We start from the raw sequence: 72,089 nt of genomic DNA on the forward strand, positions 1-72,089 counted from the left end.
TATTAAATAGATGATTATATAATTATTTAATTACTATAAGTGTGATAGGGAATAACAGGGTTATGAGCGCCTATGATCCTCAACCAGAATGAAGGTCAGGAAAGTTTTTCCTGAGCAACTGACATCGAAACCGACACTTTAATGTAGAGGAGTTAACCAGGCAAAAAGGAAAGTGGAGGATGGAAAAAAGCTTTCCAGGCAGAGGGATGTATAGGTGAAGGCCCTTGTTCCATAATCCCAAATAAGAAATTTCTGTGCTAGAAACTACTGGGACTACTATGTGTCAGGTACTGTTCTAAGCACTGAGGTTACAGCAGTGAACAAATCAAGCATAAATCCCTGCCGGTATAGAACTTACACTCTAGTAGGCGAGGACAATAAATACAAATAAATGAATAAAATACATAATATGGAGCTCTGGTTTCTGTTCCAGCATGTAAAGAGCTTGGGAGCTATCTCTCTCCTCCGCATAAGGAAAAAGCTGAACAAATTAAAAAACAGCAAATCTTCATAGAGTGATCAGAGAATTGAGGTCATAGGGCAAACCTTTATTCTCAGAATCAGAGAGGCAAACAGGCAGATACAAAGAATCAGAAGCCCAGGAATGGAAAACTCCCTGAGCCAAGCTAGGATAGGAAATCAAGATCTGTAATCGACAAATAGCTGGAGGCTCAGTGTGGACAAGACAGAGAGAAAAACTTCACTGGGGCTCAGTCTTTGGTAAGTCCCCCCTCTTCTGTGACTTTTCCCTCCAGGAGCCCTATCAGGTCCTCACAAAGATCAGAAAAATCCCCTTGTGTTTCCCAGAGAGGGAGGGAGAAAGTAGCCATTCTTAACAAGGCTTGCCTCCAGAGAAACTATGTTACCAGAGTCTGGTTTACTGGAGTTTTACAACCTAGTGGAAAAGAAATAACCAATTCTAACACCCTTCCTATCTGACCTAAGGGGGAAAAACAAAACAAAACAAAGGGAAGCACTTGTGAAGGTCACAGCCCAGGGGCACGATCTCACTCAAGACCCAGGACTAATAAGAGGACTACAGAATGCTTTCCCCATACTTCTACACCACATCAGTAGGGTTCCTTTATAATAACAACTGAAAGAACTGTGCATCTCAGATGATATTCAAAAAGTCCCTAGGGAAACCTGAAGATAGCAAGAGAGACAAAAGCAAGGACACCAGAGGAAAATTTAACATCTGGCATCTACAGTTACAGTGAGGATAAGTACAGTCTAATCCCTAGTCAGATAAACAAAATATATGATATGGCAGATGATGATAAGTGCTGAGATGAAACATAAAGCAGGTAAAAGTGATCGGGTGTGTTGCTGGAGAGGGCAGGTTGCAATTTTAAGTAGGATGGTCAGGAAATGCCTCACGAACAGGTGACATCTGTGCAGAGATCTGAGAGGCAGGGGAATGAGTCATGGTGATAGCTGGGGAAGAGCAGAGGGAATAAGTGAAAGGTCTTTAGGAGGGAATGTGCCTGGTGTGTTGCACAAACCACAGGAAAACCATGTTACTAAAGCAAGAGTGAGGAGAGTCATAGGAAATGAGGTCAGAGGGCTAGGTAGATTGTGCATGACCTTGTGGGCCGATGTAAAGACTTAGGTCTCTGGCTCCTATGAAAATAGACTACAGGAGAGCAAGGGAGCCCACTCACGAGGTTTTTGAAACAATTCAGGAGAACAATTGGGTTGGGGAGGAAGCAGTAGCAAAGGTGAGATGTCATCAGATTCTGAATACACTTTGGAGATAGACCTGACAGATGTTGCTTTTGGACCAAACTGGGAGACAAGAATAGGGATCCAGGTTGACTCCTTCATCTGAGCAAAAAGAGGAGGGCTGAATGGGGAGTTAAATCTTTTATGAGGGAGATCAAACATTAAATTAGAGATGCCCATTAGACATCCAAGTGAAGATGTTGAGTAGGCAGTTGGGCAATCCAGTACTAGAAGGTGGGGGAGCGATCTAGGCTGAAGACAGACACTTAGGAGTCATCAATATATGGATAGAGTTTTAAACCATGAGGATAAATGAAATTACTAAGCGTGAATCTATATGAAAAGAGGGCTGAATCCGAAGGGACCCAATGTCGACAGGTTGAGAAATCAGAAGAAATGTGCAAAGAAGGCTTGGATGTGGGAGGAAAACCATGAGAGTGTGAGGTCCTGAAGACAATGAAGTATTCCCAGAAGGAGAAAGTGAACAATGGTGTTAAACATTATGGAGGAGTCAAATTAAGAAATGGACCAGTGGATTAATAATGAGGACACCACTGATACAGAGCAGTTTTGGTGCTTGGAAGACGCAAAAGTTTGATTAAAGGGGGTTCTAGAGAGAATGATAGAATAAGGTTTAGAGATATAAGTGTAGATAATTCTTCAGAGGAATGGCTATAACGAAGAATGGAAATATGAACTAGTAGCTGGAGGGCAACCCAGATGAGAGAAATAACGTGTCATAAAAGGACTAGGATCTAGTGATCAAGTGAAGGGTTCAGCCTTGGATGGGAACACGGACAGTTCATCCTTGGTAACAGGAGAAAAAGCAGCATATAGGGCCCAGATGCTAGTGGGCGGGTGGAGGTGTTGGTGGGAACTTGTGGATTGTTTCTATTTTCTCAGTGAAATAGAAATCAAGGTCATGAGCTGAGAGTGAAGATGGGGGAGGAGGCGCTGGAAGTATGAGGAGAGAGAACAACATATGGAATCCTAGCCCGAGGACTGTAAATGGACTAGGGAAATGCATGGTGGCTGCTGGGCAGCATGATGGGTGTGCTTGAAATTAATAGTTGCCCTGAATTGAAAGGGAGACCTGTCAGCGTGGACAATGTTTTCCTCTAGGTCCATTCAGCTGCATGTTTCTCCAAATAAGGATAACATAGTTATTTGTTCATATCTAACAATCAATACTAAAGTAATTATGATGAATTTGTGTAAAATCTTCCTCATTATAACTGTAAGAGAATGGGGGGGGTCTCTGGTTATTTGTATATTTTAGATAATTAAGTCCATGGTATCACATACGAACTAATTTTTTTTTTTATAGAATTAGAAGATGGGGAAAAACTACTCTGAACATGACATAGAAGTTTTCTGATCTAAAAATCAGACACTTCAGTGTCATGGTGATGACAAGTAACAATCACTGTACATTCTAGGGAAAATTCTGATTATTTGAATTTTCTGGCAGTTTGGAATCTGGATACATTATATTGATAATTTTTTAAAAGGATAGAAAAATGAAAAGAGATGTCATTAACTATAATAAGAATAGCTTCATAGAAATTTCACTTATTGTGTCTTGGTTGTGCCTAGGATAGCATTGGAGTCACTTTTTTATTTTTCCTCTTCTCAACTGCCTTTTTCTTGGCTAGTGAAGCTACAAAGATAACATAATTAGATTCTGAATCTTTGGTAATGGCAATAGCAATGCCAGTGTCGGGGAGTATCATTATCTAGACTTGCCTCATCTTTGCTGCAAGACAAACGTAACTTCTCTCTCTGCTGCCTGTGTTTTCTAGTAGCTCAGGCTATTCTTGCGAATCTGCTTTCCATTATTCACTAACTTTTTAATAAGATTTTATTTATTTATTTGACAGAGAGAGAGAGTGAGTACAAGAGGGAGAGGGAGAAGCAGGCTCCCCATGGATCCCTGGGATCATGACCTGAGCTGAAGGAAGTTGCTTAACCGACTGAGCCACCCAGGTGCTCCCATTGTCCACTTATTTTTTAAAAATAACTGACTGATTATAAAAGCAACACATATTCACTGAATTTTATTTGGGATAATACAGAAAGGTAGGGAGAAAAAAATAAAAATTATTATCTCACTACTTAGAGATGAATACAATTAACATTTGGGTGAGTTTTAATCTACTATTTTAATTCATACATGATTTGTTTAGAAAATTTATATCAAGCTCTATATCATTTTATATACTTTTAACTTAATATTATATTGAGAGCTTCTCCCATGCCATCACATAGTCTTTGAAAACACAACTTTAAGTGACTATATAGTAGTCTAGTGTATGAATATACTGTAATTTATTTAATAATTCTCCCATGATTGTGCATTTAGGATGTTTTAAAATTTATACCACTAGGTGAGCATGCTTGATCATAAGCCTTTTTCTTGGTAATACTAATTATTTTCCTAGGGTAGGTTCCTAGAAATGGAATTATGAGATCAAAGGGTACAAATATTTTACAAGTTATATGTAAAGGGGTGCCTGGTGGCTCAGTCAGTTAAGCATTTGACCTCAGCTTAGGTCACAATCCCAGGATTCTGGGATCAAGTCCTACATCGTCTGTTGTAAGCTCCTTACTCAGTGGGGAGTCTGCTTCTCCCTCTGCCCCTTCCTTGTCTCTCTCTTTCAAATATATAAACAAAATTAAAAAAAAAAAAAAACATAAGTTATGTGTACATCTTGCAGCTGCCCTCCTGAAGATCCCACTTTCTGTAGTCCCCCGAAGTGCAGGGAGGCAGCCCATTTCTCTGTACCCTTGACCATTCCATCATCTACAGCATGTGTCTGCACATCCTACCTGTGCTCACGTCCCTTCAGTTGAGTTCTCAAATGAGCTATTCCATGATGCTCCCAAGGGATTATCCTTTCTTACCACTGAGATATTCTCCATGCTCCTGTCAGAGCACTTTCCACACCACTGGCCTTGACATTTCCCTGATAAAAACCTCCGCTCCTTCTCTGTCGGGGTAGATTACGTGGCAGCACAGGAGGCCCTTCCCAGTGGTTTTCAACCTCCCTTTTCAGCCTGCTGGACTGTTCGTCTTTACGTCCTCTGACCAAGCCACATAGAATGTCTTTTTATTTACACAACATACAATGCTTCTCCATGCCTCCAAGGCTTCATACAATTTCACTCTGTCACCTTTCCTCCCTGAAACTGAATTCATCTTTTATGACACAGAGCAAAGGCCCCCTTTGGCAATTCCTCCCTGACCTCGCAGGGTGAGGGGGTTGATCATGGTGCCCCGTTGTGGTCCCACAGCACTGTCTCCACGTCCACACGACAGCACTCATCACTCTGCCCTGCAATTACTCACTTACCTTGAGTTCCCCACTGCATCCCTCAAGGACCTTCTCATATTTATTTTTATCCTCAGTTCTTAGCCTGCTGCATAGTTGATGATCAAGGAATCTTTATTGACTCAGTGGCTAAAAGCACAGAATTGGTTTGAATATTCTGTCATTAGCTTGGAACTGTTGGATTTCAGGGTAGAGTGTGTCATCGCCCACGAGTCCACAACAGTCTTGAAAGTGGACTTCCCTTAGCTAGCATCTAAGCAGACAGTCTCTCTCCGGCTGTCTTTGATCACTAGCTTCTGTTCACTCTTCCCTCTCTTCCCATTATTTGTCTTAATTGCATTCTGTGGTCTACTTTCCCAATTCTTTCATTCTAACCATCCTGTTTTGATTTCACATATCTGATAAGGCTCGGTGCTATAAGCCGCACCAGCTTTGCTTCATACTTGCTTCTTTGTTCTTGCTATTAACATTCTCTGATCCGTTCTATAGGTGGCTGAGAGTTGGTTGGAGAAACACAGAATTGTGTTGCCTAGAGCATCCTGCTTGTGGATTCTTTTCTATATTTATGTATTTTCTCTGCATCTCATTTATTTTTTATGGTACTGTATGCCCTGCAAGCAACCTCTATCCTTTGTTGAACAAGGCAGAATAGAAGTACATACGTAAATCATTGCATAAATACATAAGCACGTGCTGATTTCCATTACGGCCCACTGCGTGCTCTCAAAAGCCATTGGGTGTTCCTTGCTGCTCACTTATGTATGTTGGTTTGTCTTTTCATACAACGCTTCGGGACTGCTGTTTTCAGACCTTTTCGTGACTTGGCTGCAAAGTTTACTTCAAAAATAGAAGCTATGCAAGGAGGCTTTCCTTAAGGTCTCTCTCTCTCACACTAAGTCGGCTCTTTCAAGGGTGGGCCAGGCGGGCATCTCCAGAGTACAGCCTGCGTCAGGGTGTGTGTGCATGGTGCTTCTTTTTAATTTTTTAATTAAAAATTTTTTATTTAAATGCAATTAATTAACATATAATGGATTATTGGTTTCAGAGGTACAGGCCTGTGATTCTTCAGTCTTATAGAACACCCAGTACTCATTATGTCACGTGCTCTCCTTAATGCCCGTCACCCAGTTACCCCATCCCTCTACCCCTCCCCCCTCCAGCAACCCTCAGTTTGTTTTCTATGATTAAGAGTCTCTTATGGTTTGTCTCCCTCTATAGCTTTGCCTTTTATTTTTCCTTTCTTCCCCTATGATCCTGTTTTGTTTCTTAAATTCCATATAAGGGTGAAATCATATGATAATTGTCTTTCTCTGATTAACTTATTTCACTTAGTATAATACCCTCTAGTCCCATCCACATTGTTGTAGATGGCAAGATATATATATATATATATATATTTTTGTTTGTTTGTTTGTTTGTTTTGGTTTTTTTTGGCTGTGTAATATTATAGGCTCAGTTTTTAAACATCTAAAGCTGGTTGGTAATTTGGTAATTCAGGGTGTGTTTTTTTCTGATCTGCACTTTTTAATTTTTACAGTTACTTATTTTACTTCTCTCTGTCACAACTGTGTCTGTTACAAATCACTTTACAATATGGGATCATTAATTAATTAATTTTAAATTTATGTATGTATGTTACATGCACAATGCGTCTGACTGCACATAGCCTTCTCTGAAGTCCCGGCTTTTCCGCCTACAAACCTTCTTCAGCAGAGCTGAGTCGACAAGTTCAGCTAAAAGCCTTCCTCTCTGTCCTTTCTCTACTACAACATAATGTCTGACTCAGCCCCATTTATGGATGTGGATAAAGGAAATATCAACATCGTTCATTTTTAGGGTTTACCCCCACCCCCATGGAACTTCTGCAGTAGGAAGACTTGTGAGTGGGGGTGGGGGGGTGAATGAAGAAGGGGAGTGATGGGTCTCCTGTTCTTTAGCCCACTGGGTCATGATGCTTGGTCTGTTTCCATAATCCTTGGTGTGTGGGCATCTCTGCTGAGTCTGCCCAGGTCTTGAATCCCTCGACAGGTCACCCAGCATTTTGTCTCTCAGGTCCTGTCTCTTAGGCTGCTGGGAGGCAGCCCCCCCCCCCCCCCACCCTTCGCCCATCTCTGCCTTGGAAATCTGTAGATGGCTTTGTACCTATTTCCTCCTCCCACCCTGGCAATGGAAAACCCAGATCTAGGGGAAATATGTCTCTCTTCATTTTCCCTCAAGAACTGGTTCTTTAACCACAAACTGGCTTATTTTTCCTAAGTGTTTAAGAGTTTGGGAGAACAACAAAAGCCACGAAGACTTTGGGACGCCTGGGTGGCTCAGTTGGTTAAGCAGCTGCCTTTGGCTCAGGTCATGATCCCAGCGTCCTGGGATCGAGTCCCACATCGGGCTCCTTGCCCTGCAGGGAGCCTGCCTCTCCCTCTGACTCTGCTTGCCACTCTGCCTGTGCTCTCTCTCTCTCTCTCTGACAAATAAATAAATAAAATCTTAAAAAAAAAAAAAAAAGCCACGAAGACTTTTGAGTCAAGACTGACCTGACTGAATGCTTGAAATATCAGAAGGAAAAACTCATAGATGAATATCTCATATAGTAGTCCCATCATAACAAAATAAAAGCAAGCAAACAAACAAGAAAGTCCTTCATTTTTCTCTACTCACTCCCATTCTCTTCACCACTCATCTTTCTTTCTACTGTCTTCATTCCGCTAGCCACACCTCCCACGGCTTGCAATCTAGCTCTTCCTTCCCCTATTGAAAACGCTCCTCTAATCACCAACCTTGACTGTTTTTAGCTTCTTCCTTTTCTTACTTTTAACTCCCTATTTTGCCTTCCACTCTCCGGCTCTCCCTCTGTGTTAGGACTATTCAGCTGCAGGCATTGTACTATGCAGTGGAAACAAAAATGAATTAGACTCTTTGTGTTTTTAAGGAGTTTTGGATCAGGTGAGGCATATAGGTAACAATGGAGTACTTCACAAAAATGTGTTGCTTGTCTGTTTGATCCCAGAAAGACCCTGGCCTCTTCCTGCTGCTATTTGTTCCCGTTTCTGACTCTTCCTCCTTACATTCCCCCCACCACCCTTTTTTCCCACTGGCCCCTCTTAAATTTTCCACTCAGCAAAGTCTTTCTGAGTTTTTCTGGTCTCTCCTATTGGCCAGAAATTCCAATGACCCCTTCCTGGCGTGTGACTAATTTGCTAGAGCTGTCACAGAAACATTCTACATACTAGGTAACAGGTTTGTAACAAAAGGATAGAACTCAGGAACAGCCCAGTGGAAGAAATGCGAAGGGCAAGATATGGGGGAAAGGGTACAGAGCTTCTGTGACCTCTCCAGGAACACCAACCTCCCTGAATCTCCCAGCATTCACCAACACAGAAGCTCTCCAAACCCTGTCCTTCAGGTTTTTATGGAAACTCCATTATTTAGGCATAATTAGTTAAATCACTGGTGGTTGGTGGTTGACACAAACTCCGGCTCCTCTGCCTTCCCAGGCAGCTTGAGGGGTGGGATGGAAAGTTCCAACCTCTAATCCTGTGGTTGGTTCTCCAGGCAACCAGCCCCCCCCCCTTAGGTGCAGCTTCAAAGTCACCTCATTAGCATAACGAAAGACACCTTTGTCATTCCCAGCTCTCATCCCTTAGGAAATTTCCGAGGGTTTAGGAACTCCATGCCAGAAACTAGGACAAAGACCAACTGAATACTTCTTACTATAAATCACAGTATAACACAATTATAGATCAATAAAACCAGGGGGAGGGGATTAAAGTACCACATCTATCTTATCATTTCCTTGCTCCAGATTCTCCTCTACCAATTGGATTGTTTGAATTCTTTACCCAGCACTCAGTGCTTCTAGGATATACTCCAAATTTGTCTCTAGCTTATCTCCAAGTAGACCCTTATGAATATCTGATACTGCAACATACTTGTATTGTTCCTCAGGTACCAGATATATTGCCTAATTGCCTTTGCTGGTACTTTTATAGCTAGAATATACTACTGCCCTTTGCTACCTGTGGAACTCTTACCCATCTTTTAAACTTCTCAAAAGTTTTTTTTTAGGGGTGCTTGGGTGGTACAGTTGGTTAAGTGGCGGACTCTTGGTTTCAGCTCAGGTCATGATCTAGGGTCATGATCCTGGGATCAAGCCCATTGTCATCTTCAGGAGGAGAGTGGAGTCTGCTCAAGATCCCTCCTCCCTCCCATGCGTGAGCACTGCAGGCCTGTGCGCTCTTTTCTATGAAACTGTTCAGGTCTCCCTAACAGATGTTGTCTTTTCTGGCTTTGATTTTCTGGAGCACTTTGTTTGAACTGCACGGTCGTTATCTTACTCTTCCCTGTATTATGGTTATTTTCTACTTCTCTGATCTCCTTGTTAGACTTCAGTTTCCTCACAGATGGTGTCTTTTCTCACTCGTGTTGCAGATTTAACATTACATGGTCTTTATAGAGCGACCCAATACCTAGTCTCTCTTTGTCTTGAGTAACAGAATTCCTGGTTTGTTTGTTATTTTTTGTTTTGTTTTGTTTGTTTGTTTGTTTGTTTCCAGGGCAATAATGTACGCAACTAAAAATACTACTTACTGTCCAAATTCTCTTGCAGTCAGGTGGCCAAATGAGTCAGTTTTACACAGGGAGATGAAAGCTGAGGGTTTCTGGCTTTCTGGGTACAGGCATCACACTCCTTTCTGCTTTGTTCTTTGTGCCTAGAACATGGCCATTAGGCTAGTCTTATGGTCATTAGGTAATAAGCTTCAGGGTAGAGATTAGCACATTGATTCTTTCATTCAACAAATATTTACCGAGTGCCTACTATCGTGCCAAGCACTATTGTAAATGCTTCAGAAAGTGGCAGAGCAGAAGGATAGAAAGGAATCTGGATCCCAGATGGCATCATTAAACATTGAAACAGCTTTAACTGCCTACCTCTAGACTTCATGAACCTCCTTTACTTTAAGCTTTTACTCAGTTTTGTTATTTTCTGTTATTTTAGCTAGATGCATTTCTTATTCATACGATGCTGTTCAATTACTTTTTTAAAGTCTAGAATTTTAAGTGAGACTGACTCAATTATTTTTCTATTGAAATAATCATCTGGATTTTCCCCTTTATTAACTATTACTGATTTTCAAATTTTTCATTCTTGAAATAAGCCCTACATAATTGAGATATAGTTATTATCCTTATTATTTATCCATAACTTAAATTTACTACTGTTTTGATTGGGATTTTTTTGCATTATGTCCATGAGAGATACTGGCGTGCAATTTTCCTTCTTGTAATATTCATGTCAAGTTTGACCAAGGTACTGTTGTCCTTGTAAGAAGTAGTCCTTTTTGATTACCTGAAAGAGTTTGCTGAAGATTGTTCTTATTCTTTAAATGTTTGGAAGAATTTACTGGTGAAGCATCTGGGCCTGGGGTTTTCATTGTTTTAATTATTAATTCAATTTCTTTCTTAGATATAGGCTTGCTAAGATTTTATGTATATATTTTAGTCATTTTTGATAAAATGTGTTTTTCAAAGCAATTGTCCATTTCATCTAAACTCAGATGTATTTATCTATTATCTTTTTAATGTCTGTGGAAATTATAGAGAAGTCCCTTTTTAAAATATGATATTAGCAAGTTTTTATTTTCTGCTTTTATTGATTAATTTTTCTTGGGGTTTATTAATCTTAAAATTTGTTTTCAAAGAGCCATCTTTTGCCTTTGTTAATTTTCTCTAGTGTATGTTTACTTTCTATTTTATTGATTTCTGCTATTATTTCCTTTGGTTTTAATTCACTATATTTTTCACCCTAGCTTCTTGAAGTGGAAGCTTATATCCTTAATATTTAACCTTTCTTTTTAATATGTCCACTTAAAGATATATATATTTCTTTGTCAGCATTGTTTTAGCTATATGCCACATGAATTGATATGTCAAGTCTTTATTATAATATAATTATAATTTAAAACACCTTCTAATTTTCACTGTGACTTCTTCTTTAACCCATGAGTTATTTAGAAATAGATTGCTTAATTTTAAAATATTTTGGTATATTTTCGTTACTTTTCTGTTATATAAGGTTAATTCTACTGCAGTCCAAGAATTTGTGTGAGTGTATCCTTTGAAATTTATTTTGACTTTATGGCCCAGTATTAGATCTACTTTAGTAAATGTTCCATGCACATTTGTAAAGAATGTGTATTACAAAGTTATTGGGTGGATTGTTATATATGTATTAACTATGTTGTTTTTAACCATATTGTTAAAATCTCATATATCTGATTTTTTAAAAAGATTTATTTATTTATTTTAGAGAGAGAGAGAGTGCACTCAGGTGTGAGCCGAGGAGAGGGAAGGGAAGGAGAAGGAGAGAATCTCAAGCTGACTCCCCACTGAGCATAGAGCCTGATGTGGGGCTCTATCCCAGGATCCTGAGATCATGACCTGGCTTGAATTCAAGAATTGTTTGCTTGGGGATGTCTGGATGGCTGTTGGTTAAGCGTCTGCCTTTGGCTTAGGTCATGATCCCAGGGTTCTGGGTTCAAGTCCCGCATCAGGCTCCTTGCTCAGGGCAGAGCCTGTTTCTCCCTCTGCCTGCTGTTGCCCCTGCTTATGTTCTTTCTCTCCCCATCTCTTTGATGAATAAATAAATAAAATCTTAAAAAAGAAGTTGTTTGCTTAACTGAATGAGTCATCCAGCTGTCTCTCTTTATTGATTTTTGTTTGTCTGTTCTATTAGCTACTGCTAGAGGTATGTTAACATTTGCAGTTATTATTATGAGTTTACTATTTTGCTTTATACATTGGAAACTATGTTATTAAAAACAGACATTTATGATTTCTATTGAATTGACATTTCTGTCAACATAAAATATTTCTCTATTACTAGTCATAGTTCTTTCCTTAGAGTCTTTTTAATCTGATATTGTTATGGCTACACCAGTTTTCTTTTGGGTAAATCTGGCATGGTATATCATTTCCATCCTTTGACCTTTAACTTTCCTGTGTCTTCATATTTAAAGCTTGTCTCTTGTCAGAGTCAGGTTTGAATTCCAGTTCTGATCCTTATTAGATAAAGCTCAATTTCCTGACTGTATGTAAAATAGACACACACACACACACACAGAGGCAACAATTACTATTAACTTTTATAGTTAATAGATACACAACCTATCTTTTTAGATACACGTTTTTTTCTTATTTTTATTCCAATTGAACACTATTCAGGTATAGTCCTTATTATGTGGTACTATCATTTATATTAAAATAGGAGGAAAACACATCTCTTCTTTTGTTTGAGTTTCTGGTCCCTCATTATGAAGCTAACTCTGGGGAAAATATTCATGCAATTGTATACTTGTTTCTTTCTAACACTGCTTCAGGAAGGAAAGTTAAGAAAGTTCTAGTATTTGACTTCCATGACTTAGTAGGAGATTATCTAAAAATTTTCTTAGTATGAAGACCCGAAACAAAACAAAAACAATTATAAGCTATGTATAAACAAAATAGAAATGATTCACTAAAGACCGTCTGCTTTACTTTGAGGGTCTGTTTATACTCTTACCATATATTCATCCTTGCATCCATCTAATCATTAACTTGTTTCACACATATTGGGGATTTTGTTATGTACTTGGGACTGTACTAGGAGGGGGGGTACAAAAATGAGTATGACAAAGTCTCTCCTTCTAGAAGAGAAGTAGGGAATTCTAGTAAGAAGGAAAGGTAGATATTAGGAAAACCTTATATTCTGTGATATGTACAGTGATAGCAATAGACAGAGTGCCATGAAAGTATATAGAAGAAAATGTAAATTTGAATTTGGAATACGCCTTGCTTTTGTCTATCTTGTGGATAACTCAGATTTCCTGGATGAAGGGACATTTGAATTGGGGTCATAGAGTGACTTAGAGGATGAACCAGACAAGTTCTGTGTCGGAAAAAATAAGGCACTCGACATAATTTAAGCAACAAGGATTAAATATAGGCATATTTGTGCCTAGGAAATTATTGGAAGAGCTAGAAGAATGTGCTTTATCCTGAGCCTTTGGTAATGACTCACAGAATGCCACCTATTCTGGGAGCTCCTGTCTTGTCACATTCGGGAAGTGGGAATTGAGAGGTCCACTGGTGCGGTGTCTGGATGGCTCAGTCAGTTGAACGTCTGACTCCTGGTTTCAGCTCAGGTTGTAATCTTAGGGTGTGGGATGGAGCCCCCCATCGAACAGTGGGGAGTCTGCTTGGAATTCTCCCTCCCCTTCTGCTTCTCCCCCTGCTCATGCTTTCTCTTTATCTCTCCCTTTCTTTCTTGTGAATAAAGAAATCTTAAAAAAAAAAAAAAAAGACAAAAAAAAAATCAAAAGAAGTCCACTGGACCTACTGATTTAAAGAACATGATACTGTAATTGAGACCCAGGAGTCAAGAAGCTGGAATCAGGAGACTACTGCTACCAATACCCATGAAGCTGGTAACTTATACCAAATGTAGAATAGAAATATCCTTATCCTTATCCTCACATCTTTCCTTGTCCATAGGAAATAAATACAGCTGGAATATGGTTTCTCCTTCATTTCTACTTGCTGATCTTTTTTTTTTTAAGATTTTATTTATTTATTTGAGAGAGAGAGAGATCATGAGCACTGAGAAGGTTAGAGGGAGAAGCGGGCTCCCCATGGAGCTGGGAGCCTGCTATGGGACTCGATCCCGAGACTCCAGGATCATGACCCACGCCGAAGGCAGCCGCTTAACCCACTGAGCCACCCAGGCGCCCCTATTTGCTGATCTTTGAATGACTTCATCCAATTGATGAAGGAGGAGATGGGAACAGATGCAGAATGCAGATCAGTCATCACACATATCAGGTGAAGATGAGGAGGGAGTCGGAGAATCAGATGGAGGGAATGAGATATAAAATGGAAGCAGAGAGTTTTGTGTGAAATCAAGATGGCTGGAAAGGAGAAACAACAAAAGATGATTCTGGAGACAACCATCCAGATGTTGAGAATGGACTGGGAGAAGCTGGCAGGGAGGAGGACTGTTTAACTTAGGTAGACCACCCGGGAGGTTATTGCCTTAATCAAGCTGAGTGGCCTTGGTGGCCTGAACTAAGGCTACAGTGATAGAAAAGGAGAGATGTGACCATTGGGGAGCTAGGGAAAATACCATGATCATTGTGGAATTTAAGGGGAAAAAAAGAACAGATGAACATAGGGGAAGGGAAGGAAAAATAAGATGAAAACAGAGAGGGAGACAAACCATAAGGGACTCTTTAGTACTATAGGAGACAAACTGAGGGTTGCTAAAGGGGAAGGTTCAAAGGATGGGGTAACTGGGAGACGGGCATAAAGGAAGGCCCTTACTGTGATGAGCACTGAGTGTTGTATGCAACTGACCTCTACCTCTGAAACTAATAATATACTATATGTTAATTAAATTGAATTTAAATTGAAAAAAGTTAAGAAACATGATCATTTTTATCACATGTATTTCTACTTTTTAAAAATTTTTTTTATTTGGCAGAGAGAGAGATCACAAGTAGACAGAGAGGCAGTCAGGGAGAGAGGGAGGAAGCAGGCTCCCCACTGAGCAGAGAGCCCAACGTGGGGCTTTATCCCATGACCCTGAGATCACGACCTGAGCTGAAGGCAGAGGCTTTAGCCCACTGAGCCACCCAGGCACCCCTGTATTTCTATTTTAATGCTGACTTTTCTCTCTGGAAAGCCTGCTTTGTTCTGGTTTTTCACCTTTTTAAAAAAAAGATTTATTTATTTACTTGAGAAAGAGAGAGAGAGAGAGAAAGCAGGGGGAGGGGCAAAGAGAGAGCAAGAGAATCCTAAGCAGACTCCTTGCTAAATGTGAAGCCCCACCTGGGGCTCGATCCCAGGACCCCAAGATCATGACCTGAACTGAAATCAAGAGCCAGCCACTTAACTGACTGAGCCACCCGGCACCCCTCACTTGTTTCAATATAAAGCTTATAGAATGTATTATTGTAGCCCAGGATGATTCTCTGCTTACTGAGCACCCACCGTACTTGCAGTTAATGCTGGTCTGATCCTTGTGTAGTTTCATTTGTTGGTTGCCTTCCCAGTTAGAAATGGAACTTTTAAAGAGCAGAGATCATGTTCTACTCACTTGATTTAAAGGATGTAACATTTGAAAACTTTAGCTAAGTCACAAAGAGTTACTAGATACATTTCCTGGAGAGGTTCCAGATCCAGATGTAAAGTTCCAAAAGATGTCTCAAAACCAATTGCAGGACTTACGACTTATACTTGCATTGAGGGTCTAAAAGAATAGTATTGAGGAAGGACTTTAAAGAGGATTTCTCTGGAGAGAGCTGGGCTGGGATTTCAACTTACCCCAAGGGGGCAACCTGAGATACAATCACCTTATTTTAAGGCCAGCACAAGGGACTTACTAGAAGTACTTACTCAAGTTGTGAAATTAGGATACAGAGAAGACCGGAGATTTCCTCCTATTTGAAAAATCAAAAAGGCACCCAACAGGCAGGTTTGCTTTAGATGGATGAACTGCAGAGGGGGTGCATGACTCACATCAAGGGAATCTCAGATGAGAAGGCCTCGCTGATGGGGCTCTTTCTAAGAATCCACAAAATAGCTCCTAAGAGTCCGTGTTATTTACAGGAAGTACAGGACCATTTTATGATAGTATTATTTTGGTAAGAGTTTTCCTGTGCGTGCTAGCTTCTCCTTTCTCTTCTCTACACATTCTGACTTTGGCAGAAAGGATCACGACCAAATTAGCAAAATGGAGAAGGGGAGGTACAAGGAGAAAGATGCCCCCTCCCCCCTCCCTTCGCCCAGCCCCCTTCTTGAACTCCTACCCAACAAAGTCTCGCAGGAGGGGAGCAGGGAGGAAATTCAATTCCAGATCAAGTTTGAAATTTTGATTATTGCATATAATTAGATACTCTGAAGTATGAATTTGAAACAGTGTTTGCAACTTGAAAAGACAGTTGGATATTTTATTACCTGAACAATTAGAACAATCCTGGGGCTTTGGAGTTTTCATCCATGTCAGAGGAAGAATATTCCCCATTGATTAGTGTTTAAAGGGAGAGTGTGAGACAACATAAAGATGGTTGGTGATTATACCACACGAATCCCACGTGGTAAACTAACTGGTTAAACTTTGTCGTTTCCAGAGGGTCTCTTGGCGCAATACTAGGCAGTACGTGGAAATGCAATGTGGTTTGGTATGAAGGGCCTTCTGCTGCATCATAGCTCTGTGACCCTGTGAAACACACCTAATTGCTACAAATCCTGGTTTTCTAATTTACAAACTAAAGTGACTACATAATGTCCACCCTTTTTACTCCACAGTATTGTGGAACAGCTCAAATAAGATTGTACACTTAAAGGCGTCTGGATGGCTCAGTCAGTTAAGCATCTGACTCTTGATTTCAACTCAGATCATGATCTCAGGATTGTGAGATGGAGCCCTGCATTTGGCTCTGTGCTGGCTGTGGAGCCTGCTTAAGATTCTTTCTGTATCCTTCTGTCCACTCCCTGACGTCTCAAAAGAAAAAAAAAAAAAAGATTGCATACTTGAAAATGTTTCTAAATTCCAATAGGTACTCAGAATCAATTAAGTATTTGGTGATTAGTATCCTCTGACCAGATGATACTTTGAAAACTCATAAAATTTTTCCCTTTTGCCTCGTGGTCTGAGCCATCCTAAACCCGTAACCAAATAAGAACAGCTAAAGAAGAAAAAGGAAGCTCCCAAGAAGGACATTCCACAGAACCCTCAGCAGCCCCTTTCTATCCGTAACCCTGCTAGGATCATCTGTTCTGCCTGGGTATTCTTAATGTTTTATCACCACTTATAAAAACCACTGACAACTTAGCACTAATGAAAGTTTTCTTCCCTCATCAGTTTTTCAGCACCTTCTCCAACATGAGTGTCGAATTACTGACCAATGATCTGAAACTAAAGTGAGCCCAAGAGAGTCAGCGAATTACTAAGAAAAGCATTTACAGAGGGAGGTAGCATTGCCAGAGAAGTTTGATTGAAAAAGCATCTTTGTGTGTCCCAGAAAAGGGCTGGGAAAGTAGAAGAGGGCATGAGGAGGAGCCTGAGGGACCGCTTTACTCATCAACAACAAGAGAGGAGTGTGAACATCACACGGACAATACACTATCTGTCCGTGCTTATGCCATGGGATCTCCCTGACAAAGCCACTAGGAAACTGGCTGCCACTAATTAAAAATGGTTCTCGCAGTGCTTGAATGTCACAATGTTCTGTTGTATTGTGTAGAATAACAAAAATAGAGGCATTTGTGAAGGAAAATGGACCATGAAATCTAAGTGATGCTGGAGTTTCTGCAGGAAGCTTCTCCTCTTCTTCCTCTCCCCAGAGTGTCTCCAATTTAGATTTTTCAGCTTCTTGAATCAAGGGAGGATGGTTTCCACCACCTCCACTGCCACACCCTATCTGACTGCTTTTTCTCTTGTGAGCCGTGCCATTTAAAAGAATATAAACCACTGCTCCTGTTGCTTCTTTGGAGCTGGTGTTCTAAAATGAACTTTGCATTCATAGGCCAGGGAGGGCAAAAGTACACTATGTAACAGAGTGGATCAAGGAATGGAAATGACAGAAAGCCTATTAATTATCTTGTGTTCAGATGTTAAAAGTGGTATATTTATATATACATATGGGAATGGGGGAGAAGTAGAGGGCAGTATAAGTATGCTCTTTTAGTTGGTGAAGAGATGGGAATCTAAAGTCAAAAAGAGAAAAAATACAATTTAAGTATAATATTTAAAGTTCTAACAATGATGAAGAAAAGAACTAAAAATAAATGAACTCTCCAAACTAGGAAGGGTGGGGGAGGAAGTAGAATTGAGTTAAAGTGTTTCATCTTTACTGTCTAAAGTTAACAAGTCAAGAAAGAGAATTGCAACATATTTTTTTTATAGTAATGGAAGTGACTGTCTTTGGTTATACACACAAGAACAATGGCTTTCCTAGGGAGCTGAAGCAAGGTTTCAAGGGGCACCATGGAGGAAAATGTATGTAGGAGTTGGGCTTTGCTTTCTCCCCTCCCTGTTCCAGCAGAACAACTCTGCTATTTATCTGTTTTACATCTTAGGTTACAGTGAACTATTTAGCTGGGGGAAAAAAGTTTCTTTGCTTTCAAAATGTTTGGAAACACCATCCTGGGACAAGATACATCTGTTACAAAGATCTGGATTAAAATCCCAAATTCTGGAAAGCCAAAGAAATTATAGATAAAAGTGAGTAGCTTTTATAGTACAAAGCTTCTTAACGTGTAAGTGAGCTTACATCCCGAGAAACCATCCTAAGTTGAAAATGCATTTCATACACCTAACCCACCCAACATCACAGTTTAGCCTAGTCTACCTTAAGCATGCCCACAACACTTAACATTAGCCAATAGCTGGGCAAAATCATCTGATGCAAAGTTGATCTTATTATTTACATGTTGAATATCTCACGTAATTTACCGGCTACCACACTGAAAGTGAAAAACAGAATGGTGATATGAATGTAGAATGACCGTAAGCATATCATCAGTTTGTGCTCTTGATCGATGGCTGACTGGGAGCTGTGGCTTTCTGCCCCAGCATTACCAGGGATTATCACAGCATGAATTGCTAGTCCAGGAAAAGATCCAAATTCAAAAACTGAAGCTCAGTTTTTATTGAATGTATATTGCCTTTGCACAGTTGTAAAATTGAAAAATTTTAAGTCGGACCATTGCAATTGGAGATCCTCTGTTTAATCCATATCCATATAATCTCTCCTTTGAAAATGGATTCTTTTCTACCCACTAGATTCTCCAGAAACCCCAATTTCCTACCTAATTGGGCCATAGCGTATTGAAACAAGAGTGAAGCTCATTGAAGTTTGGAGGTTTTAAATTTAGGCTCTTAGGTCCTAGACTCTGGGATTTGAAGTGAGTTGATACATACTTGGGAGCTGTGGTGTGGCTGTCTTCGCCATTTTGCAGGTAGTTAATAAGGAAAGGAAGCAAAGAGGAGGTGAGGAGGTTTTAAGGAGCCCCAGAGAGAAAAGATCTTCTCTCGTTTGCATTTCCCCCATCCTTCATGAAACCATGAGATTCCATTATCCTAGATCTTTCTAATAAAGCTTCCATTATGTTTCTCCAGTGTGCCTGGGTTTTGCTTTCTTGAATCTGGAAAGAAAGAAGGCTTTGTATAAGATATAGAAGAGAATGTACAGAACTTTAGGGAGAAAACTTAGAATGATCTGGAGGTGATAAGAACAGTTACTAATATTAGTCCAAGAGAAAATCATTAGAATTCAGAGAAGTTCAGAGGACAGAGATTAAAAGAGCACAGTCCATGAGCACCTGCGAGGTGAATGGATAAAGAAGAGGTGGAATGGAATATTCCAATGGAATATTACTCAGACATTAAAAAAAATGAAATCTTGCCATTTGTAACAACATGGATGGAGCTAGAGAGTACGATACTAAGTGTAACTAGTCAGGGAAAGACAAATACCATATGATTTCAGTCATACATGGAACTTAAGAAACCAAAAGAACAAAAAAGAGAGAAATAAAAGGACTCTTAACTCTACAGAATAAAGATGGTTACCAGAGGAGAGGGGGTGTGGGGGATGGGTGAAATGGGTGAGGGGGATTAAAGAGTACACACTTAATCATGAGGAGCCCTGAATAATGTATAGAATTATTGAATCACTGTATTGTACACTTGAAAATAATATAACACTGTAGGTTAACTCTGCTGGAATTAAAGTAAAAAATGTACTCATCTCACAATTTCTGGGTATAGGAAAATGTGTGGCTATACCATACCATGTACCTCTGAGAAATTTTCTTTTGCCTTCCTGGACTCTTTTCTCTAATGATAGAGAAGACACTAGAAGGTTTGACATGCCATTTCTGAAAAGATCTGAACCCTAACCCAAATTCTTGAGATAATCATCTGCAGTGCAGCTTTGTTGATCAAGTGCCAAATATTACCAGTTCATGAATATATTCAGGAAGACCACTGCCCTTAAAGATGTAGATATATAGTAAAACAACATCTTATTTTCTTTTTAAAATTACAAACAGAATACATGCTCCTCTTAATTAATTAAAACCGAATGCTGCTTTTCTAATCTATGGGTTTGTGGAATTCTGCAAATATCCTTCACTATTATCAATTGCATGAGCCCTATTCAAGAAACATGTGATTTAATCTGCAAAAAGGTTTCCCTTTTCTGATTAAGAGAAAAGAGACTCTTTGTATTTCTTGTTTGATGGTTACAAGCATATATGCACACACCTATTTATTTAACAGCATTTTCCTTTTGCCGTAAAGATGCATTTTCTTTTGAAATCAGTAAGGTTCCCTGCCCCCCACAAACACTTTTATTATTTTGGCTAATATGGGCTGTTGTTCAGCAAAACCTTCAGGAGTGTAGGTGGTGTTGGAGCAATCATAGGATTTAATGGACAAGCAATCTGGAAAACTGCACTCATGTGCTATATCATATTTTGTACTCCATGTTCCTACACAGTGTCATGGCTCTTCTCAGAAGGAAATTTGCATTGTTGTCCTTGGGAATAAGAATAGATCAGAATTTGCTGTTATGTAACCATGATCCATTATTAGATGGTGTCTTTCATGCATGGTAACCAAGCTCCAAATGGACTTTCTCTCCATGGTCCTTACTCCACAGCGGACAGAGGCCAATCTGTTCCACCAGTTTCTCTGGTGTGATCCGCAGCCAACATGCTTGAGAATCACCTTACCCTACGTCTCCTGAAGGCTACTGACCAGTTTTTCCTTTCTGTGAGCAGCAGTTCTTAAACTTCACTGCACATTAGAATCACCCAAGGAGCTTTAAAGAATAATGATGCCTCATTCCATCTCCAGAGATTCTCAGTCAATGGGTCAGTGGTGTGGCTTGAACATTAGGGTATTTGGAGTACCCTATTCTTGAGGATCTTTGGATCCTCCCTAAGTGATCCTAATATGCAGGCAAGGTTTAGAACCACTGCTCTAGGGCTGCTTAGACTGTGAGAGGGGAGTCTGATTATTCCTGTGACACTTCCCCTCATTGTGGTTGGCCTTGGTGTCCTGAAAGAACTGCTTTGGGGATATGTTGATGTGCAGATACTACAGAAAGCACTTTATTTCTCATTCTTTCTAGGTGGAGATGATCTCTATCTTCCAGAAACTTTTCTTCACTGTTGATGATCTTTGCCCTATAGGATGCTCAACTACACTTTCCCCTAAAGTCCTACAAATAGCAGTAGGAGTGAACCATCTAAGAGAACCTACTATTCATAACGACACTCCAGGCTTCATGGCCTCTGGATGACAGCTATACCTTAAATGATACACTAAGCACAAAATGTAAAGAAATAAATAGGTACACTTAGATATTGTTGAGAAGAATTCTTAATTCTTAACTTTTGTTCCTTTTCTTCTACCACCCTCAAAAGTTCGGGAAGATAATCCATGAGTACCTCTTCCAGCTTCTTGCCATTCCTTTCTGACTTCTTGCCTTTGCTTAAGCTTCTGTATTCTTGAAATGCCTTTCTTCTTATTCCTCCTCTACCTGGTGAACCCATTTCATTGTGCAATTTTCCCAAAAGTTGTTCCTCTAAATAGAATAAATTGTCGTTACATGCTGAAATGTGATCTTGAGCCTATTTTCAAGATTTATTTATTTATTTTAGAAAGAGAGAGAGAGAGAGAGAGAAACATGGTAAGAGTGAAAACAAGGGTGAATGGGAGGGACAGGGAGGGGCAACTCTCAAGCAGGCTCCATGGTGAGTATGGACCCTGACACAGGGCTTGATCCAGAGACCCTGTGATCACACCTGAGCAGAAATCAAGAGTCTGACACTTCACTGACTATTCAATCCAGGTGCCCCTTGAACTTATTTTAATGGAAATTCTCATCAAATTGCATTATAATTGGTAGTTTTCACAACTGTGGTCTTTGCTAGATTAATACAACAAAATTTAATGAGTAGCCATGAATGCTGGAACTTGGTTAAGCAACACAAAAATGACTGATATAGTTTCTGCCCCCTCTGCCCCTTAGGAGTTAATACTGTATTGAGGTAGATAAACAAATCATTACAGTATCCCTTGATAGCTACTATAAAATATGGATATGGAATGGTAAGGAAATTCTAAGGGCTTAGTGTTGTTGTTTAAGGTGGTAAAATTTAATTTCTGCATGCCAGAATCATCCTCAAGTGTTAGGGGAAGCTGGATTATTTGGGTAAACAGCTAGCCTTTGTCAAAATTCTCTTTTGGGAAAATTTTACTATATCAGTACAGTTAGAAACATTATTTTGGCTAGGATCAACTATTGGTCACCTACAGAATAGCTATTATTATGACATGAGTGGCATTTTTAGATTTTGTGCTATTTCCAAAAAGTTAGACTCATTCCTATGATTTCAAGATACAAATCCCCAGTGCAGGAGGGGAAAAAAAAATACTGGGATTTGAAGTCATTAGATTTGGGTTTGAACCAGGCTCATGTTATTAATTAAGTGGCTAAGTTACTTCTTTCCTTGAGCATCAATTTCTTTGTGACATGAGGATAAAAATGGAGAGTATGAGGTTGTTTGGATGATTAAATAAGATAATGCAACTAAGGCACTAAACATAATGCCTGACACATAAAGAAAATTTAGGAAATGTTGATTTCCTGCTATACACCTTCAAAAATTAAAAAGAGAACAGGTTGCTCCAAAGCCAAAGGGAAAATGCCAGAGGACTTTTGGAATAGATATCAGCTGCTTGCTCCTTCTTTTATCTGGGGAGTAGTATCATTCCATAACTTGTGGAGCTTGTCAGCAGCTAAAAAATTAATTCCACCTCCACCCCCCAGTTCCCTCTCCCAGTTTAGACTCAGGAGACTTAGGTACAGAGTGTCCTGTGCCCAGGGTGAGCAGAATTCATGGCCCTCCTTCTTCTGAGCTAACCTCTCAAGGCTGGCTGCTGGAGTTGTGCTCACGATTTCTTTCACTCTTCAACACCACACAAGGCCACCTGGAGAAGAGAAAGAAGATTATTTCATCTGCAGTTCAGTAAATATCTCAGGGCTGGGCAGAGAGAAAGGACTTGTAAAATGAAAGAGGAAGGGCTTTCTGATTTGTGTCCGGCTCCTCCAACCCCTGAGCAATCTGTTCCTGTTTAAAACAAAAAGCAAAACATGTTTCCTCAAACCAGTTTAAGAGAATAGTGATGACTAAGGCAGTATATTTATTTCAGTTGTCACAGGAGGCATAGATTCCTGGATTCATATTTTTAAAAAATTTTCCTGTGGTTCTGAAAATACTGGTTTTCTTCCTAGAGACTCTTGAAATTATTTTTTGGATGTTAAGATGCCAGGGGAGCAGGTTCTCCATTCTGAAATACTTCCTTGTTCAAAAAGATTAGAAAAGTTGGTTGAGAAGACCACAGACCTAAAGATGGTTGAGCAAGGTTACAAAAAATGAATAAAGGGACAAATGGAAATTACACTCATTCATTCCATAAATAAGCATTAAGCACCTGCTGTGCACCAGAGCCCATCGATATAATTCTGGGCGAACAAAGCTGAACAACAGGTACCTGCCTCCTCATGGTTTTTAACAGCCTAGGGTGTTAACAAAAAACACATCATTACAATCCAGTGTGATAAAAGCACTGATAGCAGAAGTGTAAGAAGGTATAAGAGAAGATGCAGAGACCCAGAGGATGAGCAAAACTGAGCTAGATAAAGAGAGCTGTAGGTAGAAAAGTTATTCTAGGGAGAGGGAACAACGTATCTTAAGGCTTAGAAATATGAGAGAGTGGAGTGGGTTTGAGGAATGAAATTCATTTCGGTGTATGTGGATCACGAATGTAGCAGGAGGAGTAGCTAGAGATGGAGTTACTGGGATACCCATTGTCTTCCTTTCACCAGCTTGATGCTGGTCAAATGTGGATTTAGGATTGAGAGGAAGCTAAAATTCCTTGGAGATGTTGGTCGCAAGCCACATGCTCCCAATGAATCTTGCCAAGAGAGATGTGTAATGTGGTTCCTTGTTTCCCATTTTGTGATTTGCTACGTCTTGATTCCTCTTGGGATGCTTACCCTCAGACAGGTCCAGGAATATTGGAGTGTTTGATCTCCCTTGGGATAGTACAGTTGGCACCACCTTCACCTTCCTTTGGAGTTAGCCCTACTGTTGGCTTAGTTGCTCTTGCCCGAGCACTGGTAGTTCTGGCCTTGTACTCTTTCCTTGCCAAGTCACTGCAAGATCTAACTGTCAGTATTGACAGTTCATTTCTCCTGGCTGTGTTACACTTCCAACTCACCAAGGACTAAATGTTCAACAACCTCAGGGTGATCCTTTCAACCTGTTTGACTTTTCTGGTCTTGTAAATCAGATTCTCCTGTCCTCCAAGGCACCTCTTTTGTCTACCCCTCCTAACCACGGAGAGTTGCTAAGTAAAGATTCATGGTTAAACCCAAAGGGCCCACAAAATACCTATATTTCTTCCTTGGTCATTGTACACCAACTCTGTTGTTCTTCCTCTATTACCTTCCTACCCTCATCCTCTCAAAGTTGTTTTGGATACATTTCTTTCTCTAAAATCCCCAATGCTTTCTTTACTTGCCACTGCAGAAATACTGACAATCATACTTCTCTTCTGTAAGATTAAGGCTATTTTTGATCTTCCCCTAAACATATCTATGTTTCTATATCTGCATTTGATTTTTCCTTCCAGGATCAGCTAAGAAGTACTCTTTCTCTTCTCTTGCTTATGGATTGTTCTTTTTGGGACTCCTTAACCAGGCTGAAGGTCTGTATTTGTTTGGCTTAGCATTGTTTCTGTATATACTTGTGGGCAAATCCAATTACATCCTGCTTCACCTGGTGTTGACAAAATGAGATCTCTTCCCTTCTATGAACTCCCCCCTCCCCCATTTTGCAGGAGGAAAGAAAACACAATGTATTTTATTTATTAACTCAGCTGCTAATCATTTTCTGGCCTTTTCCCCATGATACCTCTAATAGAGTGCTGGGCATATAGAACAAACTGAAATACTGAAATAACTGATCAATTGATAGATTAAAGTAGGGCGTGACTCCTGTTCAGCTCCACTTATCTCCTCCTTTCAAAGAACAACCATGTTCCTGGATTAGTTCATCTTGTCTGGCTAATTACCTCCATGCCTGATTACCTTTTTGTTTTTTCTTGAATCAGTCACCAGTTTTCTCTGGTACTTATGATTAGGAACTCTTTAGCCCACGAATGGGCTCTCCTAGTTAAATCAGTTTATACCAATTAGCTCTTATAACACAGTTCTTAAGAAACTGATAGAAACTTTATTTTTACAGCCACCCACAGAAAATTATTGGCAAATATTCCATACCTCAACTGAACAGGTTGTTGTTGTTGTTTAGATTTATTTATTTGAGAGAGAGAGAATGAGCAGTAATCCCAAGCAATCATCCCTCCCGCCCGATTCCCAGCCAAGCATGGAGCTCGATGTGGGGCTCAATTGGATGACCCTGAGATCATGACCTGAGCCAAACTTAAGAGTCCAGTGCTTAACCAGCTGAGCCACCCAGATGCCTTTGAACGGGTCTTTTAATTCACAACATTTCCAGTAGATTTTCTTTGAGTGAATCACTCTTGTTTGGCAGCTTAGGCAGGGCTCAACATTGGAGAGCTAATTTATCCATGTTGCTGGGTGACTCAGTTAACCCCTCATTATTCCTGTGATTTTTTTATTTATTTTTTTATTTATTTTTTTTTTTTTAATTTTTTATTTATTTATTTGACAGAGAGAGATCACAAGTAGGCAGAGAGGCAGGCAGAGAGAGAGAGAGAGGAGGAAGCAGGCTCCCTGCTGAGCAGAGAGCCTGATGCGGGACTCGATCCCAGGACCCTGAGATCATGACCTGAGCCGAAGGCAGCGGCTTAACCCACTGAGCCACCCAGGCGCCCACCTGTGATGTTTTTGATAGATTCCCCACTGCCTCCCTGTATTCAAGATTCTCCACTGTTGGATTAGAGCTGAGCATGGATTTTGATGTAATAGCTAAGATATTTTTAATGTCTTGGGAAGGTAATGTGGAATCACATTAAGAGTACGTGGTTGAAATTGAGGAAATTTTGGGTTTAGTCCTAAATCTGACAACCACTTGAAAATAAATCATCCTTAATCTCTCTGTATCTCAAGTTAAATCTCCTAAAAAATGAAGTTTCCTTTATTTTTTTTTTAAGATTTTATTTATTTATTTGACAGACAGAGATCACAGGTAGGCAGAGAGACAGGCAGAGAGAGAGGAAGGGAAGCAGGCTCCCTGTTAAGCAGAGAGCCCGATGCGGGGCTAGATCCCAGGACCCCGGGACCATGACCTGAGCCAAAGGCAGAGGCTTCAACCCACTGAGCCACCCAGGCGCCCCGAAGTTTCCTTTAAATTAAACATTTTATGGGTCCTGTGTTTCCAGAACTACTGCGAAAGGAATATCTTAGGGACTTTTCTTTATCCCCATTACTCCATAATTTCACTGTGGTGGACATTGCTATAGGTCTTTGTAAGGTCATTTTTAGGCAATCTATTTGCACTATCAATTTGGAGAAATGTCTCAGAATTTTTCTCATATTGCCCAAGAATTTTAAAGGAAATTCTCAAAATTTAGCCAAAGTCATATTCCCTAGAAGTATAAATGTAGGGAATCTAGTTTATAAAGAAAATGAGATTAGAGGCAGTCGTGGAGAGGCAATATTCGAAGGGAAATTGGCTGAGAATTTTTCTGAGGTAAAAGAGATATGAGATATGAATCCTTAGATGGAGAGTGCATTTCATGTTTCAAGTAACATAAGTAAAATAAATTTATTAGAGTGAAACTGCAGAATATCAAGGGTAATGAGAAAAATCTCAAAGGCCAGCTAATCCAAAGAAAGACTACCTACCAAGAAAATTAGATTTCTAGTAGACTTCCCATTTGTAATCATTGATTTTAGAGGACAATGAAGTAAACACCTGCAAAGTCCTGAGGGAGAAAAACTGACAACTTACAATTCTATTCCCAGCTAAATGGTTATTCAAAGATAAGGGAAAACTGAAAGCATTTTCAGGCATACATTCCACCCACCTATCCTTCCTAAAAGAGTAACTATACCATAAAGACAAGAATATTCAGAGGGGATGGGGCGATGTAATAAACAACAGTGAGCCCTGAAGTTGAAAGATGCTGGTAAATTTAGGAAGAACAATTGGATGATTAAAAATAGGGGCACTGGGTGGCCTAGATTGTTAAGTGTCTGCCCTCAGCTCAGGTCGTGATCTCCAGGTTGTAGGATCAAGCCCCATGTCAGTGGGGAGCTCAGTTTTCCTCTCCCTTTGCCTCTCCCCCTGCTTGTGTTCTCTCTTTCTCTCTCTCTATCAAATGAATAAATAAAATCTTTAAAAAATAATAATAATACTGCTTGTGTTAAATAAAAAGAACCCAAATCTATATAGTAATAACTTAATGGGTATGGGATATGTTCTCGGGTTCTAAGGTCATTGTCTTGTTCAGCTGGAGGAGACACTGAATAATGTAGATGTTGTTAGAAAAACACATATCTAACTACATGTTTTGGGGAAACCACTAGAAGAACAGAAATATAATCTATAGCTTCCACACCAACATAGAAAAACCTTATATTCCAACTGAACACAGGAACAAGGTGGAGAGCCACTGAACAAAAACAAAAACAAAAACAGATGAGTAAATCTAAATGTATAACAAATAATGATTGCTGAACATATATTATTTTAATCATGGGTCTTATCTTATAGAGTTTCGAATTACTCTAGATTTCCTGTGGGGTTTGGGAGGAGGGAGGGGGTGGCAAGGGAAACCATCTAAATACCAGGATTTTCAGAGCTGGTTTACTCTCATAACCAATTGTTAGCACAAAGTTGAAACTTTATTTATTTATGGAATAATATCAGAGAGATTTCCAGCTATTTTCTAGCTTATATGAAAACCATTTTCATTCAATACGGAAAAGAAAATAACCTTTGCATTGTCTCGCTAACACCTGGAATCTGGTGTTTGATTCCACTTCCCAGATGCCCTTTTAATCTATCTCTTTATAGATAACCCATAGGTTAGGAATGTCAAATAGTATTCTACAATTTTAGAAATTGTTGTCTATGTTTACTACAATTATATCAAAGTATTTAAAACTTTTGCATTTTGACATTGGGAGAAAAAAAAAGATTTGGAGTAATCAGTTATTATGGGCACATTATGAAGTTAAATCAAACCTTTGTTTAGTTTGCTTATAACACAGTCTGATTTCAAAAACAGCCTGAGTTTTTGAAAGTTGGATATTTGTAAATATTCTAAATGCAATTGCTTAAGTTCCTCAACCAGCTACTGACCTCCAAAAGCCAGGAAATCATTAGACTATGCTTTGTAGTTACAGTGAGGCTTACATTCTCAATCTAATCACCTATTTTGTTCATTTCATCGGTAGCTATTCTAATCTTGGTAATCTTGGTATATCAAAAAACCTTTTTTTTTTTTTCTTTTTTGCTTGAGCTTTGGGTGCTTGAGCCTAAGTTTACTTTTTTTGTTCTCAAGGCAAACTGTTGGTCACTGAGTTAAAGTATTAGTGCTCTTAGGAACTCCTTGGTCCAAACTTTCATTGCATGGAAGATGACACTGAGGGTCAAAGAGGAAATGTAGCTTCCCCAAATCCTTAGGCCTCATTAGTGACAATAAGAAAGGACCTAAAACCTAGATAATTTGTGGGTTGTTTTTTTCAGAGCTCTTTACAACATGACCACCATTTGAGCAAAATTCTTGTTTTATTATGTCAACATTTATTATGTCAAATAATATTTAACAAATATTATTTCAATCAATGACACACCCTAATGTTAAACAAAAGACTGTCAGTAGAAATTCAGCAAAGCGATTTATCGAAACTTACTGAGAAATGTTGTGGCTGTGGCCTACACTGGCTAATTCACGAGTAGAAACTCATTTTAGAAATTCCTGGATTCAGCATATCTGACTAATATTGTGTGAAATAGTAATTTATTATTATTTAAAAATTATAGAGTATTTCATGTAGACAAACAAGGATTAAAGGGTCTTTGCAAGTCAGTATAGCAAGTTTGTTCCATACTTTAAAAACACCTGTTAAGAAGATCCTCGACACCATATCAGTTCAATTCTACAAACGTTTATTGACAACCCAATTTGTCAAATGTATTGTGTGAGTCATCACGTAACATATGAAGATGAAAGAAGTCCCAGAGCCTTTACAATTTAATTTTAACAGGGAGCCAGTGGAGCCCGCGTCTGAAAATTTTGAACATAGAACACCGCTATTTTGAAGCTGAATTCAGTTCTGGTTCATAAAGTGAAGGGTAAGAATTAGTCTTCAGGGGAACTTCCTTCTTTGTCTTGGGAAGGATTACTGTGCTTTTAGGACTGTGATTTAAATCATGGACCTCTCTACCTATTGCTCAGGGAGGTCTGAGTGCAATGGAGTACTGTAAATGGACCTGCTTCAGACTGATTTGTAAAATACTCTATTAAATAAATTGAGTGTATGAGCACAATTATAATCCAGCAGAATTTGATAATTTTTCCCTTGGAATTTGAATGGAGGTAACCTATGGACAGAAATGGATTGTTCCTTGATTATTTGTGTGTCAGTCTATTTGTGAAAAACTGCTTGCTGTTTATGAGCTTTTTTCTTTTTCTAGCACAGAGCTAGACTCTATTTCTTAGTTCTCTTTATAATTCATTGTGACCATGTGATTGCTTCTTGCAAAAAAATATACAAGTTGGACTGTTGTGTGTCATTTCCAGGCCAAGGCTATTAAGAAGTGGGTAGGCCTTCCCTATGCACTGTTTCTCCTTTCCTTTGATGAATGCAGTTGACAGAGTCTAGAGGAGGGCTGGTCCCCAAGATGAAAGAAGCCTGGGTCCCCAAATTGCCTCAAGGAGAAACCCTATCTGTAGACCTGGGACACTACCTTTGATCATTAAATAAAAGGAAAATAAACTCTTTGGTTGAAATTTGCTCTATTTGTTATAGCAGCTCACAGTACCCGAACTCATACAGTGTTCTTGGCTATGTGCTTCTTCATAGAAAACTGCGGAAGTGGACTTCCATCACAGCAGCATATAGGCTCATCTTTCTACTTAACATGTGGGGCAAGATTGTGAAAAGTAATAGCAGTCACTTGGTGGGGCAATACATTGAACCACTGATATCTCACACATGGTAATTTTTTGAGACAGAATAATTCAGACATTAGGAAATTATTGAATTATGATTAAGATTAAGAAATATACAAGATTTCAGAATATTATCATTGATTAGCTTCTCTGCTCTCAGAAGATGAGACATACCTAGTGGGTATAGAATAGAATCTTCCTAAAGTGAGTTCATGGTTTTATCCATCATTCAGGAGTGAGAAAAAAAGGGAATCTAGGAGAGTTGGGGTTTATTTAGGCTTGTGTTTGTAGGGTGGAAGGCCCAAAGAATTTTCTTTGTGGTTGTTGAGTTTGACCCAATCACATGAAAGCCTGAGATTTTAGACTGACTTTAGCCTTTTGAGTTCCGTGACTAGATTTTTTTTTTTATTGTGTTAAGAACACATGAGATTTATTCTCTCAACAGATTTTTAAGTATATAATATAGTATTATTATCTGTTGTACAACAGATCTCTAGAACTTATTCCTCTTGTGTAACTGAAATTTTACACCTGTTGATTACCAGGTGTAATCTCCTGGTAAGCTCCCTTTTTCCCTCTCTCCAGCCCCTGATAGCCACTACCATGTTCTTTGCTTATATGAATTTGACTATTTTAGATACCTCACACAAGTGGAATCATGCAGTATCTGTCTTTCTATGATTGGCTTATTTCACTTAGCAAATGTCCTCAAGTTTCATCCATGTTGTCACATATTGTAGGATTTCCCTCTTCTTTAAGACTAGTATTCCATTGTATGTCTATACCATGATTTATAATCCATTAATCCATCAGTGGACATTTAGGGTGTTTCTACATCTTAGCTATTATGAGTAGTGCTATAATGAACATGGAAGTGCTAATCTTTTTAAGATCTTAATTTCAATTTTGTTGGTTAAATGCATAGAAGTGGGAGTGCTGGGTTATATGGTAGTTCTATTTTTAATTTGGGGGCAAACCTCCATACTGTTTTCAGTAGTGGCTGCTCTTTTTGTCATTCCCACCAACAGTGTATGGATTTTTATTTTTCCACATCCTTGCCAATATTTGCTTTCTTTTGTTTTTTGATAATTGGTATCCTAATAGGTATGAGGTAGTATCTCATTGTGGGGTTGATTCACATTTCCCTGATGATTAACAATGTTGAACATCTTTCCATATACCTGTTAGCCATTTGCATATCTTTGGAAATGGTTACTTTTAATGGCCCCATTGTGGTATGGTAACATTCTTCTTTAAGCCTTCAATGAAATATTGCTAAAAATTACAAACTCATCTCAAGTGTTATGTGGGCAAGAGAAGCTGGATGTGAAGAGGTAGAAAGCAAAAACAATTTGCAGCACCTATGGGGATGGACTGAAGACCCTGTCAGGTCTTTTGGTCTCTGTTATTGGTGGTATGAATGTGCTGAAGATGCCAGAGTCTTTTGTCACAGAGCTAAACATACACAAATGGCCCAGGAGTCCTTCAGAGAAGATAAAGGAAGATCTAGGAGGAACTAAGGGTGAGCCATTGGTGTAGTGTTTCCTCAAACTAATAGGGTAAGCCAGCAGATCAACATGTATGAGTTACAGAATGTTTACTGCCTCACTTCCTCTCTCCAAATCTCTGTTGTGGTCCACCCCTAACTAGAATCACACAGGAAAGGGAATTCTGGAAAATATAGGTCAGCCTAGTCAAGTTGACATATTACAAAATCACTACAATAATGTCTTAAATATTTTAGGGGGCTTTGTCAGATGTTATACAGGGGAAGAGTTTCAGGTTCTCTAGTTTACCTTGTTGCTTGATAAAGAATTCTTGACTGTAAGATTTGCAAGGATAGGGCAATTGCCTTCTTTTGCACTCCAGTGCCTAACACGCTCACTTTTCCATACTAACCTCTTAATAAACATTTGCTGAATAAATGAATTTGTACATTCTAGATACCCTGCTATGTGCCAGAGGTAAAAACTAAAACATGTTCTTTTCTTCCTTCATGGAATTTGGAATCTAGTTGGGTAAGATGATAGATTGATAGCTAGCTAGCTAGCTAGATACATTAAAACTTTTATAGATATGTACAGTCTTTGCCAACATATATGACAAACAATGAAAAAATTGGTATAAAAGTAATTTATTATTCTATTATGCAATTTTCAAAAATTCATAAAGGATGACTAAAAGAATCTTGAATCTAAAATTCTAGTTTTCTAAAATTAGGACAAGAGACTAGAGATTTGATAAAAGATGTTAGGCATTTACTTTAGGGGAAAAAGTTTTGGAACAGAAATTTCTGATGCTGTAAATGTCTCAGAGGAGAATGATCATTGTGGCAGAGATGGGAAGGATGGTTACCAAACCTGTTTCTTCTTTTTTCTGGGCCTATAATGAGATTGCTGTTCTCAACTTTCCTTGCAGGGAAGCATTGTCATATGTCTGGCAATAGAATTTAAGGAGAGATGATGTGCATCACTTAAAGATCTGGTCTATATAAACCTCCCACATGTGATCTTTTATATTCCTTCTCCTTTTATAGCTTCATAGAGATGAATATGACACTTTTGAAAGGTGTATATTGAAGATGTTTTGGAAACCATGTGTTGGTGATGGTAGAATTCAAAGAAGGAAGAGGTCTGGGTGCTCGATCTACCATATACAGTGGATCTGGCATCCAATCAGGAAGACTTGCCACCCATACCAGACCATTTGGTGAGCAAAACACATAAATTTTTACTTTTGAAGCTATTAATATTTGGGGGTCAGTTATTATAATCATCCATGTCACTCTATGTAATATAATGATTTATGGTAAGAAATTTAGCTTACAGCTGAATTATTTATATATATGTACAAATAAATATAAATATATATACTTACAACACACACATCTCTTTCTGCTGCTTTCCCATGATCCAGCTGTGTAATTTCTGGTCAGTGACTCTAGGTTTTGAATAATTTGTAAGCGTTCAGTTTCCACACAACTTTTTTATCTGTTAAGAATTTAAAAATCCCATTCTTTGTTCAGCTGTTAATGTTGGGATCCACATTTAGTTTCATAAGCTCTTCCATGCTTTTAGTTTAGTTTTGTTTTTTTTTTTTACTAATGAATTTTATTTCTGTTTGTAGATAAGAAATGTAAGAGTGGAATGTTAATAAAATATAGGTTAGTCCTGTAATGTCAAGAATTTAAAAAATGGATTGATTAAAAATATATATGTATAAGTATATGTATATGTACATGTATATATATAGAGAGATAGATATAGATATGAAATTAAATAAGCTTGGCTATTAAAATAAAAAGCTAAGTGGGATAGCTTGCCATGGTATATTGATATTCAAGTTAATAGCAAAATTGATAATCCAATATTTGTCATGAATAGCCTAATTGGATTTAATCTGTTTTGTGGCTTCTTCTTTAAATATAGCACAAGGAATTGGAAAACCTCTAAAAGTGTGTTGATTCCTAAGCCTGTGAACTTCACTGGACTGGGAGTCAAAAAACCAAGAATCTGAAGATGATTGTGTTAATTTTGAATCTTGTGATCTCAGATAATCACTTTTCACTTATTAAATACACACACACAAACACACACACAGACATATAAGTTCACCATGAATAGAATTCATACATAAATGCACGTGCATATACACACTCATACACATTAATTCTATGCACAGTGAAATTGGGACAGGACAGGGGATTTACACTTTCCAACTTTCAATCTTTCTCACTGTTTGAGGTTTTTTTTCCAGGGATTTCCGTACTTTAAAAATAATAAGCCATATATGAGTCCTCATATCAAAACCAGAAAAGACATTATAGGAAAAGAAAACTATAGATCATAGCTTTTATGAATATAGATACAAAAATCCTCAAAAAAAGTTAGCAAAGCAAATATAGCAACATATAAAAAGAATTATATGCTATGATCAAGTGGAGTTTATCTCAGAATGCAAGGTTGGCTTAACATCTGAAAAACAGTAAATGTGATACATCATATTAATAGAATAAAAGAGAAAAACCACATGATCATGGTGATAGATGCAGAAAAATCATTTGACAAAATTCAATACCACTTCATAGAAAAACACTCAATATATTAGGAATAGAAGCTATCTTCCTCAACTTGACAAAGAGCATCTAGGAAAAACCTATAGCTAACATCATACTTAATGATGAAAGATTGAATGTTTCTTGAAGTCAGGAAAAAGACAGGCAGTCTGTTCTGCCACTTATATCCAACATTGCACCAAGTTTCTAGGCCAGGAAATTAGGAAAGGAAGAGATGCAATAAGGTACCTAGACTGAAAAGAAGAAAGTAGAATTTTCTCTCTCTCTCTTTTTTTTTGTCAGAAAGAGTGAGCACAGGCAGACAGAGTGGCAGGTAGAGGCAGAGGGAGAAGCAGGCTTCCTGCTGAGCAAGGAACCCGATGTGGGACTCGATCCCAGGATGCTGGGATCATGACCTGAGCCGAAGGCAGCCGCTTAACCAACTGAGCCACCCAGGTAGCCCAGAATTTTCTCTCTTTTTAGATGACATGATCTTATACATAGAAAATTCTAAAGAAACTCTTAGAGCTAATAAATGAGCTTGGCAAATGGCAGCATATAAGATTAATATACAAAAAACAATTGTATATCAATATACAGCAATGAAAAATCCAAAAATTAGATCAAAGAAACAATTCCATTTTTAATAGCATTTAAGAAAACAAAATATTTAGGAATAAACTTAACGAAGTAGTTCAAAACATAGCCACTGAATTCTACAAAACATAGTTGAAAGAAATTAAAGATCTATGTAAAAAAGAAGAAAGAAGACCTAAATAAATGGAAAGATAAGTCCTGTTCACAGACTGAAGGATTTAATATTGCTAAAATAAGAATAGTATTCAAAGCAATCTACAGGTTCACTTAAATCTCTAACAAAACTCTAGCTGTTACAGAAATTGATACTAAATTTGCAAGACATAAATGATCCAGAATAGCCAAAACAGTCTTGAAAAAGAGCACAGTTGGAGTTCTCACACTTCTTAATGTCAAAATTTACTACAAAGTTACATGGCATAAAGATAGATATATAAATCAATTGACTGAAATCCAGAAATAGCTGTGATATTTAAAATCAATTGATGTTTGACTGGGTTGCTAAGATTATATTAAGGGAAAGAATAGGGGTTTTTTGTTTGTTTGTTTTTGTTATTATTATTACTTTTAAACAAATTGTGCTGGGACACCTGGTTGGCTCAGTGGTTGAGTGTCTGCCTTCAGTTCAGGTCATGACCTGAGAGTCCTGTAATCGAGTCCCACATAGGGCTCCTTGTTCAGTGGGGAGCCTGCTTCTTCCTCTCCCTCTGCCCCTTCCCTTGCCCACACTCTCTCATGTGCTCTCTCTCTCTATCAAATAAATACATAAATACAATCTTTAAAAAAAAATAAATAAATGAATGGTGCTCAGACAATTAGATATCCACATACAAAAGAATGATGTTGGACCCCTACCTGATAGAATATACAAAGTTAAGCCAACGTAGGTCAACGACTTAAACGTAAGAAATAAAACAATACCCTAATATGAAAAATAAAGTTTTTATAAAAATGTAAAAGAAAATAAAAGTTTTAGAAAAATTCTTGGAAGAAAACATAAGCATAAATCAATGTGATCTTGGATTAGAGTGATGGTCTCTTTTATATGATATCAAAATTGCAAGACACACACACACACAAAACAAATGGGAGTTTGGTACAATTAAAAATTATTGTGCTTCAAAGAACACTATCAAGAAAATGAAAAAACAACCAATGGACTAGGAAAAAATTTGTAAATCATACATATCATTAGGGACTTGTATCTAAAATATATAAAGCAATTTTATAACTCAGTAATAAAAGAAAAACCAATTTAAGAATGGGCAAAGAATCTGAACAGATAGGTCATCATAGATAATATATAAATGGTTAATAAGCACATGAGAAGATTCTCAACATCATTAGCCATCAGGGAAATGCAAATTAGAACCAAGGTAAGATACTACATCCCACCCAGTAGGATACCTAATATAATAATTCAAAAAGCAGGTAATGATAAATTTTGGTCAAAATATGGATTAAGTATAACTCTGTTACACTACTGGCAGGAATGTAAAATGGTGTAGCTAGTTTGGAAAACTACAGTGCCTTTTAAGGTAACATATGTCAACACATGATCTAGTAATTGTATTACTGAGTATATACCTAAGGGAAATGAGAACTTATGCCCACATAAAAACTTATACACAAATTTTTATGGCAGCATTGTTCATAACAGCCAAAATGTGAAGACAACCTAAATGTCCATCAACGGATGAATAGATACCCAAAGTGTGACAGAGGAATACAACGGAAAATTATGAAGCAGTTAAAAAGGAATGAAGTAATGGTGCATGCTACAATGTGGATGAATCTCAAAAACATTTGTAAAGTGAAAGAAGCCATTACAGAAGACCACATATTGCACATATTGCATGGGTCCATTTCAATGAAGTATCTGGAATAAACAAATCATTATGGATAGCAGGTAGATTGGCATTTGCCTAGGGATAGGGGAATAGGGGGAAATGGGTAGTGACTATTAATGGGTATGTGGGTGATGAAAGTGTTCCAAAACTGATTGTCACAGTGATTGTGTAACTTTTTGAATACGCTAAAAACCATTGGATTATACACTTAAAATTGGCAAGTTATATAGTATATGTATTCTATCTCAGTAAAGTTACAAGAAATAAAATATTTGTGTATGTGTGTGTGTGTTTGTCCCAGTGTTTACTTCTCTGTCAAACAGGGAGCCGAGACATACAGTTGGTAGTTTTCTTCCATTTCCACTCTTCTATAATTCCATGGTTTTGTGATTATAGACAGGCATCAGTATTGTCACACATATGGTGTTTTGAGTGATGAAAGATTTTTAATAGTCCTAAGATAATTTAGGACTATTATTTTAATTTAAATTATTTAAATTAGGACAAATAATTTTTAGAAGTTTCTAAAATACAAATAAACATCTCATTTATGAACTCACAGAGTAAAAGTCACTGCTTTCCTGTACCATTTGAAGGGTCACCACTGCTGTATGTATTGAGTCTCAAGATAATTAGATTTCTATATTATCTTCAGTAAGGAAAATGCTATATCTAATTTCAAAGTTTTCATCAGTTGACATTGTTAAAAACTTTCTCTTAGTTCCAGGGCCTGAGCAGCACATTTAATACATTGATTGGTCAAGCACTATAAGCAAATTGAATCAAAATGTAATGTCCTTCGGGGAACAGAGAGATAAAAAGTTTGCAGACCTTACAAATGAGATAGGTAGATAGAGCAGTGGCAGTGATTAGAACTAACAGGTTGTGATTTGACCCAGACCCTCAATCATGCTTCTTGAACAAATAATACTTTTTTTTTTTTTTACAAATATCTATAACTGCTAAATGACAAAAACCAGACAACACAAGCCAATACGAAGTCCAAAATGTAATCAACTTCCAAGTATTAAAATGATGATTTGGTGGGGAAGGAGCAATATGGTGGAAGAGTAGGAGACCTAAATATCATCAGGTCTCAAGAGTCCAGCTAGATAGTTATCAAACCATTCTGAACAGCTACAAACCCAACAGGAGATAGAAGAGAAGAAGAGGAGTAATCTTAGGAACAGACAAGCAACTACTTTCTGGAAGGTAGGACGTGTGGAGAAGTAAATTGGAGGCAACATACAGGAAGATAGAACATGGGGGGAGGGGCTGGCTCCCAGCAAGTGAGAGAGCAGCAGAGCACAAAATCAGAACTTTTAGAAGTCTGCTCCACTGAAGGACGTCACTCCAGAAGCTAAGTGGGTGGTGGAGCCCTCATGGGGACAATGTGGTCTCAGGAACCATGGGATCACAAAAAGACCAGGGGTGTGTGAGTGTGGCAGAGCTCCCAGGTATCAGAACTGCCACACTGGCTGCAGAGACGGAGCCAAGGAGCGCACTCTTAGCTTGGGGTTATCTTAAACCATGAACCAAAGCACAGTTGGGCCATCGCTCTTCAGGCAGTGACCCAACAAGAGCAGATCTGGGGAGATTCACCTTCCTCTTCTGGGAGGAGTGGCATGGGAACATGCTGCAGAAATCATCTGGGTTTGGAGACTCCAAATGGGGCCATGCACTAGAGATAGAAATGCTTGGTTACAGGCCGGATGAGGTTGGAGTGTGGCCAAAGACCAGGAAGACAGGAGGGATTGAGTGCTTTTCTTTGAGGTGGCACTGAGGAGTGGGGCTCTGAGCTCTCAATGCCTACCAGCCAGAGATTGGGAAGCCGCCATCTGCATTCCTGGAACAAAAACTACCAAGAGCAAACCCAAGCAGATTACTTAGCCTGACTCCTGGTAAGGGCAGAGCAATTTCGCCTTTGGGCAAAGACATTTGAAAATCACTGCAACAGGCCCCTTCCCTAGAACATCAGCAAGAACATCCAGCCATGACCAAGTTCACGGACCAATGAGAACTGCAGAACTCCAGAGGTAGGGGAAAGCAACACATAGAATTCATGGTCTTTCCCCCATGATCCTTTAGTGTTCCAAAGTTTAAAATTTTTTAATTTTATTTTTTTCTTATTCTATTTTTAAAATTTTTTCCTCTCTCCTGTTTTAATATTTTTAGCTATTTTATCTTATCAATACCTTTAAAAAATCTTTTTAAATTTTCATTGTTATAGTCATATTTTATCCCTTCATTATATTTCACCTTATTTTTTGTATTCACATAGGTTTTTTTTTTTTCCTTTAAAATTTTTGGATACAGTTTCTTCTAACAGATCAAAATACACCCAAAATAAAGTGTGTAGCACTGTTCTATTCACCAGTCCTATATATATATATTTTTTCTTTTTTCCCCCCATTTTTCTCCCCCTGATTTTGGGTCTCTTTTGATTTGGTTAGTATATATTTTTGGGGGGTTGTTGTTACCCTTTCAGTATTTTGTTCTCTCATTCATTTACTCTCCACCCAGATAAAATGAGAAGGCAGAAAAACTCACTACAAAAAAATAAAAATAAAAAAGAACAAGAGGAAATACTGATGACTAGGGACCTAATTAATATGGACATTAGTAATATGTCAGAGCTAGAGTTCAGAATGATGATTCTCAAGGTGCTAGCTGGGCTCGAAAAAAGCATGGAAGTTATTAGAGAATCCTTTCTGGAGAAATAAAAGAACAAAAATCTAACCAAGTTGAAATAAAAAAGCTATTAATGAGGTACAATAAAAAATGAAGTCTCTTACTTCTAGGATGAATGAGGCAGAATAGAGAATTACTGATATAGAAGACCAAATGATGGAGAATAAAGAAGCTGAGCAAAAGAGAGACAAACAACTACTGGACCATGAGGGGAAAATTCGAGAGATAAGTGATATCATAAGATGAAACAATATTAGAATAATTGGGATCCCAGAAGAAGAAGAAAGAGAGGGGCAGAAGGTATATTGGAACAAATTATAGTAGAGAATTTCCCTAATTTGGTGAAGGAAACAAACATCAAAATCCGGGAGGCACAGAGAATCCCCCTCAAAATCAATAAAAATAAGTCCACACTCTGTCATTTAATAGTAAAACTTACAAGTCTCAGCGACAAAGAGAAAATCCTAAAAGCAGCTCAGGGCAAGAAGTCTGCAACATACAACAGTAGAAATATTAGATTGGCAGCAGAGCTATTCACAGAGATCTGGCAGGTCAGAAAGGACTGGCATGATATAGTCAGAGCCCTAAACGAGCAAAATATGCAGGCAAGAATACTATATCCAGCTAGGCTGTCACTGAAAATAGAAGGAGAGATAAAAAGCTTCCAGGACAAATAAAAAATTAAAAGAATTTGCAAACACTAAACCATTCCTATAGGAAATATTGAAGATGATCCTCTAAGCAAAGAGAGAGCCTAAAAGTAACAGACCAGAAAGGAACAGAGACAATATACAGTAACAGTCACCTTAGCGGCAATACAAAGGCACCAAATTCATATCTTTTAATAGTTACCCTGAATGTAAATGGGCTAAATGCCCCAATAAAAAAACACAGAATATCAGAATGGATTAAAAAAACAAGACCCATCGATATGCTGTCTACAAGAGACTCATTTTATACCCAAAGACACCTCCAGATTTAAAGAGAGGATGTGGAAAACAATTAACCATGCTAATGGACAGCAAAAGAAAGCTGGGGTGGCGATCCTTATATCAGATAAATTAGCTTTTAAGCCAAAGACCATAATAAGAGATGAGGAAGGACACTATATCGTACTTAGAGGGTCTGTCCTACAAGATCTAACAATTTTAAATATCTATGCCCCTAACATGGGACCAGCCAATTTTATAAAACAATAACAAAATCAAAGAAACACATCAACAATAATACAATAGTAGTAGGGGACTTTAACAGCCCCCTCGCTGAAATGGACAGATCATCCAAGCAAAAGATCAACAAGGAAATAAAGGCCTTAAATGACACACTGGACCAGATGGACATCACAGATATATTCAGAACATTCCATCCCAAAGCAACAGAATACACATTCTTCTCTAGTGCACATGGAACATTCTCCAGAATAGATCACATCATGGGTCACAAATCAGGTCTCAACTGTACCAAAAGATTGGGATCATTCTCTGCATATTTTCAGACCACAATGTGCTGAAGCTAGAACTCAATCACAAGAGGGAAGTTGGAAAGAACTCAAATACATGGAGGCTAAAGAGCATCCTACTAACGAATGAATGGGTCAACCAGGAAATTAAAGAAGAATTTTAAAAATTCATGGAAACAAATGAAAATGAAAACACAACAGTTCAAAATCTTTGGGACACAACAAAGACAGTCCTGAGAGGAAAGTATATAGCAATACAAGCCTTTCTCAAGAAATAAGAAAGGTCTCCAGTATACAACCCAACCCTACATCTACAGGAGCTGGAGAAAGAACAGCATATACCTCTCTGATATGAGGAATTTGAGAGTCAGGGCAGGGAGTTATGGGGGTGGGTAGGGAGGAAAAAAATGAGACAAGATGGGATCGGTGGGGAGATAAACCATAAGAGACCTAATTTCAGGAAACAAACTGAGGAGTGCTGGGGAATGAGGGCTAGGGAAAAGGCGGTTGGGTTATGGCCACTGGGGACGGTATGTGCTATGGCAAGTGCTGTGAAATGTGTAAGCCTGATGATTCACATACCTGTACCCCTGGGGCAAATAATACATTATATGTTAATTTTAAAATAATTTTAGAGAAGCAAAAAAAATAATGGTGGTATAGAAGTCTATAGGGAAATATAACAGCTGAATATCATGATTATATCTAAATAATTATTTCTTTTAGGATATAGGAATTATTAGATTTAGTATTGACTAAATTAAAAAAAAGATTTATTTATTTTAGAGGGAGAGAGCAGGGGTGGAGCAAAGGAGAGAAAGAGAAAGAGAGAGAATCTCAAACATACTCTGCAATAAGCAGGAGCCCAATGCAGGGCTCCATCTCACGACCCTGAGGTCATGACCTGAGCCAAAATCAAGAGGCAGGTGCTTGACTGACTGAGCCACCCAGGAGCCCCAGTACTGACCAACTTCTTGTTTTAAGTTTAGCAATTATAATAATAATTTGTAGTAATAAATTATTATGATTTATTATTATTTAATTCTTGTTTTAGTTTATCCTGAAGAACATGGGAAAATATATTCCTCAGATAGAATCACAAATTTGTTTATATTGCCAGAGAAACACACTTTATTAAGCATTAAACATCTGTTTAATGTTTCTGATTGCTTTTCACTTACAGTAAACTTGTCAATAAAATGAATCATTCAGAGAAAATATTTTTTTAAATGGTGATTTTCATCATGTGGCTGTTCTGGGTTATGCTGAAGGTAGAAGTAAGCAGGCTCCTCTGGCTATTTGGGGCTTTCAAAGGTTCATACTATGAGTGGGGTTGATAGAAGAGCTTCCTATAGCCTAATTTCTAAGAATATCTATTGCTGGTGGATGTTGGGAACCAATAGGAGAAGCTGGCTGGTCTGACACAGAACAGTAAGAGAAGTGGCTTTCTTAAGCCAAGGACACAGGCTCATCACTGTTGGAAGTGGTGCTATTGATAGTGAACAAGTTTCTGCAGAAAATGTCATCTTATGTGAGTAGTCTGCAAGCTGAGGGTCACCAAAGTCTACTCAGAAAGGCACCACAACTAAGCAGTTGCACTAACTGCCATGTCCTCTTTGGGTGTGAGAGGTATTTTATGTGGTTACCCAGAACTATGGCCGTAATTAAAATAAATGTCTAAAAACAGGGATAGTTGGAAGTACAAAAACGTACGCAAATTAATTAAATGGGACTTCTCTGGAGTTAGAAGACCAGAAGAAAGTATAGGTTAAAACTGAACAAGAAGGGGGCACCTGAGTGGCTCGGTTGTTTGAGTGACTGCCTTCAGCTCAGGTCGTGATCCCGGAGTCCCTAGATGGAGGCCTGCATTTGACTCCCAGCTCAGCAAGGGGTCTGCTTCTCCCTCTGATCTTCCCCTTCTCATGCTCTCTCTCAAATAAATAGAATCTTTAAAAAAACAAAAACCAAAACAAGAAGGTAACAGACAAAAAAGAATGTAGAATTTTAGAGCTAGATGGAACTTGACTATCTTATCATGCTTTGTGTTCGTCAGGCTAAGATAAACTAAACCAAGATAACAAACTCAGAAATCTCTGTGGCTTAACACAACAAAAGTTTGTTTCTTAGTTTGGTTTAAGAGACACTTTCATTCATCTGATCAGTCAAGGTCTTTCCACATCATGATACCGCCATAGCCTCCAAAGTTGGAATGGCAAGAGAACAGAAAAATGGAAAGGGTACACTGGCTCTTCCTGGAAGTGACACATGACCTGTGTTCGCATTTCATTGGGCAGAATTCAGGCATATGACTCCCACCCAACATCAAGAAAAATGAGGAAATGCCGCTTTCCTGTGAAAGAGTGAGGGAAAATATAACACTGCTTTCAGGCCACTACTCTGCACCCCATTTTCCCAACTTTTGCCACACTCCATTACCTCTTGAATAGGCTTACTAATTTAAGTGAATTCTAAATCAATTCACTTTAAAAGACTTACCATTAAATAAGCTACTAATTAGATTAAAATATAATTTCAGCTGGTTTGATGTAACAATTACGTATTCTTCTAGTGTGTGTTAAAATCAATCCGTACTTACTAGGTGTTATGGTAAGTCCCAAATCATTTCCCATTAGCAATGGTAGGTAAAATGTTTTAGAAAGAACTAATCTAACCCCCCTATTTTCAGATGAGAAAACTGAGGCTCGGAAGATGACCCAAGTCTCCTCCCATCCCCATCACATGGGATGCTGAATGACAAAGCCAGAATTAGAGTCTAGCTTCCTTTCCACTATACCATGTTTCCAATACTTGAAGTTTGTGGGAAAAGGATGTGGGCACTAGAAAAAACAAACTGAGTCACTGTAATTAGGGGAATAAAAAAGAACACAGGCACAATGCACAAATACCTTAAAGTTTAAAAAAAAAAAAAAAAATTATAGGTGTGAAGTTTTCCCGGGGAGATAAACACAACACCACGCAAAGTGGGTGCAAGGCAAGATTTATTAAAAACACTCTCTGGTGAAGTTTCAGGGCTCAGGAGAAGGGGAGCCAGGAAAGTTGTGCCGGGAGGAGGTGGGCACCCTAGGACCAGGTTCCGCGACTCTGGAAAGCAGAGTGGCGGAAGTCGCGCCCAAGGCAGGGAGAAGGGGGATTTTAAGGGACCTCGACGGGAGTTCAGGGGTCTCTTGTTAAGTTTCCCTTATTTGGATATTTCACCTGCTCCTCGGGGTCCTATTGGTCCACTGGAGCCCGGGGCGGGAGGGTCTCAGATTCCCGCTTGTCAGGATCCCTTTGGTCCACGGGAGCCGGAGGCGGGAGGGTTTTCAGATTCCTGCTTGGGTCTTTGTTCTCCTGTCCAAGTCAGGTTTTGTGGCGGGGACTTTCGCCATCTTAAGTAGCCCTTTATTTCTGCCAGCCCAACAATAGGAAGAGTTGTGAGGCTGCAAGGCAAGTCGGGTCTCATAAAACATGACTCCCACACAGATCAGTAGGTTTGGGTGCATGACTATCTAAAGGCTTCTGAGAAGCCAGTTTTCTGAATTACTTAGACTCACAAATGAATAATTATAGGGGCCTTGAGAACCACCATGAGACTGGAGAGGAGCAGATACAGCCGGAGGGGCCACCAGGACAGCTGTTGGACTCTGCATATGAAAGCACAGTCTGTAGTATGAAAGCCTACTGTCTGTTCCTCTGTGTGGGGCCACAGACTCCCCAGGAGCACACTGCTGATACACACAGGGAAGAGCATCACTCTCATTTGAATCAAGATGAAATACCAAAAGGATCTGGGTAGGAAACTTCTGGAGGGCTACGAGGCGTTCCTTAATATTTTGTAAAAACAACTTTGCCAACAAATGTCTCCTTGTGAAGAATCACAACAGATGCTTGGTGGATTGAATCTCACTAATGAAGATCACAGTATTTTACACCTGAGGACATTTTGGAGGTCATCTACTATAGCTGTACATTTTCTTTTGAAATCCATGAAAACTGGTTCTTCAAAATAAGCCTTATGGACAAACTCATTATACAGAACTGGTAGAAGCAGAACCACTCTGGTTGGTGAAGTGTCTTAGTCAGCTTGGGTGGCTATAATAAAACACCATAGACTGCATGGGTGAAATGACAGACATTTATTTCTCACAGTTCCAGAGGCTGGGAAGTCCAAGATTTGGGTGCCACATGGCCAGGTTCTGGTGAGGACTCTCTTTCTGGCTTGAAGATGGCTGCCATCTTGCTGTGTTCTCACCTGGAGAGTGGACTCTGGTCTTCTTATCTCCTTATAAGGACTCTAATCCCCTCACCCACTGGGTGGGAGGAGGGGGCCTCCATCCTCATGCCCTCACTTACACTTAATTATCTCCCAAAGGCCCCACTTCCAAAAACCTTCACAAAGAGATCAAGGCTTTAACAAAAGAATTGGGATGAGGAGCAGATATTCAATCCTAAGCAAGAAAAAGGGGTTTTGGAACTTTGCCAGTTTACCTCCTCCTACTGTCCTCCTCATTCCACCCAGCCTCTGAACACAGATAGATAATACGATGCCCCTTCACTCATCCAATGCCTTCATGTTAGGAATGCGGAAAGCTAGGTTTAGAGGCATTGTGCTGATTTCTGAGGCCATCCAGTTAGGCAATATCAGTCAAAACTAGAATTATAGACTTTTGATTCATGGTGGACATTTTTGTGAGATTACTATGGTAAGAGATAATGATACTGTGATTTATAGACATAGGGCTATATTTTTCTTTATAAATAATGTCTAAAAATTGTATACTACTTGAAATAGATTGTAGAATAGAGTTCTGTCCTATCCTGTTCTAGAAACTGAAAGCATACCACACAAATAAATTCTAAAAAAAAGACTTACTGAGGTATAACTGACATAAAATAAACAGGCATAAAACAAAATTGGCATAAGATAACCAGTAAAATTTATATTTGATAGGTTTTCAAATAAGTATGTATCCATAAAATCATGATAAAAATCAAGATGCTGAACATAGATATTAGACCCCCAAATTTTCTTGTGCTCTTTGTAATTCCCTCTCAATTTCCCCACGTCCTCCCTATTCCAAGGCAACAACTGTTCTGATTTCTTTAACTATACATTAGCTTATAATTTAGGAATTTATATACATGGAATCATAGAATATGTACTGTTTTTCTTTTGTGGCTACTCTCAGCATAATTATGTTGAGATTCATCTACGATGTTACATGTTCACTCAATTGTATTGCTGAGAATGATTGCATTACATGGTAATACCACCCTTGGTTTGTCTATTCATATGTTGGTGAACATTTGAGTTATTTTCAGTTTCTGACTATTACAATGAGGCTGTTTTGAATGCTTGTCTACAAGTGGAGTCTGCTTCTGCCTCTTCCTCTGCCCCTTTCTGCTGCTCAGGCATGCTCTCTCTCTCTCTCAAATAAATAAATAAAATCTTTAAAAAAAGAAAGTATCTGTTCAAACTTTTTGCCCAATTTTTAAATTAGATTGTTTTTATATTATTGAGTTGTTTTGTTTGTTTGTTTGTTTTTAGATTTTATTTATTTGACAGAGATCACAAGTAGGCAGAGAGGCAGGCAGAGAGAGAGAGGAGGAAGCAGGCTCCCCATGGAGCAGAGAGCCCGATGCCGGGCTCGATCCCAGGACCCTGGGCCCATGACCTGAGCCGAAGGCAGAGGCTTTAACCCACTGAGCCACCCAGGCGTCCCCCCAATTTTTTTCTTTTATGAGTTGTGCTTCTGTTGTTGTACCTGAGAAATCTTTACCTAATCCAAGGTCAAAAACTTTTCTTCTGGAAGTTTTAGACTTTTAGGTTTTTGCAAATAGCTCTCTAATCCAGATTTAGTTAATTTTTGTATATAGTAGGAGGTATGAACAAAAGTCATTCAATTTTATCTGTGTATGGATATCCAGCTGTTTAAGTACCATTTGTCAAAAACACTGTCCTCTCTCTACTGAATTGCTTTCATTGTCAAAAGTCAGTTGTACATACACGTATGGATCCATTTGTGTACTCTGTATTCTGTTGCACTGATGTATATGTTTATTTCTTTTTTTTTTTAAGATTTTATTTATTTATTTGACAGAGAGAGATGATAAGCAGGCAGAGAGAGAGGAGGAAGCAGGCTCCCCGCTGAGCAGAGAGCCCGATGCGGGGCTCCATCCCAGGACCCTGAGATCATGACCTGAGCCGAAGGCAGCGGCTTAACCCACTGAGCCACCCAGGTGCCCCTATATGTTTATTTCTATATCAACATCACACAGTCTCGATTTTGATTGCTTTAGGATCAATCTTGAAAGGTAATGTAAGTTTTTAAACTTTATTCTTCTTTTTCACAGTTATTTTGGTTATTCTAGATCAATTACATTTCCATATGAATTTTAGAAATTCATAATGCCAAAAATGCCTGTTGGGATTTTAATTGAGATTGCATTGAAATTACAGATCGATTTGGGGAGAATTTACATGAATAAAAGTGAATCTTTTGATACATGAACATGGTATTTCTCTCCATTTATTTATGTCTTCTTTCTTTCACCATTGTTTTGTCATTTTCAGTGTATAGGCCATATACATCTTCTGTCAGATTTATCCTCAAGTATTTTTGATATTGTTGTAAATTATATTTTTAAATTTAAATTTTCAATTTTCTATTGCTATTTTATAGAAATATAATGGACTTCCATAGAGCTTAGATGCTACAACTATGCTAAATTCATTTGTTAGTTTTAGTACCACTTTTGTAGATTTGGTAGGATTTTATTGATAGACAATTTTCAATAGACAGTTTTATTTCTCCGGATACTTTTTAATTTATTGATCTTTCCTCATTTCACTGACTGGATACTCTAGTACAATACTGAATAGAGGTCATGGGAGTATATATCCTTGCCTTGTTCCTAATCTTAGAGGGAAAGCATTCAGCCTTTTCCATTTAAATATGATGTTAGATGTATATTTTACATAGCTGCCATTTCAAGTCTTTCTTCAAAGATAGAATCCAAACTCAAGGTCACATGTAAGACCTCCTCTGACATCCTGTAATTGCTTATACTCTAGTTATAACAAATTATGGATAATTTTCTTAATATACCAAACCTGTAATATCTTTGTGTTTTATACATACTGTTTCCATCTTTCCCTCTTCTTTCCCTTACTCCTGGTCATTCTTTAAAATTTGGCTTAAGAATTACTTTTTTCCAGTGGTGCCTGGGTGGCTCAGTCAGTTAAGCGTCGGCCTTCGGCTCATTCATGATCCCAGGGTCTTGGGATTGAGCCCTGCATGGGGCTCCTTGTTCAGCAGGGAGTCTGGTTCTCCTTCTGCCTGCCACTCCCCCTACTTAGTTTCTCACTCACTCTCTCCATCAAATGAATAAATAAAATCTTAAAAAAATTATTTTTAATTAAAAATATAAAAAAAGAATTACTTTTTGGGGTGCCTGTGTGGCTCAGTGGGTTAAGCCTCTACTTTCAGCTCAGGTCCTGATCTCAGGGTACTGGGATTGAGACCCGCATTGGGCTCTCTGCTCAGTGGGGAGCCTGCTTCCCCCTCTATCTCTGCTGCTTTGCCTACTTGTGATCTCTCTCTCTGTGTGTCAAATAAATAAATAAAATCTTTAAAAAATAATAATAATTACTTTTTTCCAGTATGCTTCCTTTGGCCATCCCCTGCCTCCCCACCTGGTTGGGGTTTGCCACTCAATGTTTCCCTAGCACTACATGCATATAACTTTACAGAGCTTACCATATTTAGATTATTGATGCTCTGTTTAGTTATCCCTCTCCTCAGCTAGACTGTAAACTCCTAAATGAAAGAAGTGCCTCACCCATCTTTGAATCCTCACTGCTCAGGTCAATGACTGTCACAGACTTGGAACACAATAATGAGCCAGTATTAGGCAATGCTGTTCAGTTCAGTGGTTCTCAAAGTATGTTCGCTGGGTCAGCAACATCAGGATCACCTGGGAACTTGTTGGAGCTATAAAGACATTGTCCCATCCAGCTTCCTGAATCACTCTGAATTACTCTGGAAGTAAGACCTACCACTTTATGGTTAATAAGACTTCTAGGAAATTGTTGCTAAGGTTTGAGAATCATCAGTTTAGTAAGCAGGAAATGATGGGGGAATCAGCAAGACCCAGTCTGAATCCTGACTATGTCAAATTCTTTGACCTGGAACAGCTTACTTAATCTTTTTAAAGTCTCAGTTCCCTCATATATAAAAGGGGCATAGTATAAGCTATTTTATAGGATTAAGATTTAAATGAGATGTAAAGTTTTAGAGTAATAAATGACCCTGATATGTGTTCGATAAATAATTACAAACAGTAATTAATAAAATAATAAAATAATAATACAGGGCACCTGGGTGGCTCAGTTGGTTAAGCGACTGCCTTCAGCTCAGGTCATGATCCTGGAGTCCCGGGATCGAGTCCCACATTGGGCTCCAGCTCCACGGGGAGTCTACTTCACCCTCTGACCTTCTCCCCTCCCATGCTCTCTCTCGATGTCTCTCTCTCAAATAAATAAACAAAATCTTTTAAAAAAATAATAATAATACAATAATTTGTACCTGATGGAAACAGAAGATTTATGCTATGCTTCTCTCTGTATATTATTTTGATCCAAATGAAGAGAAAAACCATTATAGGAAAGTAGAAAAAATTATTCTTGGAATCAGAATAACCTAATAAACAACAGAATCAATGAGGGGGGGAAAAAAAAAAGAAAAGAAAAAGGGAAAAGAATGAGGGAGGTGGATTTATTGTCAGAGGACAAAAATCTGATGGGATTATTATTTGAAAATGTGCTACCCATATTTTGCCATAAAATTCCACATTACAGTTTCTTGGTTGGTGAGAAGAGTCAGTCATACTCAAAGTCTGAGTGGAACTTAACTTGGAAATAATCATCTCCTTTCAGTCATAACACTTTTATTGTAAGCAGGCATGGGGCTAGATATTGGGATACAGAGAGAAGGCCTGAGTATTCCCCACCTAGACTAAGCTGTGCCAAGTGGTGATGTCTGAAACAGATTAAGCAGACAATTTCTTTTGGATTTTAAATACTTTGTAATGGGAGGGATGTAAAGAAGAAAAGCTGTTTGGGCAGCAACCATGGCCCTCAGTATATCTGCGAACAAAGACAAAGCGACTTTCTCCAGCACAAGCATTATTTAAGTCAATATTTCTCCTGGGATTTGCGGCTCTGATTTTGTTGGTTATCTTCACTGGCCCGGGTCTGTTATGTCCTTCCAGATACACACCAACAAGACGGTGAAGAAACCAAACAAACTGTGGTTTGTTGTTTGGCGTGGCAGAGGTTTAAATTCAATCCAACACTCCAAACATGTGTCGGTTACCTACACATTTGAGGCATGATGCTAAGGGAACGCCAAAGATAAACAAAATGTAAACTCTGTCCTGAAAAAGTTCACTGTCTACTGAGATAGATGCGTGTTCATTTAACAGCCGTATATTTTTACAGCTCTTTATACTCGACAAACCACTTTCACATAAAAATGATCTTAATTGCGCTTCACAGTAGCCTCAGGAAGTGAATGCAGTGAGTACTATCGGTCCATTCTACAGATAGACAATCCGAGTAAAAATAATGCCTCTCATCAGTCTGGAGACGTCCATCGCATCCACTCTACCCTCTGTCTCCCTGCCCCAGTGCATCCATCATCCTGAAGTGGTATTGATTCTACCACCTAAATGTCTCTGAAATTTTTGCTTCCCTGACTATTTCCACCACGGCTGCCTTAGTTGAAATAAGCTCATCTTTTCTTGCCTGGGCTATTTCAATAACCTCCTAATTGGTCTCCCTGCCTACGAGTTCTGCCCACTCCAATCTGCCACCAGAATTATCTTTCAAAAACAGAAATGATTATGCCACTCAGCTGAAAAGCCCTTGCTGGCTTCCCTATCCATCAAAATAAGTTTCAAATTCTGCAGCATGGCACAAAGCTGCTTCACCAGTTTACCCCAGCTACCTTACAAACCTCATCCTTCATGTCCATCAACTTGACCTCTCATCCTCTACACACAGGTCAAATGCTCCTATGCTGATGCTCCTAGGCTCTTCCAAGCCTTCATATCTTTGTCGGATGAGCTACTTATCCTTTAAGATCAAGCTCAAATGTTACCAGCTCAGAAACCTTCATGATCACCATAGTCCCATTCAGTCATTCCTTGTCTTGTGAATCCAGACCTCTTTGCATTTTCTGTTTTATAATTTATCACAGTGTAGTATGACCGCTTTTTCCTCAGGCACTACACTGTAAATCTGGAGGGAATGGTTACATTTTAATCACCCATGAGGAAATCCTAAAGACTTTATTGCTAATGGGGAGAACCCTTGCTAGGGTTGCCAAATTAATCAACAGAATACCCAGTTAAATTTGAGTGTCCGATAAGTAGTGAATGTTTGGTATAAGTAATTCCCAAATATTGCATGAGATACGCTCATACTAATATTTTTAAAACATGAAATTCAAATTTAACTGGCTATTTGGTAGTTTTCTTTGCTAAATCTGAGAGTCCTATTTCCTGGGGACCTAAAATCAAGCTTCTATACCCCCTTCAAAGTTTACCATGGCTACAGTTGCAATGTCTAGAAAAAATCGAAGCCGGGATTTCTGCCCCACCCTTACGGAGCTTCCCGTTTAGTAAAGAAGTCACAAAAACTATTTCTAGAATCAGTTACTTAACACCGAAAAGCTGTGCACTTCTGACAAACACTGGCATGATAAACTACATGTTTAAGGGCACATCTAAGTATTCGTCCTATGGGAGGAAATAAATCCATTTTTTTTTTTTTTCAGTTGTCTGATTCTGAGAACATATTGAAAGGAAGTCTGGAAAGCCTAGTCGAAATGGCTTGGTTGCGCTCTTGATCAAACCACCACAATACTGAGATTAGTGTAACCCTGGTCAAATTGCTTAACTCTTCTTTACTTCCTTTTAAAAAGTGTGCATGGGGTGGGAGCTTGTGGGGCAAGGAGGGTAATCAAACTCTCTTGTGTAATGAAATGACTGTCAAGCCGAAAGTGTAACTTCATCATATGCATTCAGATAAGGGCAGAGGCAAAAGTCAGGTCAGGAGCATTACCAAGTTTTCAGTTCTTGTTGCAGAATGCACAAGCCTGGAATTGGAGCCAGGCAATTGCAAAAATGATTCCAGATCTGCATGGTAACAATTTAGACCGACTTCCACTCCTGCCTGAAATTTAGCAGCGAAGGAAGTTCTTTTTCTGGCTGTCTGCCTTCTCCCCGCCACCCCCATCCCTCAGTACCTCAGGCTGCTCCCTCCCCACATCTGTTTCCAAGCCTTGGAGAGCTGGGTCACAGCATGGCGCAATAAGCAACATTAGCAGGCAGCATGAATCAGTGGTAAACCTTTGATTTTAATTCCTCGCCTCTCCTCAAGAGGAAGTGTGGTCTAGTGGTTAACCCACTAAAAAGGCAGCTAGGAGGCAAAATTCCTAGTCTTCTCCATCTCTGTGTTCTGGCCTTGTTCGGACACCTTGCCCATCAACCAGATTTTTTCCCTTTTCCTCACTCTTGCTCAACCGCGTTTTTCCCTGAAATGACTTCATCGCCGGATTCACTTGGGAAACTCATTAAATGATTTCTGAGACCCATCCCAGAATCTCCCGAGGAAAGTCCTTGGAATTTCTATTTTTAACCACGGCTGAAGTCTACATAATCAGACTCAGCTCCACTGTACGCTGGCTAGCCATGACACAAATGACGAGAGAGGGCTCAAGGGAGCCGCAGCAGGAGAGCTGAGGTGTAAAAGATCGGGTCCGCCATAGGGTTTGCTTGCACAAGCTCCCGTGTCCTAAAAAGGCAAAGGACGAGGAATAAAGAGACTCGGGTTCCAGTTCCGGCCCTGCGTAGCTCAACTTGCGTGAGCTTGGGCAGGTCAGATAACCTCCTCTGATTGCATTTTCATGCTTTTAAAAATAAAAGTGGTTAGATCATCTCTTTCAGTTCTGTGATTCAATGAATTATTTCTGCGATTTCACAGAAATGCCAAGATGGACTCAGAAAAGCTCTTTTCCTGAAAATGACAGCCCGTACAGTCATAGAGGTGTGGGCTGGCTTGTTTGGGGTTGTGGGCAGACAATGGAAATCAGTGGCAGCGGGGAAGTTTGGGGCCTCGGCCACAAGTTTTCTCCCTGACTCCCCGCCTTGAGGCTCTGCAGCTGGCCTATTTATGCAAAGGCTTTGGCTCCTCTTTCCTTTTAAAAGCATCTCTGACTCGTAGATTCCCTCAGGAGCAGAGATTCATCCTTTCGGGGAGAACTTGCCCATGCTTTCCTGAAAGAAGGAAAGGAGGGAGGAAGTGGAGGGCTTGGAGGGATTAGCAAGTGGGCTAGGGATGCCAAAGAAGTGAGTCTCTCATGCATGGTCAACATAGACCGATGGCATCATTAGCTCGGAATATGCCCAGCAAAACCCTTTGTCCTACTTCCACGATGCCTAGAAGTGGGTTCTCGTTAGCGGACTGGACACCCGCCCACTCATCTGCCTCTGGAGCATCTGGGCATTCTTCCACCCAGAACAAGTTGGGGGGTGAGGTGGGAGGAGGTGGGGGGAGCCTTGGAAGTCACAAGTGAGTCATGATGGTAGGAAAAGGATGTCTTACTGAGCCAACGCAGAACTAGCTTCCTAGAAACATCGTGACAGGCCCCATAAAGCCCACGGTTTGGTTCTAATTACAGCATGCCCACATTTGAGCATTTTCACAGTCTTCCCATAGCAACAACGGGATTTCTGAGGAAGAGGACTTTGACTCAAATGTGCTCCCTACTTCTAATAGTGGGAGCTAGTTGGACTTTCAAAAAAAGTTATTTTTTGCAGTTTTACAAAGGATATCTTATTGGCTCGCCTGTGCCTATTAACACATCTGTAAACTGGAGTTGAGCACCTTGTACTCGACAAAAAGGGCAAAATGAGCTATATAAAATGACAAAGATATTTTTTAAAGGGCAAGATGAGCAATGTGAAGAAAATTTTAAAAAATAGAAACCTCAAATAAGTGGAATTTGTTTCTCTGCTCAACTCGAGGTGAACAGCAAACTGGAAAAAAAAAAAAAGACAAGGATTTAAAAAGCAACTTTAAAAGGATGCTATAAATGACTCATTTATGGTATGACTGCCTATACTTTATGATTCTATTAAACAATGACTGCTCTTACTGGGGACAATCACAGAGCACAACATGGGTCTTTGAAAAATCAAGTTATGTTCAAGTGTGAAATTGGCATCATGGTATTTTCTCCTATTCAAAAATCTTTGAAAATCGCTAATTCTGGAAAACTTACTAAAGCCAACTTTTAATGACATCCGAGCTCTTGATCATTTTAGGGAAATAAAATTTTAATTTTGATCGATCCATTCTTTCCCACTTTTCATTATTTAGATACCAGAGATACTAGTCAGAGCCTGGGAGGCTAAAGATAAAACGTTTTCGCTCTCCAGTAAAACGGATTCCAGGGCTGATTAACTAGCTCTAGGGGAGATCATGAGGAAAGAGGGATTTCCTAGGCTACCCTGGAGATGGAGCTGAGAAATAGCTTGTGCACCTGCTTGGAGCCAGCTTGGGGTTGGCTGGAAATTCTTTTCACATTTGTAAAAGCTGGCATATGTGGCATTTGGAAAAGGAAGAGAAGTACCGCCTATCATTTTTGCAAGATTATCAAATGAGGCTTCACTCTGTAAATCTCAGCAGTTATGAAAGTTGGCGTGGCCTTTAAACTCCACCACAAGAAGTAGGGATGATCAGAAAATATGTTGGCAGTGTTTTGCAATTTTCCTGAAGTAAAAGAGATTCTCTCCCTATATAAATAATAATGACCTCAGGTTTAGTAATTTCTTAGGAAATGATTAAGACAAAAGATAAACACTTTCCTCAGCACTTCTTTCTTTCTTCAGATAAATTCTTGAAATTTTATATGATGAATTCAAGAAGTTATTATAGCTTATTTTATGATAAATGAAGAAATATATGTCGATTTTCAGTTTTTGGCATATTTGCTTATTTTTTATAATAAAGTATCTTTTACCAAAACTGGGCAAGATATCAAATATAGAGAGCAGTCATGTTTTTTTTTTTTAAAGATTTTATTTATTCATCAGAGAGAGAGAGAGGGAGAGAGAGCGAGCACAGGCAGACAGAGTGGCAGGCAGGGGCAGAGGGAGAAGCAGGTTCCCTGCCGAGCAAGGAGCCCGATGCGGGACTCGATCCCAGGACGCTGGGATCATGACCTGAGCTGAAGGCAGCTGCTTAACCAACTGAGCCACCCAGACGTCCCAAGAGCAGTCATGACCCAAATATATTGTGGATCTTATGATTATTGATTAAAGTAATCAATGGTATCCGGCCAAGCAAAATACAACAGTAGCTCATTTTTACATAATTCGTATGGCATACTATGTGCCAGGCACTGCTTTAGGTACTTTAAAAAGATTACCAGTAGTTGTAGTTAATTCTCTCAACAACCTTCATCCCCATTCACAGACGGTAAAATTGAGGCACAGAGAGGTAATGTACCTCGCTTTAGGTCACTAGATAGTAAGTGGAGGAGCTGGAATACAGCTCTGGCAGTCTGCCTCGAGTCTGGGTTCTCGATTGTTATGCGATATGGCCTCCTTGAACAATGACCAAGGGCCCTTACAGAAAATAAAGCGACTTGGAACAAGATTCAAACCCTTGAAAGTTAGCCCCTAACTCAGCCAAGCACTTTCTGCAAAATCATCAGCCTGAGAAAGGTGTTTCTTGCATCAGTGTGAGGAGTTCTTTGGTGTGCCTGTAGATTATCTGTCCCTGAGATATAACTTCAACGAGTTGTAAGAGAATAAAGGCCAGTAGATGAAAGGTTCATCTTCTTTGTCAACTGGCATATTGTGCCCATGAAGGGTCATAAAGGTGCATTTCCAGTCTATAAGGAACTTGTGGTTCGATAAGACAAAGAAAGGCAATTATGGACATTCAAAAAGCCTTTATTGCAAAGCTGCTATCTAGAGGGTATATAACAATAAAGAAGCCATGACACTTACTGCAAGATGGTTGTAGCCTGGTAAGGAGATGGCCCACCACCACGGGGTGTGTCTGATGCCTAGTAGGTGAAAGAGAAGGATGTTGTGAGAACAGGAAAGGGCTTTGAACCCAGGCAGAGAATTCCAGGATGGCTTCTCATAGGACATGATGCCTGACGGAAATCCTTTAAATTTCTGTTTCCCGTTTCTACATTACTTCTCACCTTCTCGTGCACATTTGCATTAGACTAGCTTTGAGGATACCATCTGAAGAGGAGTGGAGCGTACAGGATTCCAGTTATAGAATGAAGAAGTCACAGAGATGGAAGGTAGAGCCTAGGAATAGAGTCAATGGTACTGTAATAGCGCTGTATGGCGACAGAGGGTGGCTGCATGGATGAGCGCCGAGTGCAGCATAATGAACAGAGTTCTTGAATCACTGTGCGGGACACCTGAAACTGACGTGACAATGTGGGTCCTTCAATTGTACTTCAATTAAAAAAAAAAAGATAAGATAAGAAAAAAAAAAGATAAGACTTCCCCACACACATATCTTCCTTTGCATTACCGCTGTCCGCCCCCGCCCCCCCAAATTCTGGGATGACTCTCAATAGATTATGGCTAAGGAGTCTTAGACAGCTTCTGGGACAGTGGACAGGACCAGGACAGCTGATTGTCCAGAATGGATTCTTTTTGTGTCTGATGCTTCCCATGTGTTTTGAGACAGGGCTGCCTTAGCATCCCATGCAGGCAGACCTGGTTGCTGACCACGTACCTGCGCTCTGTCCTAGTGCTCAGGCTTTTACCTGTTACCTTTTAATGTTCCAACATCTCTCCTCTCTTATTTCTTCCACTTCGGTATTCCCTCTCTTCCTATACTGTCCTCCATCGCGTATGTTCCACATATGAGTAAAAACATATGATGACTACAGGAAACAAACTGAGGGCTGTGGAAAGGGAGGTGGGGAGAGAGGGGGGGTAACTCGGTAATGGGCAATAGGGAGGGCATCTGATGTGATGAGCACTGGGTGTGCTACGCAACTGATGAATCCCTGAACATATGTCAAAAACTAATGGTGTGCTATACATTGGCTAATTAAATTTTAAAAATTTAAGAGTCTGCCTTTGGCTCAGGTCATGATCCCAGGGTCCTGGGATCGAGCCCCACATCAGGCCCTCTACTCTGTGGGGAGTTTGCTTCTCCCTCTCCCGCTCCTCCTGCATGTGTTCCCTCTCTCACTCTCTCTCTCTCTCTCTCTCTCTCTCTGCCAAATAAATAAATAAATAAAAATTCCAGTGTATCTATATAATCCAATATACCTATATCTATATAATCCAGTATATTCCAGTAATCTATATAATTTCTGCTTCCTTGCTTGTTTCCTGTGTATCTCTGACCTTTATGGTTTCTTTTGAACTTGCTGTTGGAACATTTCTAGCTTTAGATGTACTTCTGCCTCTTAGTTCACACACTTTATGTTTCTTCCACTGAGCACTTGTATATTGCACTATTTCAGTTAGGAATGAGAATATTGGCAGTAGATGGAATTCAGTGCTAGATAATCAAGAGCAGAGCCCAAAGTGGGACGCCTGCATGGCTCAGTCGGTTAAGTGGCTGCCTTGGCTCTGGTCATGATCCCAGCATCCTAGGACCAAGTCCCACATCGGGCTCCTTGCTCGGGAGGGAGCCTGCTTCTCCCTCTGCCTCTGCCTGCCACTCTGCCTGCCTGTGTGCTCTCTCTCTCTCTCTGACAAATAAATAAATAAAATCTTTTTTTAAAAAAACTGTAGAGCCCAAAGTAAAATACAGATATCTAACTTTTAACCTGGGAGAGAAGTATTCTTAAAAACCTTTGACTATTAATTTTGACTATTGTTACATATGGACATACAGCATTTTGATGAAAAAGGAAGGCTTTAGACTCAGGTAGGCAATTTTAGTTGACAGTTATATGCATTCCTTATCTTTAAGCAAAATTGATAGTGACATGTGAACATGCAAGATGATGTCAGGTTGCTATCATCAGATGCCCTTAACCCATTGCCAGAATCTGCGTGAGTTCCATAGTAGATATGTTCAAATTTTTCAATGTGCTACATAAAAGATTTGATTTGAGGACTTGAAGAAGGAACCAAGGGCCAAAGATCAAGAGATGGCAAGATTAGGGAACTGAATATTTCCTTTCCTTCTTTTCTTGCTTTTGAACTAGATTCATCTCTCCAGAATCTTCTCTACAGTCACCATCTTCCCATCAAGCAGTGACAACATAAACGTTACTGCATACCATGTATGGAGGAACATGTGGATAAACGTTGGCATCAGTAAAGCCTACTAAATGAGATGCAAAAACAAAAAAATTAAAACTTGTGTCCTCCTCTCTGAATACATAAACACTCAAGGAGGACATTTTGAAATAGTGTATAGGACAGTTTATATACTGAAGTCAGTAAGGCAGTGTTTCTGGCTCTTTTAATGGGTCTTCTGCATCAACATAGGACAATTTGGTAACTTAGAATGCAAATTTCTGGGCTCTACCTCAGCTTGACCTAACCAGTATCAAATCCAGGAAATCTGCATTTTTAACAAGTTTTCTATGTGATCATATGGGAACCTCTAGGACCGTGCTTAAAATAGGCAAGAATCCTATAATTGTAGTCAAATAAAAATCATACCTAGCTCTAAGTAAATCGATTTAAACTCTTTGACTAGCATTATAGAAGGGGGGCGGGGTGTGGTTCTTAGAAAGAATTAAGTGGAAAGGGATCTTTTTATGATAGGGAGAAAGGAGGACAGACCCTTTATGGTCTTGGTGGCATCATAGCAATGCTTAGATGGTTCCTCCTCTGCCTATGCAGAAAGAAAGCAAAAGCTATGATAACTAGACCACCTGTGGTCATGACCCAGCAGAGCATGACCTTCTGCTAAAAGATAAGCAAGGCTCATATGGAGCCAATTCAAGAGCATTTTGTTTTCACCCTAAAAAGGATTCGGTGTATGTTGATGGCAATTACCAATTAGCCAAGCAGAGAAAACCAGGGTAAATGAAACGATGGTTCTCAACCTTCTTGTGTGCTCTGCACATGTCTGGACACTAGAATTTTCGGTAGTGCACTTGAAGGAAATAAAACAGTTGGAAGACCAAGGGCCATATCTGGATGCCCTAAAAAGTCAGGCAGATAGTACTATCTTCTTGCCTGCCTACCTCCACTCCACTACTGCCTGGGGAGATCTGATGGTTCAGTGCCCTTTCTGGGCTTTCTTTCAGAAGAAAGAAAGCTTGGCACCAGGCCATGCCTCTTATTGCTATATACATTGCTTTCACTGTGTTGCAGAATCTGTTCAGAATGACATTGGACAGACGTCACTATACACTTAGTAATAAAATAAAATGGAATTTAAAATTTTGAAAGACCAGCCTCTAAGAATGAAGTCCTGATGGATGGTCCAACAGAGATGAACCAGGAAAATGCTAGGCTGAGTGAAAGAAGCCCGACACAATAGGCCACATATTGTATGATTCCACTTCTATGAAATATTCACAATAGGCAAATCAATAGAAACAGAAAGGTAGATCAGTGGTTGCGAGGGGCTGAGAGAGGGAGCAATGGGGACTAACAGCTAATGGACAGGAGACTCTTTTGGGGGTGATGAAAATTTCTAATATTTGACAGTGGTGATGTGTTCGGTGTGCGAATTTTATGTATGTGACTTACATCAATAGAGCTGTTCTTGAAAAATAATTTTAAAAAATTTGAGAGTCTCCTGTGAAAATTTTGGCACAACAGTATGTTGAGATAGAGAGGATAAAATTGAATTAAACAATTAAAAAGTGAAAAAGTTGATAAAGTGCTGAAGTTTTACTTAAAACTAGAGTTTTCTTAAAATCTTACCATATATTAGATCTTTTTGATTATATCTAGCAAGCATAATGGACAGCTAACACTTTTTTAAAAAACACTGTTATCATGTATGATACAAAATTTGAGAGTGCTTTGCTGTTAAACAAGATTAAGTCTTTTAGGAGACAGATAATTCATAGTGATGATTAAGTTTAAATTAGAATTAGTGAGAAGGATGCCAAACTATCATTGGCATTCATTTCTTTTCAAAGTTGTTTCACATGATATTTCTTATTCTCATTAATGGTTAATCAGATTACTAAAGAGAGGTTTTTTATTAAAAAAATCATTAACTGAAAGAAGAAAATCTGCTTTAATATCTCACACATGGTTTTGGTTTAATCTAGACTAGTTCAAGTAGTCTTATTGGTTGTAAGTGTATGGCACACTCAGGATTTGGAAAGAGGGTAATGAATTTGTTTCAAAGACTGAACTGGTAAAACTAAGTTCTGAAGGTGTAGTATGCTACTTCATGTTCAGCACTTATGGTCTAGACTAACGCTTCTGGCTGTTAATAGTTTTTGTCAGGGGTCCTTTGTGAATGTGAATGAAGTTATGGACCCTTCCACTGAAAGGCACATAGGTAGATGTCAATTTCTTTTCCACAGAATTTTTAGGAGAATCACTTTTAAGTCTATTCATAAACTCTATCTCATTCTGAGAACTGCATGCCTATGTAAAGAGTAGTTTAGTCCCTTATTTTGATCAATTCAAGCTATTGTCAGTAATTTCTTATTTGCCAAGATGCCAATTTTCTTTTAATGGGCTCACACAGTTGGGCAATAGACAAAGTGTGCCAGTTCCAAGATTGGACTTTATCATCTCTTTGGGATATGACAATTACTTGGAGGAAGGGGGTTGTATGAGATTATAAAGTATTCAGTCCCCACTTTCAATGAAACAGGAAGCTTCCCTTAATAAGTGGCCTCCAATGTTCTTTCTACTTATGCTTTAGTGAGCAGCTCTGCAAATAAACCTTTAAGTAGAATCTGAGCCTTTTTCCAAACATGAGTGCTCCAACCCTTCACAGCACGCCCAGCCCCGACATACTGAGACTGAGGATCCAGAGAATTTGGGCAATTACCGAGCTTCGGTCTGAGTTCTCCACAAAGAAGCCTCAATGTTTTCACTTTGTTGACCATAAGTGATATATTTAGTTATCCAGAAGGGTAGTCAATCTGCCAGGGAAAATATCCTGAGGAAAATGAAGCGGGCAATTATGTCAGGCAGACCTAGGAGTTAGTGTGGATGGGCCTTGTTTTAAAACAGATTCTTAACTCAGTCAAAAAGTCTCATGTCCATGTGTTTTCCTGGGAGAAACTTCCAAGGCGGTGATGTGAAAACTAACAGACTTGATGAAGGGGTGTGTAGCCATCTGGTTTGCTCACAAGCAGAGTTGCTCTTTTTATCGGAATTATTTTCAGATTTTTGTGTGGGGGAGGAGTTGGCCATCTTGAGCAAAAGTCAGTATTAACCCTCTCCTTAAACAATTCTGTTCAAAATTCTCCTAATAAGGATAATGGGACCCCACCCCCGCCCCGCCCAATGAGGGAACAGAGCTCTGGTGACATCAGGTAGCCAGTATCTAGGGTGGGGGTGGGGGTTGATCATCTGTGAGATTTCTTGTTTGACTTCCAAGGTTTAAGAACAATGTGTTCCAGAGATTGGCTGCCTGAGGATGCCCTTACTTCAGTCTGAGCTTTCTATTTAGATGGAAATAAGAGTTAGGGGCTATTAAGATGACCCTCAGTCTCTTTAGAATTGACCTATTTTATCCTTGGAGCCAAAGCCTCTTTGTTCTTCCCATTCTCCCAGCTGAGGTAGGGGAAGGAGACATTTGGACAACAGGTCGCATAACTTTGCCTGCTGCAGAACTGAAGAGAGAACACAACAGTTTTGCTCCTACTTTTTTGCTCTAATCACGCATAACACTTCCCTCCTAGAATTTTGAATATTTAACAGCCACTGAGAACAGCTTGCCTGTAGGTTTCTGTTGGGGACAAAAAAAGGGTGATGGTGTTGGAGGTAGAAAGCCGAGCTTATTATTCTTCCCCCCACCCCTTTTTCTACTTCCTCCCCTCACCCCTCAACCAGGACTCTTCTAGATACACTCATCCTTATTTTGAACCAAACAGGACAGGTTTCTTTTCATTTCCTGCCTCCTGATCAGAAAAGTTTTCATGGTTACTCCTGGCAGGAATGCCCCAGTATCTTGGGAAGGGCTGCTAGCAAGTGGCAACATTTTTTCGCATGACCAAGAAAGCAAATTAAAGGCAGCAGCTCCCAGCTACTATTACAGGCACCAGCATTTCCCCCCTTCCATGTAAAGAGCAAAATCAGAAGAAAAAGGCACAACCCAGGTTATTGTTGGAAAGCTGACTTCAGAAGAAAAACTGAAAAAGGATGAAGCGCACTGTGTGTGAACTTTTCTTTTTCTATCTCCTTGGTCAGTGTTGGGCTGAACATGATAAACCAGTGTGGGTGGTTACTTTTTAAAGGGCTTCTTTAAGTTTTCTTGTGGTTCAGAGTTAGCCTTATTTGTTGAGCAGACATATTACATTCTGTTTCTTTCTTTTTAAAAGGAGAATAATAGTAATATGATTTTACAGGAATTCTACTTAGAGGGTTGTGAACTTGGGTTGCAAAGCCAAATGAAGAAAAACAATGGGCAAACAAAGTATACACTGCTTCTAAATTTCTAGAATTAATTCGAAGTAATGGCTTTATACATACACTCATTTTCCCAAATTTAAGGTGAATTTTTTGCTCCAAAATTATTTTCCAGACAAAAGGAAGTCACCTTCAGTATACAACCTAATGGAATCATCTTTGGATACTCTCTCAATAGCTGAATTTGGAACAACAAACTACCCTTAGGGGAAGATGTTTTGGGGTGAAATGATCTAAGTTGATGTCTGTTTTGGGTGCTTATAGAGGTCATCTGCCAGAACTGGTTAAAACAAAGAGGAAAAGGAATTTATCACTGACCAGGCCATTACTCTTGTAATTATTAGCCCTTAAACTCAAGTGTTAGATTAAAAAAAAATTTTTTTTTTAAGATTCTATTTATTTATTTGAGAGAGAGAGAAAGAGAGAGACAGCATGAGAAGGAAGAGGTCAGAGGGAGAAGCAGACTCCCCGCTGAGCAGGAAGCCTTATGTGGGACTCCATCCTGGGACTCCAGGATCATGACCTGAGCCAAAGGCAGTTGCTTAACCAACTGAGCCACCCAGCCACCCAGATTTTTAATTGTTTTTTCTTAAATAAGCCTTTTAGAGAACACATAAAAATGCAATTACACAAATGGTTCATTATGGATATTATAAATATGTACCTGGAAGAAATGAGAAAATGAGTAAGTACTATGCAAACAGGTAACTTGGGATATGATTTCTAGTGATAATATTGTACATGGTCCCAAGAAGTGTTAGTTCTCAAACAACTTAGAAGGAAGGGATAATGATTGTGTCTATCTGATGAAATGTTGAATAAATCACAAAACAGCAGTGGTGAGGAATAACATTGATTTATGAAATGACAGTGGATGAGTACATTATTTAAAAATCAGTATATTATTTTATAAATGTGATTTTAAATATGTATGCATAACTGAACACTTCGAGTAGACATTTGAATTATATGGCCATGTCCCTAAAAGTGTACATAGTTGTGGCCAAGAGAGATTTTCTCAGGTTGTCATATATTTCGATATATATTTTTAAATATTTATTTTGAGAGAGACAGAGGGAGTTAGGGGAGGGAGAGAGATAGAATCCTCAAGCAGACTGCCCACTGAGTAAGAGCCCAATCACACAGCCCATGAGATAGTGACCTGAGCTGAAACTGAGAATCAGACATTTAACCAACCGAGCCAACGAGGCTCCCTGAGGTTGTCATGTATTTAGAGATATATGGCCAGTAGTTAGGTCACAGAGCTGTAAAATCCTTTGGCGATCATGTGAACTAGGGGGGAGCTGCCCATTTTATAGACAAAGTTACTAAATGAAGTTATTGGCTCAAGGTCCTAAAGTTAGTTGGTGACAGAGGGGAACCAAATGAGGTTTGTCCTTTCCATTATGATAGATCACTCTCTCAGTGGAGTCTTTACTTCAGAAAACTTTCTCCTAGACAGACAGGCAGATAGGCAGACACATGCACCGTGCCTCCCCTCCCCCCGCAGATGTTACCAGTTACTGACCTCCCTCTGTGAGAATGCTGGAATTAGGTGGGAGTTTTGAGAGGCAGTGATCAAACTGTTGACTCCAGATAGAAGACAGGACATCGTAGTCAGCCATGGTCAAATGGATATTGTTTTCAGTCAAAAGCACTCATTCTGCAATTAGCTGGACTCTAAAAAGACAATTTTATCTTCTCCAGTACTACTTTTACTGTGTTCCTCTACCTAGGTCACTTGTTTTCTGTCTGGAGAAATTTCTTTCTATTCTCAAATAAATCCTATACCTCATTATGACAGTTTCTCTTTTCCCAGTTTTGGATACTTAAAGGCACTAGTTCCCATGACTAGAAGCCATTCTTGAAGTTAGCATTTCTTAAAACCTGTATGTACTGTATTTGAAACTTGGTTATCTCTTACCAACAAACGGAGGGGTTTTGAAGCAATATAAATTTTGAATGAGGCATCTTGGGACAATTACCCAAGTCAGTATCTTATTCGCCCTCCCCTTTCCCATTTTGTCCCCTGTGGCTCTTGACACTGACATAACTAAGTTGCTTTCAATTAAATACCAACCAGGTTTTTTTTTAAAGACTTTGTTTTTATTTGGGAGAGAGAGCAAGAGAGAGCACGAGTCAGGGGAGGCAGTGGAAAAGGTAGACAGAGAAGCAGGCTCTCCCACTGAGCCAGGATCCTGATATGGGACTCCATCCCAGGACCCTGGAATCATGACCCAAGCTACCCAGGCGCGCCCCAACTGAAAGACCCCCCCCCTGTCGTTAACTAATTAACTGCTCTTTTGTTGTGTAAGAGTACCCCTCCTCCCCTTGCAATGTAAAGACCCTTCCCCCAGGGTTGAATTCAATGTAACTGCTCTTTTGCCTTTCTGTAACCACTTGGCTTTTAGGGCATGACACTTGTCTCCTGTTTGAACAAGATACCTTCTCCTAATAGCCGAGGCATGGTCACATAGGCAAGGGGGCTGCATGGTCACGTAGGTCACGTAGACAGGGGGCTGCATAGTCACATAGACAGGATGTCTTTCTGCTGAGTAATAAGGTCAAACTTCCCCTCTTTGTTTCCCCTTCCCGCCTTTCTCTTCGCGCGAGGGGGTCTTCCAAAGCCAATCCGCTAACACCAAGTATGCCTTTTTTCAAATGTTCAAATTGTCAGCCAGTCGGGCCCGTCCCATCCGGGACTTGTTTGTACCTGTCTATAAAAATCCTGCACCACCCCAGCCAGGTGTGCTCAGCTAGCAGGAGCTGCTGACCACCCGCAGGCACCTGCGTAACAATAAAGAACCTCTTGCTGTTTGCATCCTGTGGCAGTGTTGAATTCTTGGGTAAGGGGATCCGCGGGTCTTTCAAACTAGATTTTTTTTTTTCCATTATTTATTTGAGAGATAGAGAGAGAGGCTGCGTGTGCGAAAGCAGGAGAAGGGGCAAAGGGAGAGAAACTCAAGCAGACTCCCTGCTGAGCACGGAGTCCAACACAAGGCTCAATCTCACAACCCTGAGATCATGACCTAAGCTGAGACCAAGAGTCGGACACTTACTTAATCGACTGAGCCATCCAGGCACCTAACAACCAACTAGATTTAAGCAAATTTTGACAATCTCTTCTACCCAGTCAAAATTTTAAAATTAAAGCTTCAAAATTAAGCTTAAGCAAAACCTATGCAAAAGCACGCATTTGTGATGCATGTGTTAGCATTTCTGGTTCCGGGTTTATATCAGGTGGAAAGGACTATCCCCTGATGCAGAGCACACCTGATAGGGATTCCAGGCACCTGAATTCTTAACTCTATCCTTGACTCGCGGAATTCCTAGTAAGTTGCCAAACTTACCTCCTCCGCCTTTTTGTATAAAAAAAGAAGGATCATAAAATTGTTGTTTTAATTACTGAGTGAGAAATATGGTGCTAGTGACTCTAGAATACTTTAGTGCTTCTTTAAGGTGAGCACATACCCCTGAAAACTAGTGGAGAGTCTCAACAGCACTGCTTTTGCGCATGTGCTGCCATTGGCATCCGTGGGGAGGAGCATGGATGTGGCAATCAGGTGGTTTCTCTTCTCTTTATTTCCTTCCTTTTCATCTGCTAGTTAGTTTGGATATAAGCTACTGTGGTCCCTGGGTATCTACAGGCTTTTTGTATTTGTAGAATTGTCCGGCAATTCCAAGCAGGCGTCATGGAGTGTGGCTTGGAATTACGTGGGGGAATAGGCTGGGGGACTCGGCCAGCACACTCACTTGGAAGCTGCTCTAAGGACACCTAGGACCTTTGGTGGTCAAGGATTGTGTCTCAAACAGAGGGTGACTGATTAACAGTAAGTATCCCTGAATTAATGGTTCCTTATATGTTTTCAGTGCTAGAGTTAAAAAGGAGCCCCAGATGTCCCCACAAAGATTTGTAAACAAACATTCTTCACTACTTTATTCAGCATAGCCCCACATTGGAAACAACCCAAATGTTCCTCAGCAGCTGAATCGATAAACAAATGGAGGCACATTCATGCAATAGAACACTACAGCAGCAACAGAAAAGAATAAACTGAGACTTTTACAAATAAAATTCTGCATTTGTTTTCTATTGTCTCACAACAAACTACCACACACATAGCAGCTTACAGCAATACCCATTTGTTAACTCACAGTTCTGTAGGTCAGACGTCCAAGCACAACACGGCTGGCTTCTTTGCTCAAGGTCTTTGTAGGCTGAAATCAAGGTGGTGGCCAGGCCATGTGCTTTTCTGAAGGCCCTGGAGAAGAACTTGCTTCGGAGCTCATTCAGGTTGTTGGCTGAATCTTGTTCCCTGCAGTGGTGGGACTGAAATCCCGGTTTACTTGCCAACTGCCGGCTGGAGGCTAGTCTCAGTTCTAGAGGCTTCCTTATCATGTTCCAAATCTTTTTTCAGGATCCTGTCTGTTGAATAGGTTCACCTGATTATACCAGGTCTGCTAAGGATAATCTCCCTAGATTAAGGTCAACTGATTCGTGACCTTACTTACATCCACACATTTCTTCACAGTGGCACCTGGATTAAGGTTTGATTGGATCTCTGCGTGAAGATGTGTATACACCAAGGGCTGGGAATCTTGGGGCCAGCTTACTGCAGCTCCTCAATTCCTTTCTCTTCTCTGTCAAAATGTAGAGCACATAAGAGAAAACTGCTGTAGAGGAATAGACCAGGATCACCAACTACAGAAAGTTGTCCATATGGTCTCACCTTCGGTGAAAAAGAGAAACTTTTGTAAGAAGTAGTACATATGGCAGTGCCTGGGTAGCTCGGTGGGTTAAAGCCTCTGCCCAGGGTCCTGGGATCAAGCCCTGCATCAGGCTCTCCATTCATTGGGAAGCCTGCTTCCTCCTCTCTCTCTTCCTGCCTCTCTGCCTACTCGTGATCTGTCTGTCAAATAAATAAATAAAATCTTAAAAAAAAAAAAAGTAGTATATATGTACATTTGACTAGGTAATATAAGAGACCACATATTAAAAAATTAATAATTTAAAAACTAATTACCAAATGTTCTCCAATAAACATGAGCTTTTTTTTTTTTTTAAAGCATAGTTACCTGATTTGCATAGCTCACTACAGCCCAGAACTCATGGGTTCAAACAATCCTCCTGTCTCAGCCTCCAGAGTAGTTGGGATGATCGGTATCTGCCACCACACCTGGCAAGCGTGTGCTATTCTTGTAATCAGACACAGACTGTTATTTTTTTTAAAGTAAAGGCTATAGCTTTATATCACAATTTTCATGGTTAGTTCTCATGGACTTATCACCTTTGATTTTATCCAAGTCATTGGTAACAAACTTTTTTTTTTTTTTTTCTTCCCATAAAGGTGATTCAGGAAAAAAAAAATGTTCGTAAGCTGCATTTAAAAAATTTAGCACAGGGGATGGCTGTGTGACTCAGTTGGTTAAGCCTCTGCTTTCTTCTCAGGTCATGGTCCCAAGGTCCTGGGATCGAGCCTGCCCACCTGGCTTCTTGCTCAGTGGGGAAACTGCTTCTCCCTTTCCCTCTGCTTGCCACTCCCCTTGCTTGTGCTCTCTCTCTCTCTCTCTGTGTGTGTCAAATAAATAAAATCTTTAAAAATAAATAAATAAAATAAAAAGTTAACACAAACTATTTTGTTATATAAAATGAATAACTGCCTTGGCTTACACCTATCAATACCTGTTTCACTGAATTTAAGACAATTGATGAGAAAATTTGCACTCTTACTGAATTATTAATAATCAGACACTTTTGAGAAATGAAAACACAGAACTAAAATTTTCATTATTCAACCCTCATTAATAGAGTATTTTAGAATTTCTAAAATTCATGTATATGTACTATCTCATTACAGTGGACAATCTATTTGATCTTTGGGACTCAGAGGTCATGTTATCTGCCCCAAAATACAAAGTGAGTTAGTGGCAGAAATGTGGTTGGAATTAATCCTGGTGCTGTGACATAGTCTTCCTTCTCTACCTATTCTTAGGGTGGAGACCAAGAGTAAGGAGTAGTAGAATATGTCTATCCAGAGTTGAAAAACTCAGGTGAAGAATGTAGAGTCTGCACGCTATACTTGTGAGAAGAGAGCCTCAATAGGGCTACATAGGAAATTTTCTTTTTCTCTTATTTATTCTTATATTGGGGATCTTCTGCAAAAGAGTGCTAGAAAAGAACTACTTAATTAGAGCGTGCAATGAAGATGTTTTCAAATATGTACATGTCAATACTGGTAAAGAATCACAAATTTCTCTTTCTTGCTTTCAGAAGCACCTCCTTCCTTGATTCTGGGTGCAGGGGTTAATGTATTCTGCTGCCATCGTAGTCTAATAATCCATAGTCAACCAGGCTAACCACATCTGCTTTGTCTATTTTGGCCATGATGTCAAGATCCTTAAAATTGCATGTCTTGGTTTGGGACTGTGCCTAGTGGTGAAGTCCTATACAGTTTTATTTCTTTTGTTTGCAGTTTCTTTATGGTCTTTTCTAGGAGAGGTGCTGGAGCTGAGTAGGGGAAGTTACATCAGATCTATGGTTTTCTTAATTAGATCATTATAGACTCCAAAATAAACTATCTCTTATGAAGTACAGCTGACTATTGGCAGATAGTAGGTAGTCTTTCTTCCCTGGTCCTTTGAAAAGAGGACTGATATCTTCTGTAACCTTTATTGCTGGAGGGCACACATGGTAGAAATTAAATTAAGCCATTCTTTAATTTATATAAATAATCAAGAAATGGCAATTGACTTTGTTCATAGACCAATTTAAATCTACTAACATATGTAAACTTTGTATGACAAAAGTACATCTGCTTCATGAATGTACTGTCATCATCTTTCTGATTTCAGACCCAAGGATTTTGCTCCCTGGACTAGAGACAAACATGATCCAAACTAGATGATCTGGAAGGTTTAGGATAATCAGACAGGTAATAAAGTTTTCCTGAAAAACTCCATTTACCATGGTTGAGTTTAAGGAAGTGGAAATTACTTTAATTTGCAATAGCTCATTAAATTAACTCTCCAATTATAGAGGCTGCTGCAATGTAGTTCTTAATTAAAGCTAGTGATTAATTCATGGCACCGATAGGGGAATGGTGGCCCTTGTTTTGCTTTCAAATGAAGTTACAGATATATGCAATGGTTCTTGTGTATGACTATGCCAGGGAGAGTTTCTGGACAAAGTGGTCATTATATTTGACAAAAGATGAAGTGACTTCTTATCTTGATTTTTCTGCCAAAATCTCAAGGTATCTTTCCTTTTAGAAGTCTGGAGCTTGAACACTAATGGAAAATCAAAAGTGATCATTCTCATATATATGTGTGTGAAGAAATATATCTTGGGCAAGTCCTACTTGAGCCTACCAACATAAATTCCAGTTACCCAATATTTAAGATCCAATTCAAGTCCATTAACTAGACTAAAACTCTTTCAGAAGATTTATTATTATTAGTTATTAACTAATAAGCATATATGTTATTATGATTTTATTTTTAGCTTATATGGATGTAAAGCTTGGCTTATATGGATTAACTTAATCTCTTTTAAAATTGTCCCATATTCTTCATAGCAATTCTATGATGTGGGTACAATTATTATTATGTTCATTTTAGAGATTAAACAACTGAGGTTCTGAACGTTTGAGTACCTCGTCCAAGGACACACAGTTTATAAGAGGTTGGTCTGGAACTTGAACCAACCTTTCTTTGACTTCAAAGCTGAAAAGTTTTCACTTGCTGTGTTGGTTTCACCTCTTTTCAAATATTGATGTCTTAAAATCTTTTATTTTAAATGACTCATTTCTTGAGTTAGTATCTCTGTCAGTTCTTAGGAGGAAATAGATGGCATACTCAAATTAGGATGATTCTAGGAGAGTTTACTTACAAAGGGATTGTTTATAAAGGTGTGTGTTAGAGGGGAAGGTAGAATAAGACAACCACATGACATAGTACAGCAACCTGAGGCTAGGAGTAGAGGATGAAGTGTTTCTACACTTGGATCTGAAAGAATGAGTGGAAAGAGCAGTCGCTGAGCCAGAAAAAAAAAAAAAAAAAAAAAAAGGCTGTGTGCCGAAGTTTGCCTGGAAAGGCCCATTGATTCTGGATGGAAGGAGATGTCCAACAGAGAGGGGCCTCCCTGGGAAGAAGTGAGGGGAATAAACACCCTAATCTCACTCTCCTTCTACATTCTGATCTCTTGCTAAGGCTCTACTGGCCAAACCTAATGGGAAACTGGGAGCATGGAAGTCTTGTTGATGTGGTCCTCATTGATCAGCCTAGGAAGACACAGAACAGAATGAAGTAGGATGGAGAGAGATAATGCAAGGACAAACAGACGTTATCTAGCACAATGACACATATGAGAAGTGCACTGACAGCAATTACTGATGGTTGGCTTTTTCTTTCGATAAAGATGTACCTCAAAACACTGTTTTTCTTAGGATGTGGGGAAAGTCACTGCGAATTTTTTTGGACCTATCTCTGGCTATTGTGTGGTTTCAAGCCTGACCTTGAGCGATTGTATCTTGTTATTGTCAGTGGAAGAGCTGTGCTCCTGGAGCGAGTCTTCAGCAAATGTCACAACACTAACTCACCTCCAGATTAGGATGACTTCTTATTCCCCTTTGAACAAGACAACTTCTTTGAAAGGTCACGAGGAAACCATCTGGTTACTCTCAGCATTTCCAGAGAAAAGGCAGTTATCTACCCATTTAGACAATTGCCAAGAGAAGTTGATACAAAGAATTTCTTGGTACCTTGCAAAACAAAACAAACAAGAAAACTAAAAGGAGAAAATGGAAGAATGACTATTACTCTGTGAAGACTGAAGGATTCTGGATGGGTTTTGGGTGGAAAGAAGTGATGCAGGAGTGTTGCAGGAGGAAGAGGAAGAAAGAAAAAAATATAAGGAACAAAACTTGTTAGTGCCCAGTTTGATTATTCAAATTTTAGCTCATTAGAGAAGACTTTGGTATACCATATATTTATAATATTCACATATTTACAATTTTTTCTGCCATCAAATAGCCATAAGTACTTCTGCAAACATAAATCGACTACACTTCAGTTTTTTATAAATGCACAGGGTTCCAATTTGAATGTTTGCTCCTGTATTTCCCTTCTCTTTTGAATGGTGTACATTACCCCTTTGCTCAGTTAGATCCTGAACTCTTATGGCAGCTACCATCTTCAGCATATTTGCTGTCCCAGAGAATCTTTTATTCCACATTGATGTTTTCTCTTTCTGAAAGTTCACTGCCACTTCCTTTATAGCAGTAATCCACCCACCATGCCACCCACTCCTTTAAAACTTTAGGTGAGTAGATCCAAAAATCTGCTGTATAAAGCATTCAGAAAGCAGATGTTGCAGAATCTGCTCCTTCATCGTTCCTTTCTTTGGGAGAGGCTAACTGGTATGCCCAGAAGTTCCACCATGAAGAAGTTCTGTGAGGTACATTTCACAGGTTATGGGTCGAAGTTGTAGGTGAGGTAGTATAGTGACTCACCCTCACTATACATCGAG

General features: G+C 39.3%; 1 long non-coding RNA gene across 1 annotated transcript; it reads left to right on the plus strand.

Annotated features, from left to right (window-relative positions):
* The first annotated feature begins 8,372 nt into the window (after positions 1-8,372).
* Positions 8,373-37,010, plus strand: LOC309866433. Its single transcript, XR_014312656.1, has 3 exons — positions 8,373-8,457; positions 32,816-32,988; positions 36,576-37,010. It is a non-coding gene; the product is annotated as an uncharacterized lncRNA (long non-coding RNA).
* The last annotated feature ends 35,079 nt before the right edge of the window (positions 37,011-72,089 follow it).

Source organism: Mustela nivalis, assembly GCF_964662115.1.
Source record: "Mustela nivalis genome assembly, chromosome: 6".
In the NCBI taxonomy this organism is placed as follows: Eukaryota; Metazoa; Chordata; class Mammalia; order Carnivora; family Mustelidae; genus Mustela; species Mustela nivalis.